Source organism: Engystomops pustulosus, chromosome 7 (genome assembly GCF_040894005.1).
Source record: "Engystomops pustulosus chromosome 7, aEngPut4.maternal, whole genome shotgun sequence".
Taxonomy (NCBI): Eukaryota; Metazoa; Chordata; class Amphibia; order Anura; family Leptodactylidae; genus Engystomops; species Engystomops pustulosus.
This window is the reverse complement of record NC_092417.1, coordinates 149,153,902-149,216,908: the sequence shown is the minus strand read 5'-3', so window position 1 is coordinate 149,216,908 and position 63,007 is coordinate 149,153,902. Positions and strand designations below refer to the sequence as shown.

Sequence of the window (63,007 nt, the reverse complement as noted above, 5' to 3'; positions counted from 1 at the left end):
TCACATACACCAGGAAGAAGAAGGTGAACTCCGGCGGACCTTAGCGGGGAAGCGACACATGCAGGATATCGGAGCTACGTGAATCGCGCCGGAATTAATCTTCGTCGGACCGTCTGGATCGAGGATCGCGACAGGACCGGGTAAGTAAATGTACCCCACTGGCTTAGTGTGGAGATGGACAGAATTCTCATGCATTTTCATTAATAAATCTCCGCCAGTGTCCATGATGGTTTTGTACTTCTGAAATTCAAATTTTTCTAAGACAGTGGGGGTCATTTATTATCTGTGAAGGAATGTTATTTTCTTCCCTTGCTGCGCCTTTATGAAATTTGTGACCGCTTGTACATTCAACACTTTTCCAGCGCCTCTATTTTTCCGACTGGTTTTGCAGTGCAGTTTTGGTGCAAAAAGCTAGTCTAGGGTATTCTGTTTCACCTTCATGGAGACAGTTCTTAACCTTATGGTTTGTGCGCCAAATCATTTATCCCTTGCGACACAAACTTATATAACATTGAAAAATATAGCAAGCTTCCAAATTAATAAATGCCCCCCCAGTATTTTGTACCTGGAATCAGCTGCTGCTATAGTAATGCTCACTGTTGCTGGCATTGAATTCAATGGAATTGGTATACATCAGTTTACGTTGATCGCCCTCTAGTGGCTTCTACAGGTTACTGCTATGGTATGAATGTATTCTCCGCAATTCTACCTGTGCAATGCGCTACACAGAGAAGACAGCGGGAGTCGGCTCACTAAGGCTCACTTAGTCCCGCCCCTAACCGGCTCACCACACCTCCTTTAACCCATATACCCCTTTAATCTTGTTAAAAGTGGAGTGGTGTGGGGTGACTGACTGGTTTGCCACTCCCTATTATATATTTAATAGGGAGCCGTTCAGGAGCCAAATGAGACGGCTATGCTTTAACAGATTTAAATTAATTAGAAACCTTTTGTGCAAAAAAAAAAAAATCTTGATTATGCCCTATCTGACGCTAATAACTTTTACATACTTTGGCTTATAAAGTGAGGTGCAAGGTGTAATTTTTCACAGGATGAGATGAAATTTTCATTGCTGCCACATAAAATTTTTGATCCCTTGTTATCAAAAATTTTATGTGATGAAAAATGGCGAAAAAGCAGCGGTTTGGACATTTGGGCGCTATTTTCAGTTACATTTTATCACCGGGGATAACCGGTTTTATATTTTGATGTGGCAGTTTGATCAAGCATTTAGGGATGTAGCGATACCTAAAACCTTTATGACCTTACTTTATTTCTTTTTATTTTATTTATCAGTGTTAGGGAAAGGGCGGTGATTTGAATTTAGTTTTTTGTTATTCTTTAAAACTTTTAAAACATTTTTTAATGTTTTTTTTAGACCCCTGGGTTACTTGAACCCTACGGGGTCTGCACTTCCATCATATACTGCATTACTACTGTACTGCAGTACAGACAGTCCCTGTTACAACATTCAAGATAGGAAGTTGAATTTGTATGTAAGTTGGAATTGTATAAAAATGTCCCTGTGACAATTAGATTTTCAAAATTTTGTGCTGTCATGGGAACAAGGATGATCAATAAAGCTTCATTACAGACACCTTACAGCTGATCATTGCAGTCTGGGACTAGAACACCAAAAACTCTGACCTATAGTTACCAAATGTTAATTAAAATGTAACTTATTTATGACAATATAAAATTGTATGTATTTTACACTCTAAATTGATATTAAAATATATAAACTAAGTTCTCTCGTTGTTGTGAGATTTTTTCAAATACCAGTATGTCATTTGTGATAATGTCACATAAATCTATAGAGTAAGGCCACATTCATATGATGGGACATACACTCACCGGCCACTTTATTAGGTACACCATGCTAGTAACGGGTTGGACCCCCCTTTTGCCTTCAGAACTGCCTCAATTCTTCGTGGCATAGATTCAACAGGGTGCTGGAAGCATTCCTCAGAGATTTTGGTCCATATTGACATGATGGCATCACACAGTTGCCGCAGATTTGTCGGCTGCACATCCATGATGCGAATCTCCCGTTCCACCACATCCCAAAGATGCTCTATTGGATTGAGATCTGGTGACTGTGGAGGCCATTTGAGTACAGTGACCTCATTGTCATGTTCAAGAAACCAGTCTGAGATGATTCCAGCTTTATGACATGGCGCATTATCCTGCTGAAAGTAGCCATCAGATGTTGGGTACATTATGGTCATAAAGGGATGGACATGGTCAGCAACAATACTCAGGTAGGCTGTGGCGTTGCAACGATGCTCAATTGGTACCAAGGGGCCCAAAGAGTGCCAAGAAAATATTCCCCACACCATGACACCACCACCACCAGCCTGAACCGTTGATACAAGGCAGGATGGATCCATGCTTTCATGTTGTTGACGCCAAATTCTGACCCTACCATCCGAATGTCGCAGCAGAAATCGAGACTCATCAGACCAGGCAATGTTTTTCCAATCTTCTACTGTCCAATTTCGCTGAGCTTGTGCAAATTGTAGCCACAGTTTCCTGTTCTTAGCTGAAAGGAGTGGCACCCGGTGTGGTCTTCTGCTGCTGTAGCCCATCTGCCTCAAATTTCGACGTACTGTGCGTTCAGAGATGCTCTTCTGCCTACCTTGGTTGTAACGGGTGGCGATTTGAGGGTTGCCTTTCTATCAGCTCGAACCAGTCTGCCCATTCTCCTCTGACCTCTGGCATCAACAAGGCATTTCCGCCCACAGAACAGCCGCTCACTGGATGTTTTTTCTTTTTCGGACCATTCTCTGTAAACCCTAGAGATGGTTGTGCGTGAAAATCCCAGTAGATCAGCAGTTTCTGAAATACTCAGACCAGCCCTTCTGGCACCAACAACCATGCCACGTTCAAAGGCACTCAAATCACCTTTCTTCCCCATACTGATGCTCGGTTTGAACTGCAGGAGATTATCTTGACCATGTCTACATGCCTAAATGCACTGAGTTGCCGCCATGTGATTGGCTGATTAGAAATTAAGTGTTAACGAGCAGTTGGACAGGTGTACCTAATAAAGTGGCCGGTGCGTGTATGTACGGCCACAAGATGAAGGACATATGGCAATGGTCGCCCGGAGCACTGTATCGCTCCATACACGTGAAAAAGATAGGACATGGAGGTTACTTTATTTGACCTATCAAGAGCAACAGGAATTTCTTCAACTGGATAACCGGTACAAAACTGTGACGGAACCCATAGACAGCACACTGACATCCAATACTACACCAAATTGAATAAGGACCCAACTCAAAAATACACAAGAAAATTGAGGAAAGTCATTAGAGGGTTATCTACAGACTCTGCTAACCTTCTGGGCTTAAAGGGGTTGTACACTTTCAGCAAATATTTCATATGGTTTGTGTAAGGAAAAGTTATTCAATTTTCCAATATGCTTTCTGTATCAATTCCTCACAATTTTCTAGATCTCTGCTTGCTAGCCTTCTATAGAAAGCTTCATAGTTTACTTCCATTGGATAGAAATCTGTCCATGTAATGTAATGGACATGCATGTTCGCGGACCATTATTATCACAGAGAGTAATAGGAGATGTGTCATAATAATGGCTCCTACACCTGCATCTCCATCACATCATATGGACAGATTTCTATCCACTGGAAGTAAAAATAGAAGCTTTTATAGCAGGTCAGCAAGCAGAGATCTAGAAAACCATGAGGAATTGATACAGAATGTATATTGGAAAATTGGATAACTTTTCCTTACACAAACTATATCAAATATTTGCTGAAAGTGGACAACCCCTTTAATCCCGGAGAATCCCAAAACAGTAGTTTTCTGTATGCTAAAATTCATAAACCAGGGAACCCAGGGAGACCCATCATCTCAGGTGTGGGAGACAACCCTCCGGATTTGGACAAACACAGGTTCTGTGTTGCAAGATCAAGCCCTCACATGCACCAGGTAGAAGAAGTTGAACTCCGGCGGACCTCAGCACAGCAGCGACATAGGAAGGAACTTGGACGCACGATTTTAGTGAATCGTGCCGAACCCGAATCCACTTCGGACAACGCACTGTGGGATCGCCACGGGACCTGGTAAGTAAATCTGCCCCAATGTTCCTAGACCCTTCACTGCTGTGCTACTGGCAACCCTCAAACCTGAGGAATATTGTGATCAGGAGCTTCCTACCATCTAACGTGAAAAAGGAACTTTCCCCTGTAATGTCAGGACCTGCAAAACCTGCTCTCTGATTTTGGTCACAGACAAGATACAGATCCCCAACACACAGCAGGAATATGACATCCTTGGGACATTTTCGTGTTCCACTCCTTATGTGGTGTACCTGATTGTGTGCAAAAAATGTCCTGTGGGGGTCTTTATGTTGGAGAAACAGAACAAAAACTTAAAGCCCGGATAAGGTCTCATCACCAGACTATAAAAAAAGGAGCAGAAACATCTACCTGTGACCACACACTTCTGCAGTCCTGGATATGAAGGTTCTAGTATTAAAGGGCAATTTCTGGTCACAAAATGAGAGGAGAATTTAGGAAATAAAAGTTTATTACCCTCTTTGACCACCCCCTCACAGGACTCAATCTATCAAATGGATTCATGACCCATTACAACATCTAACAAATGTTATCCTGAGATAATGGGTTATGAGAGAGTGCCAAGACATGGGTTAGGTTAGCGCTTCTCCCTTCTCTGCTCCTCAACAATAGAGGAGCAGAGTCGGCGTGGCTGCCGACTCCATAGACTCGGCAGTCACGAGTTAAACAGAGCTGCCGGGTCTAATTGGACCCAGTCTAGCTCTGATCAGAATCCCCAGTGACAGGTGGTCATTTCTCCTGTAACTGAGGCTCTTACAGATGCGTGAAAAAGAAAAAAATAAAGTAAAATAATTTTAAAAAAGTGGGGTCTTTTATGACCTCATGGAGACATATAAAGTAAAACACACACACAAAAAATACTAATAAATATTCATAAAAATACAATGATGTTAATCTTTAGTTAATTTTACATTTTTTTAAAAAAGTACTAAATATTACAAAGAAACGCATTTTTTCGACTTTTAAACCCAAATAAAAATTACCTTTTTAAGTAGCTCTATGGGGCACATTTACTTACCCGTCTCGTTGACGCCGCCGATCCGGAATGTCCAACGAGGGTTCGGAGCTGCAGCGATTCACTAAGATCGTGCGTCCAATTTCCTGCATGTGTCGCTTCCCCGCTAAGGTCCGCCTGAGTTTACCTTCTTCTTCTTGGTGCATGTGAGTGCAGATCTTGCGACACAATTTGTTTTTTTAAAATCTGTGGGTTGACCGACGTCCACGCCCCCCAATTTGTTTCGCATGATAGCCGGCGCCGATGCGCCACAATCCGATTGCGCGCACCAAAAACCCGGGGCAATTCAGCACAAAACGGAAAAATTCGGGAAACCCAGCGGAAATGCGTCCGACGGACCCTTAGTAAATGTGCCCATGTGTGTCCCAAAAAACGCAGCAAAAAAATTTAAAGCAGGGCGCTAAAAAAATAGTTATGGCCCTTAAACCGGCGCTTATGAAAATTCGCTAAAAATTCCCAGTCACTAGAGCCTTTTCAGGCCGTGTCACTAAGGGGTTAAGGGCCCGTTGTCTCAACTTTGTTCTTGTCCTTTTATTTACATTTTGTTTGTATTTCTTCTCTGTTTATGGTGTATAAGATAGGTGTCACTTCAGAAAGACTGTCATACCTGCTGGATGAAGGGACCGTAGCCGTCCTAAAAGCTTGTAACATCTTATATTTCAGATAGCCATTAAAAGGTATCACAATCTCAAGAAGGTGACTTCAACTGACCTATGGAAAGCAACAGGAAAATCATTGGAGAGGGGAGGGGTCACCTCCACACGGCCGTAGCAATGCGGGCATACGTCAGTGTAAATGCAACCTAAAGCTACATTCACACTACCGTATGGGGCACATATATACAGCCGACATATATACAGCGTATATGCACTCCCCACAGACGGCAATGGGCGCATGGCGCCATACGGGAGCGGTATAGTGCAGCACATGTACGGCACCGTGCCGTTCCGAAGCTGGGAGAAAGATAGGACATGCCCTATCTTTCCCCGGAATACGGCGCTGTGCCCCATGTTTCTTTCTGGAGAGGGGCGACTCCTCCTGCCTGATTAGTGCACTTGGTTGTTATTAATAAACTAGTACCAAATGTATCATCCCCTCTCAATATTCTGATATTTTACTGATTCGCTCGTATCACAATTTCCAACCAAGGACACTAGATGGCAGTGTATTCGCACTTCTCATACACAATCTCCCTCTGTATAGCTATGACCAGGGTGAGATTTATCAGAACTGTCTGAGGTAAAACTGTGTTAATTGCCCATGGAAACAAATCAGAGCTCAGCTTACATTTTATAAACAGCTGTGGAAAAATGAAAGCCGAGCTCTGATTGGTTGCTTTGGGCAACTACAACAGTTCTACTCTCAGACACGTCTGAGAAATCTCACCCTGGTAACAGAGTGTATAGTTATACAGGAGGAGATTTATCAGAAGTATCTGAGGTAAAACTGCTCTAGTTGTCCATAAAAATCAATCAGAGCTCAGCTTTCATTTTATAAACAGCTGTGGGAAAATGAAAGCTGAGCCCTGATTGGTTGCTGTAGAAAATTGGAACAGTTCTGCTCTCTGACACTTCTGATAAATTGCCCACATTTTAATGTGCATGTTCATACTTATCGGCTGTTCATAATTTATGAAGCATTATATACATGACAGCTACTGTGACACAGTGACACAGATGTAAAAGTGCCATAAAAAAAAAACAGAGCAGTTTTCTTGAAGACGTGCAACTGTGACACCTGTGTGAATGAGCCATAAATTGCATCCTTTCACATTTGAAGTAGAAAGGCACCCTAAGGGTGATGCCACACGTGGCGTTTTGAACCCGGTTTTGGCCCGTTTTTAAGCAGTCCATTAAAAAACGCATTTGTTTTTTGAAAACGCATCCGTGTTTGACCAGTTTTAATTAAGATAATTGTTAAAACCTGTTAAAAAACGGATGTGTTTTCAAAAAACGCATACGTTTTTCAAAAACGCATGCGGTTTTTAATGGACTGCTTAAAAACAGCCTAAAAACGGGTTCAAAACGCCACGTGTGACATCACCCTAAGAAACTTTTTACATTCACCACTATCTACTCCTATCTCAAACCAAGTAGATCCAATTTTGTCCAACGAGGAACATTTCAACCAAATTATTTTATTTTAGTACATTGAAATATTTTGATATTTTTATTATTTGTATTTTTTTTTTTATTTTGATGGACTTTACAGAACCAGAAATAATGTGAAATTGTTTCAGTTTTGCTCATTAATAATACAAACAATATAAAGAGTCTGAAATCACATTATGTATATGCTCAAACATAAGAAGTAATACAAATCTAAAAACAAAGCATCAAAACAACGGTTAATGCAAATGTTTTGCTGATACAAATAGACAAGAAACAGTTTTAAATAAAATGATTAAATTACTGACAGATTTATGTACAATCCCCACACGTAGTGATATACTGATGTAGACTTATTTTTTATGCGAGATAAGGTGTCTCATGTCTTACCGCAGTGGTGGCGAACTTATTGCACGGGTGCCCGAGGAGGCACTCAGAGCCCTTTTTGTGGGCACCCGGGCCATCACCCCAGCACACCAGACAGGACTCAAAGAATCCTCCTGCAGTTCCAAGCAACTTAAAAGATGCTGCTTTCAGTCATATTTTGATACTTACTTTGCTACTTGGGACTGTAGCAAGAGGGAGAATGAGTAGACAGGTCCGAATTATCTTAGGAGGACCTCCTGCTGGCCCCACGATTTTCTCGGTGTACAGAGGGACACTGGAAAGAAGCTACAATGATGCAAATTATCCATCTTTCTACTATGTTGCTGTCCTCAGGAGGTCAATCTGATTGAAAGTTGTTGAAGAACAGGGAGCAATAAGTTACTGCTTTCATTTTTGGTTGGCACCTCACAATAAATAAGGGGGGGGTTTGAGTTGCAGTTTGGGCACCATCACCGTCTTAGGGTGTGGTGTCTAGATGTGTACCGACCACATTATTTCCATGGGTGTCATAGGTACTTAAAGGGAACAATAGGACCAAGTGGATCAATAGGACGTGAGGATAGTCCTTTTAAGGGCTTATCCTCACGTCCCCGCACTTTTTTGATAACTTTTATTAGCGGAATATGTAAATTTTGTTAAGCGGCTACTGGGGCATGGAGTAGCCAGAGCTGAGGTTACACGGCATGGCTACTCCAGGCCCCAGTAGCCTCTTTGCTCTTCCTACCCAAAATCTTCGTCCAACGAACCTGACGTCTGCGCATGTGCAGAACAGCAGGCCCGCGCCTGTGCAGCTCCGGTTTCGGGGCAGTGACGACCCAGGTATGGGCCTGCTATTCTCCACATGCGCAGGCGGTAGGTTCGTCGGACGAGGGCGCACAGCTACGAGGAGCTGCGCGCCGAATATTTGGAGTAGGAGGAACAAAGAGGCTACTGGGGCGTGGAGTAGCCGCGCCATGTAGCCTAAGCTCCGGCTACTCCATGCCCCAGTCGCCGCTTAGCAATATTTACATATTCGCTTGATAAAAGTTACCACCTTTATAGGTAGATTCATGGTGGTAGGTTCCCTTTAACAATAACATACACTTAAAGGGCTGTTCCCATCTCAGCAAGTAATTGTTATTCTTTGTACAATTTTTCAATATACTTTCTGTATCAATTCCTCCTGGCTTTCTAGACCTCTGTTTGCTGTCACTCTATAGGAAGCTTCATTGTTTACTTCCTGTTCATTGGATGCCACACAGGTGCATGGCTCATTAGTAAGAACTCAGAGCAGAGTTGCGAAGCATGCACCTGTGTGACATCACATGACTTGGGATCGCTTTATGTCAACAGGAAGTAAAAAGTGAAGCTTCCGATAGAATGACAGCAAGCAGAGATCTAAAAAACTGTGAGGAATTGATACAGAACGCATATTGGATAATTAAATAATTATTTTTATCAAGCATGAAATTACATTTATGTGCTAAAACTGGACAACTGCTTTAACTACATATAACACCTTTTAAAGTGACTCTCCAGTCTAAGTTAAAAGTTTTAATATGCTTATGTGTTACAAAATGTAACTACACGCACTGTTCACTCAACTCCTCGGCTTCTAGTACCTCATTTAATGCTATTTGTACACTAGGGCTTTTAGTGCTGCTCTAGTTGAAATGACACGCCATCAAAGGTAATAATAAAATACCAGGTACCATATTTTTCAGACTCGTACAAGATAGGGTCCGGAGGTTTGTTCTTAAGTTGAATTTGTATGTAAGTCGAAACTGAATATTTTATAATTGTAGATCCAGACAAAAAAAAATTTTGGCCCCAGTGACAATTGGAGTTTAAACATTTTTTGCTGTAATTGGACCAAGGATTATCAATAAAGCTTCATTACAGACACATCACAGCTGATTATTGCAATCTGGGACTATAGTAAAGCATTCAGAGAGCTTAACCAGAGGTCAGAGGGGTCTGTCTGTAACTATGGGTTGTCTGTAAGTCGGTTGTCCTTTGTCCTGTATAAGGCGCACTGGATTATAAGGCACATCATCAATAAATGCCTGCTAAAACACCTAGGTTCATATATAAGGCGTACCGGAGTATAAGGCGCACCTGATTATAAGGATGAATGACCAGCAGGTGGCAGACCTGTGCACAGTTCAAGGCAGCTGTTGTCTGTAAGTATGGTTCATATATAAGGCCAAAAAATATGGTACTTTTTATAATAGTAAAACAACAAAAGTGGATTCAGAAGGGAAGATGTTTATGCTCACCTCCCCGTCCCATCTCAAATGGCAATAAGTTTCTTTTGTTATATTTTAGAATGCCTGGGTTAATTAGAGCTTCACAGCATATGCAAATTAAGCTTAGGTGCTTTACTGAGGGCCTCATGGTTCTAAAGATAATTAATTTATGCATGCCCCTCCCCCGGCCGATGGACATGCTGATACTATACCAAGAGAGCCAGTGACATCACCATCTCTCCCTCTGCTATTCTCACGCTATGCTCGATTTTAGCCTATTCTGCTATGTGCTGACAATGCCGTCTTGACCACAGCTGTACCCCTGCCACATCCTAATTTTCTGTATACATCTGTATACATACAAAGACCCAGCAGTGACAGGCGCTATATGCTCCTCATTGTTTTTAATGCCTCCCCAGCCATACATTAAAATAAATACACCTGGACAGCTCCTTCAAGTATAGGACAGCATAACACCCATATCACTGCTCAGTAGTGCTTGATAATGCCGTGATTGAATTGGCGAAACGTTGCACTACTATGGTGGAATAAACTTTTTTCTTTATGGAATTATTGGAGTGCTGCTTCTCGACCGTCTACTGCTCAGTAGTGATAATACAGCACTACCCTATACTGTATACATAACACCCATATCACTGCCCTGTATGTACAACACAAGATTATGCCATACATGTTATCATAAACAAACAGACCTACAGCATAAAGATTTTGAAATATTGGCACCATGTAAATTTACTACACATTGGTTTAAATTTTAACTTTGAGTTGAAAAATTACTTAAAATGTCAAAAAAGTGAGAAATAGTGAGTAGAAATTCCCTTCTTAAACAAACCCTCAGTGATCAATGAATGTTTTGTGAGATGTGCACCTCAGCGTGTATAATAAATATGACCCAGTCTGGATGCACCTTCCATTCATTTCACATCATAGAGAGTAGGAAATTACTTAAAGGAAGTCTACCATCGGGAATCTCTACCCCGTGGTAGAATCCTCATGGTTCCATCATCCCTAACCTGCTTTTTATATTCCCTAGTCCTAAGTCATTTTATGTATATGCAAATTACCTTCTAAGACTACTCGGGCATGGAATAGCCTCTGTCAACTCCGGTAGCTAATGCTATTCTTACCTGCGTGTCCATGCTCTCTGTACGGCCCTTGCCCAGGAGTCAATGAAAAGCCCATGGGATGCGCAGAAGCCAGCAGCACTCCGGGAACCACTTCACCTGTGTGGGCCGTGCTGCCACGTTCACAAGTGGCATGGATGCTCAGGGAGGCTACCTTGGCGTGGAATAGCCTTAGCAGGTAATTTGCATATTAAGAAATTATTTTTGACGAAGGCGGCATACTAGGAAATATTCAAAATAGTTTAGGGATGATACAGCCATATGAGGAGTCTATTAAGGAATCTACTTCAGTAAGTAGATTAAAGGAAATCCATCATGATAAAGCTTACTCATAGATCCAGGCACTGTGACTGTACCAAAGCTGCTCCATGCTGTAGCTTCACAGGCTTTTACAGCACTTCCAATGTGTGCTGAAACCTTCTCTGCTACAGTGAGATTACATCAGGCATAGAGACGGGGAAAGTGCTCCTTGCACACTGTAACATCCTGTGAAGCTACAGCACAGGTTATCCCTACAGAGACCTTAGGACTCATTAGCATAAATGTTAATGTTGATTTTAGAAGGAAGAGGACCATGGATATATGGATATAAGAAGATTACCACAGTCATGGTGCCTGGATCTATGAGTAAATGTCCCTGGTTTATCATGATTGAAGTTACCTGTGCAAAAATGAGACAAAAAGCTGGCTTGGTCTGGGTTTTTAACGGAAAGATTCAGACAGATTGATTAGATTACATTTCTGACTTACTATAACATTCTTGTATTCAATATGCACTGTTAACCCAACTATTTCATCAGCTAACACAGAAGATCTCAGGAGAAACTAAACGTAGGTGTAAAACACTAAGAACTATGACCTACTAAGCATCAGTTACAGGGCTGGAAGGTGGATACAGGATACAGGGAAATGTAGTTTTGTCTGGAGTATTTCTCTTCCTATATAGTATAGCCAGATAAAGGAAAAAGTTACTCAGAAACAACTTAAAAAATCAGCAAGTAAAAAAAAAATGTTAAAAATTATTTGAAAACATATTTGGTTCCATTTTTTTGGGATGTGGTAAATAGAGTTGAGTTAAATCTTCAAAGATTCAATTTGAGTCCGAATTGGAAGGTCATGAGCGCCATGATTGACCTCCTGAGGCATTTTCCAACGTGGCCTGGTGTCTCACCTAAATTCTGCCAAGTCTGGGAGTCTCTCAAAAAGTAGATGGGCCAGGGTTTTTGGAAGGCGTCCATGGCTCCCTGGTATGTTCTGGTGGTGGAGAACCACAACTGTAGGAATAGGCTCTAGTAGGTCAGACTATGACCTTCTAGTTTCACCCAAAGCTTAACCCATTTCTCTTGCGAAGTCCCTTGACCATACTATGAACATCCTATGCATAGATTTAATTGGATCCCTGTCCGACGTCCTGGAGGATTGAGAGGGTCTTAAAAATAAGCCACCCTCCGGGAGCCCTGGCTGATGCTCCCTGGCAACTGCAGCTCTGGTTCTCCATCACTGGGCGAGCTATGTCCACCTTTCTGGAGCTGTGGTCTGAGTACTTTTTGAAAGCCTCTCAGTCTTTGTAAAAATTCTGGTATGAAGCACCAGGCAAGGCCAAGAATTTTGTATTTGTGACTAATAAAATTTAACAAAAAATGTTTCAAATTCAATAGTCAACCCCTGTACCTGACTTACTTTTTCGGTCAGTAGAGAGTATACATGAAACCTCTTGCTCTACTAAAACTAGACACAACCCTCCTTTTAAAGGTGGTGTCCCCTGTGGTCTGACCTTTACCGATCAGGCAGTATATCTATGGCTTGTATCCTTTTTAGCAAAACCATCACCTCTAACATTCAGATCTGTCACTCCCTGTAATACACAAGATGCATTTTGACAACAGCAATGTTTTATCCCATAATGTATAAGTTTGTCACGTTAAATAGGCTCTTAGAGCATGCTTAAATTACTTGAGTCATTATTTGTGGGGGCAAATGTTGGATTAAGGTCTTCTTCATCCTCCTCTTCCTCGTCATCTCCTTGTTCATTGTTGAACTCTTCTTCGCTGTCTTCATTTGCTTCCACATTTGTATCCTCAATCACCATTACTTCTGGGGCAGCGTCCTCTCTAAACCATACGGCCTTGTAACCTGCATTTTCCTTCAAGTCTTTAGTAAGGATAGACTTCATTTTTTTGTCATCTGAATCAGACTCCCCATCCGGTTCTGCCGATGGCTGACTCTCTGCTGGGGCAGCAGTGAAAAGTACTGGGCTTACTGCAGCAGCGGCCATCAGGTTATTTCCAGAGGACACTTCCTCGATGTACCCGGCTGTGTCAGGTTCTGAAATTGATGGTGGGGCTATACTCATGTTGTCTTCTTCACTTATGAGTTTGTCAATTCTGTCACCAGACCCTCCAGAATTCTGTCAAAAAAGAAAGACTTTGGTAAACTGTTCAACGTTAGCAGTGAATTACCTCAAAGAGCCTCAATTTGAAGGAAACCCAACACGACCCCTGCAGTATGTCTTTATGCTGCTTGGGTTTATGGCACTAAACCTGGTGACCCAATCCCATACATGGTCACATTGTTCCAAAATGTAAAAATTTATTTTACGAGAGTAAATTCATGCATTTTTCACTGGCAACACACTGTAATGTTATCAGCTTTCAGACCCGTAAACCGCATAGGCTTGGCAACCATACCATTGGTGGGATTGCTGGGTATTTCACCCCTAACTATCTGATAGTAATGACCTATCCTGGCCATAAGGACATGTTGCTGGTTTAGGGGCCCCAAACTTGATGAAATTCTGATTCTACCCCACCCCCGTACACAACCCTCATGCCAATTGGGTGTGATGGGACATAGGCCGGGCCAGGACCAGAATGTGAAATTTACTATAGCCTGGGCTCGAATCCTTGCAGAGGTTATAGCTAAATTCTGTGCCAGGTCGGAACCTCCTAGTGCAGCTGGTGTATCGTTCCCCAGCTTGGGGGGATTTGCCCAGTCTTCATAAATTTTACCCTATAGATTCTAAGACTAACCATCAATTCAAAAGGGTGACATGGCAGGATTTTCCACTGGTGGGAGGCCAGCCGCTAAGGACCCTGCAATCTCCATAGTCAAGGCTTCCTCCACAGAAACGGAACCCATGGTTTGTTTTTTGCAGTGCCGTTTGACATCGGCATGTAAGGTCCGCAAGCACACCAAGGGTAGTAGAAAAGACTGTGTGAGCCACAAACATAAGCCAGAATAGGACCTGACTTGTGTCTTGGATAATTGGCTCTTAGCTGGGGCAGTAGGCACATGGCCAAAAAGCTATGTTTGTGTGCATGTAACCTTGGGGACAGATGTGCGAGGCTGAGAGAATCTTATTGTACTATTCCACCAATCCTACTTCAGCCAGTTGTCCTACAGCCAAAGACAGGACAGTGGAGAGGAGGAGGAGGTCATAACTGATTAACAATCAAAGGAGATTTCTGAGATAATTTCTATCACAAATAAGATGAACATTTTTGTATCCATTTTCTAAGTACTACTTTAAAAACAAACAAATGAAGATACAAGGGCAGATTTATCAAGGTGTCTAAAAGTTAGAATGTTTTAGTTGCCCATGGCAACCAATCACAGCTCCCCTTTAAAATATTCATGAGCACTGGTAAAATGAAAGCTGAGCTGTAACTGGTTGCTATGGGCAACTAAGAACATTCTAACTTTTAGACATATTGATAAATCTGCCCCACAATGTTTAAGCTTAACTTAAGCTTGACTGTGGTAATCTACTTATATTTGTTATCCATGGCCTCCTTCCTTCAAAAAGCAACTTCAAAAATTATGCTAATGAGCCTGGAAGACTACTCAACCAGTACCGAGAGCCCCTCCATGCAGCAGCTGCTACAGTGTGGAAGGAGCACCCCCCCCCCTCCCACTGTGTGCTGGAACTTCATGAACTGCAGTGTGATTACATCAGCCAATGTTGAGGGAGCAGAGAGGGAGGGTGAGACAGTGTAACAGCCTGTGAATCTGCAGCACAGAGACTCTGATAACATGCCCCCAGCCCCTAAGGCTCATGAGTATAATTGTAAAAGTGGATTTTGAAGGAAGGAGGCCATGGACAACAAATATAAGAAGATTACCACAGTCTCTGGAGCTATGGGTAAGTGTCCCTGGTTGATCCAGGTGCATGGTAAATTTCCTTTAAATCCCCTTGAAATAACTTAAAAACAATCTTTATATGCCCCAATTTGCTATCATGTAGCCCCCCCTCCCCGAAACATCCTTGAAGAAGAAATATTACGTGGAACCATTAAACCATTAAATAACATAAATGAACTTCTTAAAGGGGTTGCCAAAGACTAGTTAATAATGGCTTATCATTATGGAATTGTGAGTAGAACTGCTGGTGGGCACATGAGGCATCTGCTCAAAAAGAAAACCAAAACGAAGCCTCGGAAGCCACTTACATTCCCTCTTTGTAATCTCCACTTTATTGAATTTCCATATTGCTTGTAAATGAAGAAAGCCAATCCAACCAAACACAGAGCCAGAACGGATCCCAGGGTGGCACCTAGTATTGCCATGTCAGTCGCAGTATAATTTGCAGCATTCGCTGATGCTTCTCCGGAACCTGATTAATAAAATATAAGAAGCATAAGAACACAAGGAGACACAACCACAAATAAAATGTAGTGGGGGAGATTTATCAATCCATCTACGCCAGAAAATGGGAGTTATTAGCATCCGAAATGCCATGCACCACATTTACTGAAGGCTTTAGACCAATTTTAGGCTGTTTTCCGACTCCCACGAAAATTGAGCGTGTCCTCGGTAAAAGGGGGTGTGAACTTGGTAAAAAGTAGAACTTGCCAGTCTTATACTGCCCCAGATGAATATTTCAGCATTAGACAGAGTGATAAATCTAAAGACCAACACATTAATAAATCTCCCCCAATGTGTTATAACAAAAATCTCTGTAGTTTTTTAAATATTTTTAAAAAATCATTTTACTATCCGAATTTTAAAAGAAAATTTCTTGCCTAAGGTGGATAATAGACTGATGCTTCCTGTTCCGTAAAGATCATTTTTCGTTTCATCATCAGATGTAAAGATTCCCCAATAAAAAAATTGCAGCTCCCTTCTTCCCCTTTGTTTTCTTTGCCACCTCTTATACAGCGCACCATTGTTCTCAAGCATTGTTCCCTGATTTCAGAGCAGATTTTTTTGTAAGGGGTTTAACGAGATTGGAAAGAGGTTCTTATTTTTAAAATTATCTTCTAATGGTCATGTAAAGCCCTAACATGACCTAAGGTTTACTACACATGAAAATACATATGTTTATAGTTATATAGAGAGATGTGAAAATAGCCAAGAAGGACAACAAGTAAAGCACCACTAATAGGACCACTACCACTATCTTTTGAACAAATTTTAGATTTTTTTTTCATTACATTGAAGCAAATAATTTTAACCTCATGCTCTTAATTTTAAGCAGCATCCACCCGAAATATAAAGCATGCTGCCTCCGTTTTCCACAAGTAGACAATGACGCTCCATGATTTCAATACAACAGCAATTCTGCCACTGATCACCCCCACAAAGAATTTATGGCACAAAATTCTATGTGAACCAACTATTATTTTCTAGGGGGCTCTAATATGGCACTACTACTGTGTGGTGGCACTATTACTTTGTTGTGGCACTATTACTATGTGTCAAGCACTATGTTGGCACTATTGCTATGTGGAGAGCCCTGAGGGGACACTATTATTGTGTGGTGGCACTATTACTGTGTATGGCACTATTACTATTTTGGGAGCACTGAGGTGGCACTATTACTATGTGACGAGAACAAGGGTGGCATTATTACTGTGTGGGGTGTACTTGTGTTGCACTATTATTGTGTGGGAAACACTAAGGTGGCACTATTACTGTGTGGGGAGCACTAAGATGGCACTTTTACTGTGCACTGTTTTAGCACTAGTATGGTGTGGAGAGCACTTATGTGGTACTATTAGTGTGTTGGGAGAACAAATGGGGCACTATTACTATGTGGGAGCACTAGGGTTGCACTTTCATTGGAAGATGGGCATATTACGACTGCCATGTGCCTTGGTCTGTATGAATATTATAGGCCCTTCAAGTCTGGAATTCAATTTACTAATATAGGTTCTTGGGTAATGGAGGGTGTGTCCCTTCTTCCTGCTATCAATCTGCGGTTTCAGGACCTTTGGAGGCCCTTCAAATGTCCTGAAATGGCTCTTGTGTACATGTGTTTTGAGAGCAGGAATAGATGTATGAGGATTTCACGGGTGAAAGTCCTTCTTAATATAAAATTTGCTGGGTGGTTCGGGTGGCCATGGGCCCCCTACAAGGCTTGGGCCCTGGGAGTCTGTTTGTAGGGAATCTTCCATCTGCATAGGTTTAGCAAGTCATTTAAAGGACATCTACCATTAGAATGAAGGATTGTAAACCAATGACACTGGCATACTGGTGTGTGCCCCTTCTGACAGGATCCATTCTTCTTTAAGCTTCCTATGCCATTGTTCTAAAGAAAAAAATCTTTATTAAATATGAAAATGAGCCTGAGGGGCTCCAGGCTCTATTAACAACCATGGAGCTCAGAGCCCCTCAGGCTATTTTGCATAATTTTAAAAGCATTTTTGTAGAAAAAAGGGGCGTAAGAAGCTAAAAGAAGAGCGGTCCTGCCAGAGGGGATGCACACGAGTATGTCAGTGTGCTGGGTTTACAATCCTGAATCCTGTTGGTAGATGTTCTTTAACAGTTTTATGTTGAGGAGTTGTCCTCCACAAACCAACATTGCTCGAAGGGTGGCTACTATGCTTTCATGTGAAATTGAACCATAATTAGAACTTATTCTAGTGTCTGTAAAATGAGTTCTAACAGAGATATCTGTACCAGTTCTAGTAGTAGAACTTATCATTATTCAGACAGTGTAAAAGACTTGTAGCCATAGAGATACCTGTTCCAGGAGTGTTTCTTGTTGATGTCTGAGCAGAGGAAGTGGTAGTTGTAGTGGTACCTGTCCCAGGAGTGTTGCTTGTTGTTGTGTGGGTGGAGGGAGTTGTAATTGTATTGGTACCTATTTTAGGAGTGGTACTTCCTGTTGTCTGAGTAGAAGGAGCTCTAGTGGTGCCTGTTCCGGGAGTGGTAGATGTTATTGTTCCAGTATAGGGAGTTATAGTTGTAGTGGTACCTGTTCCAGTAGTGGTGGTTGTGGTCGTCCCAGGAGTTGGAGTGGTTCCTTTTGCAGGAGTAGCACTTGTTGTTGTTCCAGTAGATGGAGATGTTGTTGTAGTGGTGCCTGTTCCAGGAGTGGTGGTTGTTGTTGTCCCAGTTGAGGGTGTTGTAGTTGTAGTGGTGCCTGTTCCTGGAGTGGTGGTTGTTGTTGTCCCAGTTGAGGGTGTTGTAGTTGTAGTGGTGCCTGTTCCAGGAGTGGTGGTTGTTGTTGTCCCAGTTGAGGGCGTTGTAGTTGTAGTGGTGCCTGTTCCAGGAGTGGTGGTTGTTGTTGTCCCAGTTGAGGGTGTTGTAGTTGTAGTGGTGCCTGTTCCTGGAGTGGTGGTTGTTGTTGTCCCAGTTGAGGGTGTTGTAGTTGTAGTGGTGCCTGTTCCTGGAGTGGTGGTTGTTGTTGTCCCAGTTGAGGGTGTTGTAGTTGTAGTGGTGCCTGTTCCTGGAGTGGTGGTTGTTGTTGTCCCAGTTGAGGGTGTTGTAGTTGTAGTGGTGCCTGTTCCAGGAGTGGTGGTTGTTGTTGTCCCAGTTGAGGGTGTTGTAGTTGTAGTGGTGCCTGTTCCAGGAGGGATGGTTGGTGTTGTCCCAGTTGAGGGTGTTGTAGTTGTAGTGGTGCCTGTTCCAGGAGTGGTAGTTGTTGTTGTCCCAGTAGATGGAGTTGGTGCTGTAGTGGTGCTTGTTACAGTAGTGATGGTTGTTGTTGTGGTAGTCGTGGTGGTAGTTGTGGGTGCTGTACAAAAATACATTTTTTTAAATCATTATCATAATAATGTCACATTAGAATATTCTGCACATTACCAACCTTTGCAAACCCAACCTTTGGATGCTTATAAGATAAGTAACTATCTTGCCTTGATCTAAGGGTGTATTCAGACTGCTATCTCTAAAAGAAAAATAGGGGCAGATTCACAGGCTTTTACAATAATAAGAACATGTCTCACCCCAACCCCCTGCTCCCTACTCCCGCTGCCTGAGTAATCCAGCAGCAGGAAGTTCAGGGAATAAGGGGAACTGGAAATGCTCATTGTAACAGCATGTGAAGCTACAGCACTGAGGGGCTCTGAAAACCCCCACCCCTCATGCTCATTAGAATAATTATTAAAGTTTATTTTAGAAGAACAGAGTCCATGGATAACAAATATAAGACGATTACCTAGCTATATGACTAGATATCCCTAGTTTATCATGGATGATTTTGATGGTAGATTTTGTTTAAAGTGAACCTGTCACCAGGAATGGAATTTTTAGCTGGTGACAGGTTCCATTAACCTATCCTTAGCTGATTTTAAAAATGCCTCGTGAGAGTGTGAACCTTTACGCCGCTGGAGAGCAACCCACCACCAGGGTTGAAAAGGACCTGGACCACTCCCATCCCTGGCCAACTCCAGAGGGAGAGCTCCCAGCCGGCCATTGCTGTGCGTCCTGCAGCCAGCAGGAGGACTTGGGACCAGTTGGCGACAGACAGGTGGTGTGTCCCAAGGGGACTGGAATCCAGAAAGGACATTGCTAGTTTGAGCTCATTGAGAGCCGGAGCGCTGATGAGGAACCCCAGCAGTGTTTCTTGAACCTAGAAGGGAGCTTGGGTTCAAGAAGTGAGGTAGTGCCCTAAGTAGAGGCTAAGCTGTTTGTTATTTTTGTTCTTTAATTGTTTTAAAACTGAATAAAGCGGTTTCTTTCAGATTGCTACAAGCTCCTATGTTATTGCTTTGGCGCTCAGCACAAACCCCACAGCCTTCTGAATCTTTACAGTACTTTATATAAGTTTAATTCACATTACCTGGCTCTCTGCCAGCAGCATGTGCTGAGTCTCATGAGGGGGCAGCTGCAGCGTGTAAGTACCTTTCCTCTCCTCCACACTCATGCAGCTCCTTAACCCCTTTCTGTCATGTGCATGGAGCAGACAGGGGAGGGGGATGGTGTGCAGGAGAGGAAGAATGTGTGACCGGGACTCTCCAGATGCTGCTGGCAGAGAGCCAGGTAATGTGAATTAAACTCATATAAACTATTGAAATGATTCAGAATGCTGAAATCAGCAAAGCATAGGTTATTGGAACTTGTCACAAGCCAAAAATGACATTTCTGATGATAGGTTCACTTTTACATCCACGTGCTGCCCTACTTATAATAAGAAGTGAGGCACCCGATACCTTCTTGCAGCCACAGGATTTAGCTATTAGGTTTCTATTGTAAATTGCAGATCCTGTGTGGTTAGGAAATGACAGGAGAATGTATCTTTGATAATCAGGATTGCACGTGTACCACTACATATACATGTCTAAGAATGCATTGGACGGTACAGAGCACTTACCTGGGGTGATCTCAATTGTTACTGTGGTTGTGGTGCTTTCAGATGTTGTACTATCAGTTGCATTTACCTTTTGGAAAGACAAACCAGTTTTCTTTTACAGAATTAAGGCAACAATTGCAATAGTATCCCACAACATATATTTAAGGCTACATCCACACGAACATATGGGGGACATATATACGGCCGGCGTATATACACAGCGTATATACGTCCTTCATCTACTTCTATGGCCTCACGGCGCCATACGCGAGTGGTACAGTGCTGTGCGCTGTGTATTCCTATGGAGAGGGGCGAGGGTGAGCAGCGCTCATCCCCTGCTCCACTCCCCGGCGACCGATGTATGCCCGCCATACTACGTAGTACGGCGGGGATACATCCTGTGAATGTAGCCTAAGATAGGAAACTGGCAGCCCATAGGTGGCAGTGTATATGCTGGTTTATGTCAGAGCCTAGTATCAGAGGGATCCTCAGGAAATAGCATACACTTTCTAATGCAATTTGGAGAACTTACCAGTAAAACAGCGGTGCCAGGAGAGGTGAATACAGAGTTACTTAAAATGTATCCATCACGTAGAATTCTAAAATCGGTGCTGTTCTCTATTTTATATGTGACCGCTGGATTGTATCCCTAAAAAAAATATAAACATATAAAGAGAGTTACCTAAACAGTCAATTTGAGAGAAAACTTTATAGTTTTGCATGCACATGAAGAGGCGCGTTGGAGAGTAGGAGAAGTGAGCGCTGCTCGACCCTCCCCTCTCCATAGAGAATAGTTGCACACGGCCGAAAGATGGAGCAGGCTCGTGTTCACCATACCGAGCCCTGTGGGGGACATATATGCGCCTGTAAATCAGCGGCCGTGTACATGGACCCTTATACTGTGTGCATGGACCCTTATACTGTGCAGAAAACACAGTAACACAAAATATATTTTGGATACTTAGAAGGGTGGTCTGGGGTCTGTATCAGTTTATATTGAAATATATTTATCTAAATGTTACAGGGATTGCCGGCTCCAGGTTTCATTAGGACCCTGGGCGGAAGAGCCTCAGTAGGCCCCTTTGCAGTGACCTTACTGACCAGCATTAAAAATTCAGAAACTAAAACAGTCTCCAGTTCCCTAGTTAAAGGAAACCTACCATTTAGAATGGCCGGGGTAAGCTGTAAGTACCGAGCACCACGCCGAAGCCTCTCCTGCTCTAAAGTTTAAAAAGTGTTAAAACCGCGATACCGCGGTTTATAACACTAACGAAAGTAAGTACCGGCACCAGCTCACCCTGAGCTGGTGCTCGGTACTTACAGCTTACCCCGGCCATTCTAAATGGTAGGTTTCCTTTAATCATACCAGCCCCCTCATGGTTATTTTATATAAAGCCCCCCTCACCCCTTCGTTAGATACACCCCCTCACCCCCATGGATTTCTTATGTGGGCCCCCCCAGGAGCTATGGGCCCCGGCACTTGCTCATGGATGCCGAGTGCTGGAGCCGGCCCTGGTCACAGCTGTGTATTACATTTTATTAGGGGTGATACATACATCTGGGAAGTCTGCATCAGAGGCAAATACAAGGAGTTGTTTCGTCTGGTCACTAGAATCCAGGACAAAGCTTCCGATCCCTGAAATTGAAGAGATGGTTCCATAGTAATTGGCCTCTGGAAATCGTGGTGGGAAATTGTTCTTTTCCTTTACGTCAATCTGAACGTTGGTGATGCTGTTCTTTAATATGTCATTAGTCTGGTAAGCCTGGAACAAAGGAATATTATTTTAAGTTCTTTTTAGTCATTCAAGTTATTAAGAATCGGTATATATTTGGAAGTGATATATTATAAGAATAAAAATTTTATAATAATCTTTATTTATATAGCACCATCATATTCAGAAGCGCTTTACAAATTACACGGGACATATATAAATAAAATACAGTATAGAGTTATATGCAACAATAGCAGTGAGGGCTCTGTGCACAAGAGCTTACAGTGTATGAGGATGAGGGGGTGACACAAGAGCTTACAGTCTATGAGGATGAGGGGGTGACACAAGAGCTTACAGTGTATGAGGATGAGGGGGTGACACAAGAGCTTACAGTCTATGAGGATGAGGGGGTGACACAAGAGCTTACAGTGTATGAGGATGAGGGGGTGACACAAGAGCTTACAGTCTATGAGGATGAGGGGGTGACACAAGAGCTTACAGTCTATGAGGATGAGGGGGTGACACAAGAGCTTACAGTCTATGAGGATGAGGGGATGACACAAGAGCTTACAGTCTATGAGGATGAGGGGGTGACACAAGAGCTTACAGTCTATGAGGATGAGGGGGTTACACAAGAGCTTAAAGTCTATGAGGATGAGGGGATGACACAAGAGCTTACAGTCTATGAGGATGAGGGGGTGACACAAGAGCTTACAGTCTGTGAGGATGAGGGGGTGACACAAGAGCTTACAGTCTATAAGGATGAGTGGATGACACATGAGCTTACAGTCTATGAGGATGAGGGGGGTGACACAAGAGCTTAAAGTCTATGAGGATGGGGGGATGACACAAGAGCTTACAGTCTATGAGGATGAGGGGGTGACACAAGAGCTTACAGACTATGAGGATGAGGGGTGACACAAGAGCTTACAGTCTATGAGGATGAGGGGGTGACACAAGAGCTTACAGTCTATGAAGATGAGAGGGTGACACAAGAGCTTACAGTCTATGAGGATGAGGGGTGACACAAGAGCTTACAGTCTATGAGGATGAGGGGGTGACACAAGAGCTTACAGTCTATGAGGATGAGGGGGTGACACAAGAGCTTACAGTGTATGAGGATGAGAGGGTGACACAAGAGATTACAGTCTATGAGGATGAGGGGATGACACAAGAGCTTACAGTCTATGAGGATGAGGGGGGTGACACAAGAGCTTACAGTCTATGTGGATGAGGGGATGACACAAATAATGTATAATGCTTCACTGTTTATACGCACATAGTGCTTGGCTTAATACAGTAGCACATTATTATGCAAGTGTTTTGGGGGTCAGCCTGGGGTCCAAGGCTTCCAGGGGGAGAATGGCAACCCAAACCAAGATTGATGTTGCCCTGTAGAGATAATAAAGAGAGATTGAACTCCAGTCTGGAAATCCTCATACATGTGTGCAGGCTCTCTTAAAGGAAACCTACCATCACGGATCTGGTGGCAGGTTAATCTAAGGTATAGCCCGAAACCCTTTTTATAACTAATCCTTTAGTCACTCGTAACAATTCTAATCTTTTATCTCCCTCATATGCAAATTTCCTGAAGAGGATACTGGGTCGTGGAGTAGCTGCGCCATGCAGCGTGAGCTCTGGCTACTCCACACCCCAGTAGCCTCTTTTATCCTCCAACCAAGAAATCTTCAACTCACAGCTACGAGAAGCACTCGTCTGCGAAGCTGCCAGCCTGCAATCTGCAATGATAGTCTATGCAGAGTGCAGGCTGGCGGCCACACGGTCTCTGCTCCGAAGCCGGAGCAACTGTGCATGTGCAGAACTCTGGCTTTGTGGACAAGTAGCTGTACACTGAAGATTTCTTGGTAGGAGGATAAAAGAGGCTACTGGGGTGTGGAGTAGCCAAGCTCACACTACATGGCGTGGCAACTCCACGTCCCTGTGGCCTCTTCAAGAAATTTAAATATTAGGGAGATAAAGGATTAGAATTGTTAAATTCTAAAGACTATTCACTAAAGACTATCTATACAGATCGCAGGCTGGCAGCTTCGCACACGAGTGCTTCTCGTAGCTGTGCGTTGAAGATTTCTCGGTTGGAGGATCAACGAGGCAGATGGGGCGTGGAGTAGCCAGAGCTCATGCTACATGGCGCATCTACTCCAAGCCCTAGTATCCTCTTCAGGAAATTTGTATATGAGGGAGATAAAAGATTAGAATTGTTATGAGGGACTGAAGGATTAGCACTAAAAAGGGCTCAGGGACTATTACTATTACTATTACAGGGACCTGCCTTAATAGGTAGATCCGTGATGGTAGGTTTTCTTTAACGTGTATACATAGTTTCTAAAGGTCCTCCAATAGTCCTTAAACTGCACATTGGAAAGGGACCAACCTTTCTTTCCCTAGAAATGTGTCTTTCCCCTATGTAATTTGCACCTGGCTTTATAGCTCCATGTCAGGATCAGGGGTAGTGGAACCACTGTACCAACGCACTTGCTCATGGTGGAGGCTAAGGCGAAGTACAGAGTGAGTCGTAGAACAGAATCTTAGTCAAGGACAGGCAGGAGGTCAGGACAGGCAGCACGGGATCGAAGTCAATAGCAAAGCAGTCAGGGATGGCAGCAGATAAGAGAGGTCAGGAACGGAATAGGGGTCACAATGGGAATTCATAATACAAGCGTAGGGCATAATGAACATGCTTTCTCGAGGCACAAAGATCCGGTGGGGTATGCAGGAACGGGCCGGCTACTTATTAAATTAACAGGGCGGCCGGCACAAATCAGTGGTGCGCTGGCCCTTTAAGATTCAGGAAGCCGGTGCGCGCACCCTAGGAGACTGGGACGCGTGCATCGGGTGCCGGAGACATTGTGAGAATGTGGACTGGTAAGGTGACCTGCATGCTAGGGAAGAGAGGGGTGCGTGGCTGTGACTGCGACCCGGGACACTCCGCTTCTTTTGGCTATTCAGACTACACCGCAATGGAGAACTCATATGATGAATATGCACCCCAATACCCCAATTGTTTGCCATCCCATTGTTATATGCTACATTCTTTATGAAATGTCGAGATCTCAATAACATGAAAGTGCATCAACATGACCAGTACCTACCATTACTTGCAGTAGGATAGTTCCCAGCGAGTCAATGGCCTTGTTCATTGTTATGTTTCCAGTGGTATCGCTGATATTGAATGCCTCATTAACATTTCCTATACAAATAAGGGAATAAAGGTTTGGGTAACAGAATAAACTTTGAACGTAATAGTGAAGGAGCTATGACTATGGGACACAGGTCACAAGAGTTTATAAGAGATAAGGGTAGACATTAAGGGCCCCCAAAACTTATGAAACCCCTAAACCAGAATACTCATCTGCTCTCTGGAGTTAAAGAAAATCTACCATCACAATCCATCATGATAAACCAGGGATACCTACTCATGGATCCAGACACAGTGACTTTGGGAAACTGCTAATATTTGTTATCCATGGCCTCCTTCCTTCTGAAATTAACTTTAAGAGTTATTCGAATAAGTCTGAAGGGCTCTAGGAGCATTGCCAGAGCCCCTCAGTGTACAGATTCACAGGCTGTTACAATGAGCAGAATATGTCTAAACCAACCCTGCTCTCTCCCACCTCCCTCTGCCTGTTTAATCTAGCATCAGCAGGAAGTGTAGGGGAAGGGGACACCTGGTCTGCACATTGTAACAGCCTCTGAAGCGACAGCATGGAGGGTCTCTGTAAACACCCACTAGAGCCCCTCAGGCTCATAAGAATAATTAGAAGGGAGGAGACCCTGGTTTATCAAGCTGGATTTTGATGTTAGATATCTTTTAAAGGGATTTTCCCATCTAGACTATTTTTGACATATCTTGTCATAAATGTCATAAATAGATGATAGTTGTAGGTCCCTGATATAGAACCCACAGCTATCTGGAGAGCAGCAGTCAGTTGACCTCCTTTCAACTACCTTATTAAGTAAAAAAACAGTTTAAGTAATTTAGCTTCCTGGTGCAGCAAAGTTGAGGCTGGTGCACTTGTTTCCTTCTGCCCCTTTAAATATTAATTGACATATCCCATAGAAATAAGAAGAAAACTGCAGGACTGCCAGATGCCAAAGAGAAACTCACAAGACAAAAACAGAATATTCTATAAATTACTGGGAAACAATGAAGGTTATGTATGTCCCAGTATGGTTGGAAGCATATACTGTACACCTTGTTTCTTCCCAAATAAGACAGGTTCTTGTAATATTTTTTGGGCCCAATTTTCAGTGGATGTCTTATTTTTTCCATTAACAAAAATCCACATTTATTCTTGATTAAAACAACAACATAATTCAAATATAACAAATCTTCTGCAAACTGTCAGCTCCCTCTTCCCTGCAGCTTTCTCCTCCTCTTCCTCCTGACAGGCTGGAGGGGGAGACAACTCAAACACTATAACTTCTGTACCACGGCACCTACAAACACAGTTGTGGTGTCATTTCAAAGAGATGACCCCTTAAATGGGGTTTTTGCATGAAAAAAGTTAGGCAATATCCACAGGATAGGGCATAACTTGCTGATCGGTAGGAGTCTCAGTTATGAGACCCACACAGATCATGAGAGGAAGGAATCCGAAGTGGTTGATGTACCCCCGTCGCACCCCTTCACACTCTGGATGAGCTGCCAGTCCCACATGAGTTGCCCCATTCATCTCTATGGAGCTGACGGAGATTGCTGAGTATGACGCTCCATAGAGATGAACGGGGCAGCCCGGCCATGCGCAACAGGCTGCTCTGCTTATCCTGGGAGAGACGAGGGGTCCGACGCGGGTACATCTCATCACTGGGACCCCCACTGATCACCAACTTGTTTCATGGAAGAAAACCTTTAATATCCACAGTTAATTGTACAGTCTGTACTGGGAGCAGTATGTGAAAAATTCCCTCACGACTGTAAGTTTAACAGTGGAAATCTCAGATTCTTTGGCACTGAGAAACACAATCAGAAGTATTGGCTGCACTAGGACTTAATTTCAGTAGTAGGGCTTATATGTCAATCCAACTCTGTAAATGCTGAAAAATCATGCTAGGTCGTATTTTCGGTGCAGGTTTTATTTTCAGGGAAGTACTGTATTTGTATTTAGCCTTACACACACAAGTCAATACAGAAGGTATAAGCAAGAAGACCAGCTCACCTCCCGTTCAGGACACGCCGAGCGAGGCACGGGCCTCCCCTCTGCCAGGGTTAGGAATCCAAATAAACGAAAATAACGGCTCAGCCAGGCTCCAGGCAGTGCATTTAACGTCCTTTATTTATGCATGAAAGTTGTACTACCACCCCTGATATTTTTGGTCATTTTTTCAACGGCAAATTTAAAACCAGGTTCGTAGAACATCTCTACGATATTTCTAACCCTCTGGGTCGTAATCTGTCGGCTGCTTCTAAGCACTTTGTTCAGGTACACAAAGGTGACGTTAGCTCTCTCAGAACATTTGCCGTTGAAAAAATGACCAAAAATATCAGGGGTGGTAGTACAACTTCCCGGTTATTGAATAAAGAGGCGTATTGGATATTTACACTAGAAACATGTTATCCACATGGATTGAATGCAAAACGTGAACTTATGTACCATTATTAATTCCCCTCTTTTTCATACCAGGGATAGTCGTGACCTAATTGAATATTGTTCTATCTCCAGCTTTCTCTTTACTCTCTCTACCCTTACGAGTCCTATTGTTGTTTTTATCCTTTCTAATGATATTATCCAAATTGTTTCTTAGCCACTAACTTTGTCTCATCTGTTTTTAGATGTATGCCCCACCTACCCACCTTCAAGGAGGATGCGACTTCGGCTTCGCCGCGCTGATCCCGGTTCCCACTCCACCTATGCCGCACAGACGGCCCTTGGCATCCCGCACGCTCCACTGATCTCCGTGGCGATGCCGAACGAATCCCCCCCCCCCCTTTATTGTTCATTTTCAACTGGCGTCCTGCTTCCATGACTACGCATCATGTGATGCGGTTGCCACGGATACGACACGGTCACGTGACCTCGTGATCATGTGACTCGTAGTACAGCACATGATGCGGTCACGTGACCCCGCGATCACCTGATCTGTATTACTGCACATGCCATTTCTAAATGTAATGGACTGTATTACATGCTCAAGGGATGTCTAATTTAGTTTTTGGGAAAACGCCCACCCACTTCTTTGATTGTATGTATTCAATTGCAGGCAAATGTCATGTTTTCTTGCTTTCTGTGGGCACGGCACTTGACTTCCGTTGGGGGCGGGGCTTAAGGTGTTGGGGGCGGGGCTTAAGACAGTGTTTTTAGTATTTAAAGTTTGTTAGGATACAATGTGTCAGCTATGACTAAGGACGGTTAACCCGCCCGAAACGCGTCAGCTGTTGCTGTTTCCCCACACAGTGGATGTTGCACTTTCATGCATAAATAAAGGACGTTAAATGCACTGCCTGGAGCCTGGCTGAGCCGTTATTTTCGTTTATTTGAATACAGAAGGTATGACAGCTTCTGCTGAAAGCTAAGAGTAACTAAAAAAATGCAGTTTATTGGGGAAATTTAATTCATTCTTAAAATCCCCCCATCCCTTCCTCCTGACGCTCCCTTGCCCGTATCTACTAAGAGTTTCCAGCCTCTTATTAAATACAGAAGGAGTATTCGGCAGGTTGGACCTGTTTAGACCAGGTCTGATCTGGCTGAGTTTTTTGCTATAGCATTCCGGAGGAGAATATAGTAAATCCGGCGGGTCGGGAGCGTCTATCGCCCAGCCTGCTCCCCGCCACAACATGCCCAAAGTGGCTGGAAATTGGCAGGGAGGATGAGATTTATGTGCCTTTGTGACCCGAAAACAAGCGGAGAAAGCATAATCAATTTCCTCCCAAATGCCTCTCTTACAGCAGGATTCTCCTCCCCTTCATCCATAGACTACTATATTAAAAGCAAAAAAACAAAAAAAGATATCTTACCCACTATAATTCTAACTACCACATTAATTACCTTGAAACATTGGTCATACATACCGCTGATAATAGTGTAAGCAACTGGGTCATTAATGCCATAATCTCCATCCACCGCATATAGAGGACCAGGTATCAATTGTAGTGGCCCGACCTAAAAAATTATATCATTTTGTGGTTATTCCTATGTCAGTAAACCATAACATATTTCTAATTGAATCATTTGCTGGTATTTGACTTGTCTCTTTTAAGTTTTCTTTAAAATTTAGTGTTGCTGTCTTTTGATTAAGGGTTACCCTAATAAAACCCAATATCCATTAAACTTATTGGGACCATTGCTCTGCCTTTGTAAACTTTGACATTGATTTACAACTCCAAACATGTAAAGAATAAGGCTTATTTTAACAATATATTGAAAAAATAGAAATAAATATTTCTGTGTGTCCCAAAAGTAATTCCACAAAAAATTATTTCGACAATTAAAAAAAGTTTGGCCCGTTGATGGGTATCTCATAGCCATGAATATATGTGTAGACCACCCAGCAGTGCATCACCACACACCACAGGTCTCTTCAAGCAAGGATCGTAGGATGATATATTACATAAGTTTAAAGTTCTAAGCCAACATGACGTCAAATAATGTTTTACTGCCTTTCACTTGACGTACATGTGACTATTACTTGAACAATGTTATGAGTCTAAAGTGCATCAAGTGAATTAACCAAGAAGCAAAGTCACGCCAATTTCCTCTACCTTATCTCATATACTACAGCAACATAGCAAACACTCAACATCCACGTAAATGCTGTCATTGTCAGCCTGTTGCTATGCGGTAAATGGCTATTGTGAATAACATAAATAAATAATTAAATGTAAGATTAATTAGTCAATACTTTACGCCAATATTGGTGCCCCATATGTGCTCTAATTTCTAGGAAAGCTTCTATAAAAGGTCAAAATTGATTCTAGAAAATGTTATTAAAGGACATCTACCACCACATTTAGGCTATATATTCACATGTATGGGGGACGTATATATGGCCAATGTAAATACGGCGTATATATATGTCCCCCATACACGGCAATGGGCCACTGCGCCGTATGGGAGCGGCACGGTGCAGCACACATGCAACACCATACCGTTCCGTAGAGGGAGAAAGATAGGACGTCTTCTATCTCTCCGTAATATGGTGCCGTGGCCATATATTGCTATGGAGAGGGGCGGGTGAGTGGCGCTCATCCCCTCCTCCTCTCCCCGGCGCCGATGTATGCATACATTATGTTGGTAGACTGTCCCCAAATGTATGCTCATTACCTTACCTTACTCGGGAGATTAGCAGACAGCCCCGTGATGTCACTGGCAGTCCGCAGCACTTTCTGCCGGCGCCGAGTATGTATTTAGAGTGGATGTGAATAAAATATGTTCCAACGGAGCCAGTAGGCGTTCGGCTCACAGTAGTGTCTCTGGATCACTTGCATAAATTTTATAAGTGCGTATTTTAGTATAGAAGACGGCATGACAGCAGCGGTCCCCCGTCAACCCCTATGGTAACGAGCATACGTTTGGGGACAGTCTCCCACCCCTAAATGTAGTGGTAGATGTCCTTTAATACTGCAGACTGAAATGGAGAGTATAATTCCCTAAAAGAGTGCATGGTTTTTACTCTTTATCCACTGCACCAGAACTATAAGAACTTATCCGTAATATCAATGTGACAGTCCCTAAAGATGGATGTGCAACATATAATAGCAAAAGTAGAGCATTCAAGTTCAAGAGGGGTCACAGTCAGGAACTAGGCCAAAGGATAAATCCAAGAGGATAAACAAAAAGGAGAATCAAAGACAAACCAAGGCCAGGAACTACCCCAAAACTAAACTGAATGAATCTGTAGAGAATCCCCAGATGAAAATCCCTAAAGTAGTTACAGATTGGAGGTGGCAGAACTGCATATCATTAGAGTAGTTAGCCACACAGCACTAAATTTCAAGAGAGTTCACAGTCAGGATCAAAGCCAGGGTCAATTTTATGAGCCAATTATAAACCCAAGGGATCTAACAAAAACAAGAGTCAAAGACAAGCTTAGGTCAGGAACTACATTGGAACTTTACTAAACTTATCTTTAGAGAATCCACCGGGTTAAGTCCCTTCCATAGTTACATATCGGACATGGCAGAACTGCATATTATCTGAATAGTTAGCCACTTACCCCAAAACTAAACTGAATGAATCTGTAGAGAATCCCCTGGTAATAGTCCCTAAAGTAGTTACAGATTGGTGGCAGAACTGCATATCATTAGAGTAATCAGCCAAACAGCACCAAATTTTAAGAGAGATCACAGTAATGAACAAAGCCAGAGTCAGTTATAAGAACCAAGGATTGATCCAAGGGGAAGTAACAAAAAGGAGAGCCAAAGACGAGCTAAGGTCAGGCACTACACTGGAATGTTACTGATCTTATCTGTAAGGAATTCCTGAAGTAGTTACAAAATGGAGATAGCAGAACTGCATTATCTCAGTAGTTAGCCACATAGCACCAAACTTCAAGAGAGGTCACAATAAGGAACCAAGGTCAAGGCCAAGAACCAAGCTTAGATCCAAGGGGATGAACAAAAGGAGAGACAAAGACAAGTCAAGGTCCAAGATTACATTTGATCATATAAGAACTAAATTAATAACAAGACCCACAATGGTTTAAAGGGGTGTTCCCATTTCAGCAAATACATTTTATTGTTTACATTATAAAAAAAGTTATACAATTTTCTAAAATACTTTCTGTATCAATTCCTCATGGTTTTCTAGATCTCTGCTCCATGTCATTCTATAGAAATTCTGGCGGACATTTATCATTAGGCAGGATTTTGAGCAGCTGTCTATGTGTTAGAGTGGCAGGTTTCCAGCGGTGGGATTTATAGTTGGGTGTATGTGCAGTGTTAAATGCCTTCAGCTGTGTGTGCTCTATGCAAATAGACTGCACCAGTCGCACGCGTGTCGCCCAATTTCTGTCTTTTTGCGATGTTTTTGCACAGGAAATTCTCAGAAACCTTCGACATAAATTTGAGCAAAAACTTCAAAATTTAGCAAATACGTTAAAATTTTTGAAATAAATCTCTCCCCTTTAGTAGCATTGGACCCACATACACCATCTCCTAGGTGTAGTTTTGCAATTAAATTGGTGTTCTCAGTTGATAAATGTGCTGTTGCGCGGTGTTGCACACTCTGTGGTGTATTTTTTCCGCCATTGTGTGACTTTAGAGTTGTTTTTTTTTTTTCAAAAATTTGCGACACAATTATACGCCAAGAAGCTACGTACGACTAATGATAAATCTCCCCCTCTATGTTTATTTCCAGCGGACAGAAATCTGACGATGGTCACACAGGTGCACGGCTCGTTATATCACACAGCTCTGATTACTCTCTGTGCTACTAACGAGCCGTGCACCTGTGTGACCATGGTCAGATTTCTGTCCATGGAAAGTAGTCATAGAAGCTTTCTATAACATGGCAGCAAGCAGAGATCTAAATTGATACAGAAAGTATATTGGAAAACTGTATAACTTTTTTTTATCATAAAAACCTTAACGTTAATTTTCTAAAATGAGAATACCCCTTGAAATTTTAACATTCTTTATATGGTTTGTACTTTTCTAGTTTCTAGTAGACATTTCTCTCCTGCATCTGTATATGCTTATTAATAGGCGCCTCCTCCAGCTATCTCCACACTTACTGCAGTTTCTGAGCGGTTCACCATACTTCTGTAGCCATTGTTAATGCAGATCTTTGTCCCCATCGCTGTACAGGGCTGGAAGAAAGGTGGTTTATCATCTGCATCCATAATAGTAATGCTGATTGAGGTTGTGGCCGTGAAACTGGGATGATCCGCAGGATTTTGGGTGTCCTATGCATAAAAGCAGATGATTAGATATTCAGCTTATATTAGATATTCAAACTTCTACCTTACACAACATTTAGGATACACTTTGTTAAACTACTTTCATTGTTTTAAACTATCTCTTTGGGTTTTGTGAAGGAAGACTGTTATATATAGGTTACGTACTGGATAGGTTGTGTAGGTTTGTTCTCAAGCTGAAATTGTACGTAAGTCAGAACAGGAATATTTGGTAAGTGTAACTCCAGACAATTTGTTTTTAAACAAAATGGACTTTTAAAACTTTGGGTTCTAATGGATTCACAATGAAGGTTAATCCAAGACTATGGCAGCCTCAGGTTAAAGTTGAACAAATTACCAACATCCAGCTTGACCAGAGGCCACTGTGGGCAGAAAGGTTGTCTGTAACTAAGCGGCATCTGAAAGTTGGGTGTCCTTAAAGGGGTTTTACCACAAAGGAAAGCTAGGCCCTATCCAAGGGATAGGGCCTAACTTGCTAACCAGTGGGGGTCTCAGTGATGAGACCCCCAGTGATCATGAAAAAGAGGGGTTCGATGGGGTCCCATGTACCTCTGTTGGACCCCTCATCGCTCTCTCAGACTAATGGAGCAGACGGCCCATTAATCTCTATGGAGCTGACGGAAATTACTGAGTGCCGCGCTCACCGATCTCCGTCAGCTCCATAGTGATGGGCGCACATGACCGTTCTGCTCCATTAATCTGATGAAGCGATGAAGCGTCCAACGGACCCCTGGTTTTCGCGATCTCCAGGGGTTAACAAATTAGACCCTATCATGTGGATAGGGCATGACTTTCCTTTGTGGGAAAACCCCTTTAAGTCAGGGGCTGTTTGTACTGTAGAAGGAGATAAGATGGCTTGGCATCTTTTACCCATCAAAACTTGTAATGGGGTCTTTCTATTCTAGGGGTTACTCTCAGCCGTCTGGTCCGTCTCTATGATACAGATGTGTCCACCGCGCTTTGAACCCTTATCCATTTAAAGCTACATTTAGGAAGTGTTTTAAAAATAGTGTAACTTACCCGTGCAGTGATATTCAACCATAAATGGGGGTCTAGGTCATAATCCAGAGATTTACTCAGCAGTAACTGTGGTAATGTCGGAGAGGACAACCTTAAATAACCCAAGGCATTCTGTTATCAGGGGAAAAAAAGATTATTAGCCTGTTGTGATAATAGAAATCTTTTACTTAAAGTAAGGGGTTTCATACAGTTATGCCATCATTTTTAATCTATCTATGTTATAAACAGTCTATAGCACTAGTTACGGACGCCGATAGCACTGGAGCGACATTTCCTTATAGAAAGAAAGTTTACATTTACAGCTATTTACTACTTCTGCTGAGTAACTTTTAAACCACTTAATGTATTTATTTCCAATAACCAATTGTCTTATTATTAAAAATGACAAATAAAAGTTATATTTTATATTTGACCATTGTGTTCTTTCAGTTGCTGTAAGGTAACTTTTGGATTTTGATATCTTACATGTATCACAGCAGTGTCATGGCGGCACCGTCTATCTGCACCCTCATAGTTCTGGCAGACCCAGTCTACTGATGACTCCCAGGTCCATTGTTTTCAGCCGACAAATATACATGTCCTTGTGTAGATAAGCTTACCAGCGAGTGTGTCACCAATGGGCATGAGTTTAGGAACAGTAGGGGTGCTTAAAAAATGAATTGGGCACATTTACTAAGAACATTGCAAGAACTATGAGCAGTTTAGTGCAGCTTGAACTTGGGGTGTGTAACACACTTCTATCGGACATGTAAAGTATGGCGCAGAATCCGACTGAGCACCTGTACGTCCTCTTCAGTGCAGAAGTTTGTGTCACATGAAGCATAGTGCAGCCGCGCAACAAATGTGTCTCGGACACTTCTTACATACCCGTGCAAGCAGTTTGCATCTAAAAGACCTTGCAAAGTCTGACAGAAAACTGGCGCACGGCTCTTAGTAAATGTGCCCCAATGGGGCAGATTTACTTATCCGATCCATTTGCAATCCAGCGGCGCGTTCTGTGTGGAGGATTCGGGTCTTCCGGCGATTCACTAAGGTAGTTCCCTCGATATCCACCAAGCCAGGCCGAGTGCAGGTAAGCGTGTGTCAAGCGACGCATTTTTTTCTAAATGCGGCGTTTTTTCCCGAATCCGTCGGGTTTTCGTATGGCTACGCCCCCGATTTCCATCGCGTGCACGCTGGCGCCGATGCGCCTCAATCCGATCATGTGCGCCACAAACCCGGGGGAATTCAGGGAAAATCGTCGCAAAACCGGTAACCCGCCGTAAAAAAGCTATTCGGGCCCTTAGTAAATGACCCCCAATGTGTCTACTTTTAGCTTTGCCTAAAGTCCTGTATGTAACTAGCTTACAATATCTAAGAAAAAACTCTACCTGTCCTATAGAAACTGCAATTCAGTGCAATTAAACATCGCAAAATATCATATTGACAAAAGCATGTAATGCAGAAGTCACAAAGCAGTAGGAATATTTGGTGTTTTTCTTACCATATTATCGCCGACAAGTTCATAGTAGAGTGTATCCCCATCTGCATCCTCAGCTTCTATTAAGGTACCAATGGGGCTATTCACTGGATGGCTCTAAGAGAAGGTTTGTATAAATATATAGATAATATTAAAGTTGTGTTACATAGTGTTTCATACTTAACGTATTATTTTCCAACAGTCTAATGATCAATATCTCCTATCATAATCTTCTTGGCGCTGAAGCCACTTTTCAGCCTCCAGACACTGCCCATTTTTCAAACCTCACATATGTCACTATAAGTGGTTATAACTTTGGAACGCTACAGTTACGGTGATATTTCATTTACATAGCTTTTTATATATTTTTTTAATTTTACTGAAGAAAACTAATATAGATAAAATCTCATTTCTTTTTGTATCGCCATCTTTCGGGGTCCAAATCTTTTGAGATGCCCCTTGCATGCTGCGGTCATGTGTACGAGGAGGAATCTTCAATCGTGGGTGTAAGAGGCGGGTGCCGGCTGTAATATACAGCTTACACCAATAGCTTCTGGAACGGAGCCGGTGCCAGTAGCTTGGCGTAATAGTACTGCATAATGCAGGAATGCAGCTCCGGCCATGCAGTACTATTACGTCAAATGTCGGGAAGGGGATAGTAGTCTTGGGACATGTTAGTTGTGGACAGATCTGTTTGGGTAAGGGTTAACTGTGGAGTATCCAACTGGAAGAGTACTTTGATTTAACTCTTTAGAACTGTTCTGATAATAACTTGATGTGTGTGCGCAGAAGGTTGTCCGGGAATTTAAAAAACTTGATATATGGCTAGGGCGTTTTAAAAACAATAAACTGCTTGTCACTGGTGCTCCCGCCACTCATATCTCGGGTCGCGGCCTCACCTGTGCTCGTCTCTGTGCTCCAGCACAGCCGCAATCTCACTTACCTGTCCCGTTCCGGCGGCCATGCACATGCACCCCCACCTTCCGAAGATTTAAACGGCCAGTACATCGTTGATTTGCCCTCGACATTCCCAGAATCCCTTATAATCCAGCCTCTCCGTGCACACCCCGCTGGATCTTTGTGCCTTGTGCCTTTGAGAAAGCTTTCTTCCTGATGCCCTGTGCTTGTGTTCAAAATTTCTGTTGTGACCCCGGTTCCGTTCCTGACTACGCTCCTTTGCTGCCTGCCTTGATCTTCTGCTTTGTCCCCAACTCTGATCCTGTGCTGCCTGTCCTGACCTCCTGCGAGTCCCTGACTACGATTCTGCTCAACGTCTCAGTACCTCGCCTTGGCCTCCCCGAAGACAAATTGTGAAACAACCTGGTGGTACCATGCCACAACAAGTCCAACCTGCTTTGCGGTGGGCTCTGGTGAAAACCGGGTACCACTTAGACTACGGTCCCAGGTGTCGGCTTACGTCATTGTCCGCAGTGGTCCAGTGGGTCCACTATCCCTGGAGCCTGACTCTTCTAATACTCATCTCCTCTTGTACTGCCGTTCTCCCACGACCACTGCCGTGTACCTTTCTACTGTCTGAACTCTTGTTGTAGAAGGCACGTGCCAGTGTTCGGGGTGGCAACGGCGGCCTTTGTAAACAAAGAGAGGTAGGCAGTGACAAATGGCGCTGTAGGAGAATGGGAGCACCGGAGGAGATGAGCAGCTCAGTTTTTATTAAGCAACCCATTTTTTTTATACTCGAGCAACCCCTTTAACTTATCCATGTATAGCCACAGATCTCTGTTAACTTCTGCTGCAGTTTTTTTTTATTCTGGAGGCACATTGTTGACTGACCTTGGCACTGCAAATGAAAAGGTCACTGCTGAGACCCATAACTGGTCCAGCAGATTGACCTGCCTCCAGAAGCCATGCTGATCCACCGCAGTAGGGATTAGATAAGAGAGTGGGGGAACTATTAGTGAATGGATAGCTTAAAGTTTCTTAATTTTAATTTAATCAAACATATTGAAGGTCTACTAGGTCTATGCCAGTTATAATATATTTGGCTGACAAAGATTTCCCCACCCTGATACACATTTTTCCCCTTCACCCTCATTTACTTAAGACGTGGCTTGTGTTATGAAGAAGACCTGGGAAGGCACAATTTCATTGGTGTGTACCAGAAATTTCAACTTAAAAAGAAATTGCAAATATAAAAAGATGTTTTTATTGTAATTTACCTCAAGAACAGTGAAATTATAGATTGATTGCTTGAAGACCGGTGCATTATCGTTGACATTAATAATTTCTACATAAATGGTTTGTCCGGTGACCTGAAAAAAAAACAATAAAATTGTCCATCACTCTGAGCACAAATACTCTATTGCTTCATTACATGCCACAGTTTTGAGGTTTCTCAATCAGTGGCAGCCGCCCATCATAAATGGAAATGTCAGACTGCAGTCCTGGGCCCGATGCTAGCTGGGGCCCAAGCTGCATGGTACTGTCGGCCCTCACTATCCATTAGCGCTATGTCAGTCTAAGAAGCACACATCGCTGCCTGTGCCCTTTGTGCAACCCAGGGGCCACCACTGCCATTGTTGTTTAGGTGACAGCACCTGGGGCATAGAGAGGAGTGGACGCCCGCATTCCACAGAGCCCTGAACAGCACAAGCGCAAGGAGGAGCTGGCTGCAGGGATCGCAGGTTATTTTTTTTCTGTGCTGCATATATACTTGGAGAACATGCGCAGGGGCTACCTATCTACTGGGGGCATGTGCAATGGCTACCTATATACTGGGTGGACATGTGTGGGGACTACCTATCTACTGGGGGCATGTGCAAAGGCTACCTATATATTGGTTTGACATGTGCGAGGACTACCGATTTCCTGTGGGGCATGTACTGGGGCTACCTATCTCCTATGGGGCATGTGCTGGGGCTACCTATTTACTGAGGGGGGCATATGTGGGGGCTACTTATTAACTGAGGGGGGTATATGCATTTTGCACTTTATGTGGTGCTGTATGTAATTAGGTGGTGCTGTATGTAATCAGCTCAGGGGTGCAGTATATATAATAAAGTGGGGAGTGCTGTATGAACTATAATTCATTCCAGGGAACTATATATTGGAGAATGAATTTATAAAGCAGTTATATGCGATGTGGCATAATAATATAAGATGGGAACTAAAGTGTGGGGGAGGGGGCAAAAAATCCTATTGGCGGGGCACTGACACACTGAAGAGAGCAGAATAGGACATAGAAACAGAGCAAAATAACATGAAGGACAATTTATAAACAAGTGACAGACGCATTTACTAGGCTAATGTGACACATTAGAGTTATGTAAGTATAGAACAGTAGAGCTGTGGTTGTGAAATGCTGCCATCACACAGATCTTATCTCCCTGACTGTGCCAGACCATCATAATTGTTTTTTAATGTTATTAACCCTTAGACAAGTAGGATCTTACTCACAGGCGTGCCATTCCTTCTGCAGAAAATATTGACGCTTGTTAATTTTTCCTTCTATAAAAAGAATAAGAAAACATAATAAAGAAAGGTACAAAACAAATGTAAACATATAATGAAATGATAAGCATAGTCTATGGATTATAGAAATTGTGATGAAATGTACATCTCCCTTATGCTGTTATATAATGCTATAGCAGGCATGAAGCATTATCATGTGCAGCACAATGTTATAGAGCAGGAGGAACTGAGCAGATTGTACGTGGTGACCTTTGTGCAGTCAGCAATTTGTAGAGTAGGAGGAGCTGAGAAGTTTGTACATAGTGTCCTATCTGCAGGAAGATGTTATAGAGCAGGAGGAGCTGAGAAGATTGTACATAGTGTCCCATCTGCAGGCAGCATGTTATAGAGCAGGAGGAGCTGAGAAGATTGTACATAGTGTCCCATCTGCAGGCAGCATGTTATAGAGCAGGAGGAGCTGAGCAGATTGATTACACAAACAGTTTCAATTGTTTTATTCTAAAGGTGGACAACCCATTTAAATCTACTCCAAGCAGTAGTTGCTAAGCAGATTGCACATAGTGTTCATGATTCAGGCAGAATGTTATAGAGCAGGAAGGTATAAAGGCAAAAGAAAACAAGTGATTCTTTTTGAACTTAGTCTAGAGGTAGATGTACTCAATGATTAAAAGCTATCTCTGTATGAACCCTGATTGCTTATTCTCAGTCACTGGAAAACCCACTGAACCCCCAATGAACTGAAAATTAATAAATGATTATAAACCACACACATCCAAAGACTCCAATTTTAGTGAAATCTGTTAAGCAACATTTAAACTGGGTTCATCCATTTATAAGCATATAAAAGCCTCTTTATGCAGGTAGGTAGTACTGCCTCTCAGATCATTTGCACATAGCAGGGGTGATCAAAAGGATTCCAATGATTTAACCTTAATAGACTATTTCATAGCCACCCTACTGATGTTGATAGGTGCTCTTTAATATTGTATTTTTAAGTACCATTTTAGGACATACCTCATAGTCTAGTTTTTCAGTTAAAATCAAATTTGTTCCATTGATTCCAAACTTTGGTGTGTTAACTTCAGCCTCATGATCAGGCTCAATGATTAATGGTGTTACCACTGTACCCGGCTCCGCGTCTTCCCTTATTGCTGGAGTTTGATTTTCAGACCTACATCCTGTGGAAAGAATTACGATCTTATTACACGAAAATGCATAGAAAAAAACATTTTTCTGCTGTCCCTGTTACGTCCATAGATCAAGATGGACTGAGTAACGGCAGATTGTCCAGTGGGCTGATGCTCTGGCACAACTAAAAGGCACTTCATCCAACAAGCCTACAAAGATCCAGCAAATGCTAACAACATTTTTGAAATGAGGCCAATGTGGAACATGAACAAAGATGGGACATAATAGTGATATATGATGCAAGGACCATTATTGGTCGGTCCATGAAATCTGACCAGTGATTCTTACTTGTGTGCACCACCTGGTGACATCGGGCGTTGTGTGCCACTGGACTGACAGTTGCCACTTGTTATAGTAGATTTTCATTCGTCATATTACATTATACTGGTAATAAGTGCTGCATGTGCAATGATAACAAAAAGTTATTAAATCTAACATCCATGATGGCTGCATCGTCACTAAACAGTTTTTAATATCCCCTAGTGTGCAGCCTTTGTCCTACAAAATGCTATTTTATTAATTTTGCAAATTACCTGCTGAGACTACTCAGGGCATGGAGTAGCCACTGCGAACTCTGGGGGCTAATGCTACTCCACACTGTGAGTAGTCTCTGCAGAGCCCCCCTGCACGTCCATGTCCATGGTGTGCAGGCGCTGTGGCTCCTAGTGCGCCACCAGCTTCTGTGCATGCTCAAAATCTCTGGGTCCCCTGATGACTTCACAGTGGCTCCTGCGCCTGTGAGAGCCATGCTGCCAAGTTCACAAACGGCAGGGATACACAGGGAGGCTGCTCTGCAGAGTTTACTCGGGGTGTGGAGTAGCATTAGACCCAGGAGCTCAAAGAGGCTATTCCACGCTCCAAGTAGCCTCTGCAGGTGTTTTGCATATTAATAAAATTATGTCATGTAGGAATAAAGCTCCATACTATAAAACATTCCATATTAAAACATTGCACCGTGACCAAAGAAATGTGGAGCCTTTAAGTATAACCATAACCGCAAAATCTTTACAACATCCCTGCCAGTGGACAAGTGGTGCCAGTGGTCAAGACAGGTTGATAGTAGTAGACAGAGAAATTAGAATGGTCAGAAATATTCAATATTTCCAAACTTTTTCTCCATGGACACCTTTGCGTGGAATACATGTAGCGTTACTTATCATACAGTTCAAAACAAGAATTCAAAATTCATTCATTTTGTAGGATGAAATTTTGTTTTCAATTTAGCATACACAGAACATGATTTTTAGGAAAGATGGAAAATAAAACAGTTTTGCTAATTTTGTGTAGCATTTACCGAGCAGCACCAGTCCTATAGTTCATGGCATGTCACCTTTGCTGACCATCTGTTTGAATAGGTTGTGTCTTTTTCATTGCTTACATAATTCTCTCCGTGTGTCACCTAGTTAGAAGCAGCAGTGCAGATTGTTGCAACTTTTCCCTGATCCCTTTCATAGTCCATATACTCTATTTCATTCTTTATTCTCTTGCTTCTTTATCTTCTGGTAGCCATTAGCTATGAGGTGAAGTGACTAGTGATGAGCGAACCCGAACGGCAAAGTCACCAGAGGCATTTATTCTTCTAAACGCTGTGCAGGACGCCACCATTTTGGAGAGAATCGTCGCATCCTGATGACGTCATCAAGATTAGCAACCCTCCCAAAAATGGTGGTGCGCGTAGCTGATAATATAAATGTCGCTGCGGACATTTAAACAGTTAAAGGAAATTAACCACTAGGAAAAGATAAAAAACACTGAAAATACTCACCTACCCTCCTTTTCATCTTGATCCCAGCGCTTGTCTTCACTAGTCTTGACACACAAGGAACCCTAGAAAAGCGACTTATAAAAAGCAGACCAGAGTGCGGGGATGAGATGCGGGGATGAGATGGTCCACCTGACCATTCAGAGCCAGGCCTAGTTGCTAGGTGCATACAACTGCCTGATTGGCTTCCTTGGTGCCCATCAAGCAACGTGTTTGAGTTAGGCAGAGCTGCCAATCGGAGGATGCCGAACCTAAAGTTTTAGTGACAAGTCATCCATATACATAACTAGCCCATCTCTTACAGAACTCTACTAGGCTTTCCACTTTCTCTTCCATTATAGAAACAGAAAAAATGAAATCAAGATCTAATAAAGGGACATTGATAATAAAGGACTTACAGAGTCTTACAGACAGTATAACGCAGGACATTGATAATAAAGGACTTACAGGGTGTTACAGACAGTATAACACAGGACATTGATAATAAGGGACTTACAGGGTCTTACAGACAGTATAACACAGGACATTGATAATAAGGGACTTACAGGGTCTTACAGACAGTATAACGCAGGACATTGATAATAAGGGACTTACAGAGTCTTACAGACAGTATAACACAGGACATTGATAATAAAGGACTTACAGAGTCTTACAGACAGTATAACGCAGGACATTGATAATAAGGGACTTACAGGGTCTTACAGACAGTTTAACACAGGACACTGATAATAAGGGACTTACAGGGTCTTACAGACAGTATAACACAGGACATTGATAATAAGGGACTTACAGGGTCTTACAGACAGTATAACGCAGGACATTGATAATAAGGGACTTACAGAGTCTTACAGACAGTATAACACAGGACATTGATAATAAAGGACTTACAGAGTCTTACAGACAGTATAACGCAGGACATTGATAATAAGGGACTTACAGAGTCTTACAGACAGTATAACACAAGACATTGATAATAAGGGACTTACAGGGTCTTACAGACAGTATAACACAGGACATTGATAATAAGGGACTTACAGTCTTACAGACAGTATAAGGCAGGACATAAATAATAAGGGACTTACAGTCTTACAGACAGTATAACACAGGACATTGATAATAAAGGACTTACAGAGTCTTACAGACAGTATAACGCAGGACATTGATAATAAGGGACTGCATTTAATTTGAGGTTAATAAAGTATAAAAAAATAAGGTTAAACTAATAAATTATTAACTATTATTCAACATATGTCGGAGAAATGTAGCTAATAATCCACCAGTAACGCAGCCTGTTATGTCAGAGCACATCATGCCGAAACAAACGAAACCATTCTGCTATATGACCTGACGTACATATACATTAGGTTGAATAGATCTTACCTTGAGACAAACATCCCACCGGGATCAGAAAGAGAATACATAAGGCAAATAGCGGCCCCATTTTAGACAAGGCAGTCCAGATCTTTCACGTGCCTGTTCCTGGGTGGGTAGGTACAGATCCCTTCATGGAAAAGACTGTACACAGACTGAACACTGAGGATATTATCCATCATTAACCTTTGGTTCCTTGCCGGTTATTTGTTCACTTATTTATGGCCGCGGTGATAAGAATATATGTCATTGCTTCTTCACCACACTACACTTCGCTGTATCTACAGCAATGTAAAAAATTTATATATTCTACATCAAAGAGGATTTTCCTACTAAAATTCCCAGTTAATAATTTCCTCCGCTGTCTGTTTGCAGGGAACCAACCTGAGGAAGATTATTTGTCTTACTAATAGGTGTTACTGTGTCCCTAATGGGGGGGGGGGGGGACACGTTGATTCATATGCATAAAGATAGTGATCCGTGACCATGAGTAGGTTATTAGTAGGGGTGTGACACCCATCCAGAAGAACACAGCTCCACCCATAGCGTAATGACCACCCTGCAGTTACAGGTATAGCTGATACCAGTAGTTACTGATAAAACTGTATTCCTTAGGACTCATGACATCACAGCTTATTGACAGGTGAAGTCATCAGTATTTCAATCCCAAAACCTCCTTTAGCAGCACTGGATTATAAAATAGACATTTTGGGTGGCAGGTCCATGGCTTCTAGCGGGCTCATGGGCAGCTAAGCCAACCACCAAATTTGTAGAAATAATGAGAAGGATCTCCAGCCTTTTATAGATGTGTTTCTGCTTTCAACTAACATGTAGGTTAACATGAAGGTTTTCAATTGCAATTGAGACTGAATCAGACAGAGTTATAGCACCATGGATGTCCTCACATTGTGGAATATCAGCATATAGCATCGTCTTTGGTCTACTAGGTTGCCATATACGTGGAGGATCAGTACATCATCAAAGTGGTCCTCGTCTCGGAGAAGACCCAATAAAGTCCAGGTTAAGGCCTCAAACCACATACCACAGGAAGAAACCTTCTATAATCTCGGGATAATCTACCTCATCACAATTAAGAAGTAGTGAAACAGATCCTTACTCACATTAGAGAAAGAGGTTGAAAATAAACATTTCTACCACATTTTATCTTCAGCTCCATTTTGTGTCAAGTTGAAACTGATAACGTCCTGTGTGTAATCCAAGTATTAAAACCCCCAAGTGTACTGCGGTCTTCCCTTCTTAAGTTTCCTCGAAAGGAAAAGGAACACCAATACAATAGAATAAAAGCTACTGTCGTTCTAGGATTTCTAATCCAAACCTCTTAAATTATTTCTTTGTAAGAGTTAATGAACTCAACAAATCTACCATCAAAATCCATCATGATAAACCAGGGACACTTACTCAAAGATCCAGGCACCATGAATGTGGTAATCTTCTTATATTTGTAATCCATGGCTTCCTTCCTTCTAAAATCAACTTTTAAAATTACGCTAATGAGCCACAAAGGCTCTGAGTGTGTTACCAGCGCCCCTCCGTGCTGCAGCTTTACAAGCTGTTGCACTATGCAGGAGCACATCTCACCCTGGCTCCCTTTTCACTCCCCTCCCTCCCTTTTCACTGCAGTAGAGGAAGTTTCAGAAAAAAGTGAGAGTGGGAAGTGTAACATACAGCCGGTAAAGCTACAGCAAGGAGGGGCTCTGGTAACACTCCTAGAGCCCTTATGGCTCATAAGAATAATTTTAAAAGTTAATTTTTGAAGAAACTCAAATATAAGATTACCACAGTCTTGGTGCCTGGATCGATGAGTAAGTGTCCCTGGTTTATCATGATTTATTTTGACGGTAGATTTTTCTTTAAAAACCCATGTAACACCGCCCAGGATAACCAGGGAACATACAGATCTACCAGGATCTCCTGTACTTTGCCTTATGTTTCCCGTTGATTTGGTTAGATAAATATGTTACCTGCCATAAAGTTATATGAGTATATTACACAAGAAAATATCTGAAGAACGTTGTGGTGGAATGAAAAGAAACCAAATTCTAGCAACTTTCTCCACCTCTAGCTATATGAGAAAAATGAGGACCTGCTTCCAGGTTTGGGCAAATAAACCAGCAGGATTTTATGTTTTCAATGTGACTTATATCCAGGACTCATCTCTAATGCGCATTTCTTTGCTTCGTTGAAACCAAGGAGGGTCCATCCTCAGGGGCATAATTAGGAAAGGAAGGGCCCCATAGCAGACTTCTAAATGGGGTCCCCCTACACCAACAGTAAATATACACATTTGTATACTCACACACTTATATGAACACATTTATTCACTGATATATACATTTATACACACAGATCTGTCCCTGGAGCCCCCTTACACTGCAGGCCCCATAGCAGCTGCTATGGCTGCTATCGCTATAGTGACGCCCCTGTGCATCCTACTTCTGAGAAGAGAAATTCCTTTAATTATAAATGAACTTTTCTGTAAAGAAACTTAGAATTGGCATAAAAAACAAGGTGTAAAGTAAAATCAAATGTAAGAAGTTTGCCCCTGTATATGTATTTAATCTGGAATGATTTCACGCCTGCCTGTGTGTTACCAGGACTTACTGGTGTCTTAATTTATAATGTTCATAAAAGGATAAAAAAATCTCCAATGACTGCAAACCTTTATTAGAACTGAATCAGCATAATGCAATATATATTCATAGCCAGATGTACAATAAAGGCGGTCCCCTACTTAAGAACCCTCGACTTACATACGACCCCCAGTTACAAACAGACCTCTGGATATTGTTCATTTATTGTACTTTAGTTCTAGGCTACAATAAACAGATATAACAGTTATAAGAGGCGTCTGTAATGAAGCTTTAATGTTGTTCCTGGTTCCTATGACAACCCAACATTTTTAAAATCCAATTGTCACAGAGACCAAAAAAGTTCTGGCTGGGATTACAATGATAAAATATACAGTTCCAACTTACATACAAATTCAACTTAAGAACAAACCTACAGACCCTATTTTGTATGTAACCTGGGGACTGCCTGTACAGGTGAATAAGATGCTACATGGATAGTCACAGCCTAAGAAAAGATGGCACCTTGATAACTTTTAGAGCTGTTCAATGCTCAGGGCACCTTACACTCTTATTTTCATTGCTGATTTGCATTTGTAGATTACATTACCTCTCATAACATGAAGATAAACTGGTCTTTTCCTTGTAGAGATAATCCCCTGCACCATAATCCAACTAGAATTTATATCCTACACAAGTAACCAGATTGTGGGAGAAAAGTAGTATCTGGAAATCCATTACATGATGTAAATGAATAGTTAATAATGTGGTGACAATAGTCACTTATACCCTAGAGCTTCCTCTATGGTGATTGTAAAACTTATTCTTAAAGGTTCTGAAAGAGAAGTTCTATGGGTTGTCAAATGAGTCATTAGTTTTCTTGGGCAGCTTCTTGGTCAGATAAACTGAAAAACATAGAAGGTAAAATGTTAAAAAATGATGATTCTATAACATTATGTGCTACAGCAGTAACGATGCTACCAAGTATATAACATATTTATATCAAATTAGATAAATATTTATACCAACTATTTTTGTAGAAATGAACTTTAATACTTAAAGGGTTTGTCCACTTTCAGCAAGAAATTGATATGGTTTGAGTAAGGAAAAGTTTTACAATTTCCCAATATACTTCCTGTATCAATTCCTAACAGTTTTCTACATCTCAGCTTGCTGTCATACTATAGAAAGCTTCTATGATTACTTCCAGTGGACAGAAATCTGTCCATGGTCACACAGGTGCACGGCTCGTTATATCAGAGAGAGTAATTAGAGCTGTGTGATATAACGAGCCGCACACCTGTGTGACCATGGACAGATTTATATCCACTGGAAGTAAACATAAAAGCTTCCTATAGAATGACAGCAAGCAGAGATCCAGAAAACCCTGAGCAATTGATACAGAAATTACATTGGAAAACTGTATAACTTGTCCTAGCACAAACCATATCACTTTGCTGAAAGTGGACAACCCCTTTAATTTTGTCAGTATTTATTGTATTTTACACGTTGTTAATCGTTGGAGGGGTGTTCCCACGAAGATGGGTTTCTTTTTAAGTTGCCGCTAGACATGAGCATGTAACGTCTGACTTAGGCCCCTTTCACACTTGCGTTTTTCAAGCGCGTTTTCCGCGCATGCTTTTGACGCGCAGAACTTGCATTGCACTCTGACCCATTGTAATCAATGGGTCTTTTCAGACTTGCATTTTTATTCACGCACACACGCGCGTTTTTTTAAACGCGCGTTTAAATCTCGACATGCCCTACTTTTGCAAGTCACGCGTGTGAAAAACGCACCATACAAGTCTATGGAGATGCATCAAAAACGTATCGCACTCTGAGACACTTGCAAGCGCAATGCGTTTTTCACGCATCAATTGCCATAGAAAAGATAGAGCTCTGACTTGAGTCCTTCCACGCGCATTTTCTGCGTGTGAAAAACGCATTGAAATTGCATTGAAATTGCATCAAAAACGCGCGTGAAAAACTGAGACACTGAACAAACACTGACTGAAAACTGATTGCACTCTGATGCAAAATGTGCGTTTTTCACTGACCAAACCCTGATCGCACCCTGATCAAACTCTGACGCGAAATGCAATGCGAGTGTGGAAGGGGCCTTAGGGTGAAGACATACATGGCGTTTTTGGGCCGTTTTTGGGCCGTTTTTACTAAGTGCGTTTTCAGATTGTCAAAAACGCATGCGTTAAAAACGCATCCGTTTTTTGAAAACGCATGCGTTTTTGTCCGTTTTTCCGAAATTGCGCCATGAAAAATGGACAAAAACGCATGCGTTTTCAAAAAACGGATGCGGTTTTTAACGCATGCGTTTTTAACGATCTGAAAACGCACTTAGTAAAAACCGCCCAAAAACGGCCCAAAACGCCATGTGTGTCTTCACCCTTAGGGTCAGGCCACCAAACTCTCTCTCTGCTCTCTGCCTCTAGCCCCGCCCCCTGCAGTTCAGGGCGGAGCTCACTCACTGATGCATACTGAGACACAGAGGGGGTCATTTACTAAGGGCCCGATTCGCGTTTTCCCGACGTGTTACCCGAATATTTCCGATTTGCGCCGCTTGTACATGAATTGCCCCGGGTTTTTGGCGCACGCGATCGGATTGTGTCGCATCGGGGCCGGCATGCGCGCGACAGAAATCGGGGGGGCGTGGCCGAACGAAAACCCGACGTATTCGGAAAAACCGCCGCATTTAAAAACCGAAAATGTGTCGCTTGGGGAGCGCTCACCTTCACCTTCTATGGGATGGTGCATTCCGGGGCGTTAAGATTATTTTCGGCGCTGCAGCGCCACCTGGTGGACGGCGGAGGAACTACCATCTTAAATCCCAGCCGGACCCGAATCCTGTGCAGAGAACGCGCCGCTGGATCGCGAATGGGCCGGGTAAGTAAATGTGCCCCAGAGAATCATTTCCTGCAGGCAGCAGCAGCCAGGAGAGAACTACAAGCTACAGATAAGTTGTTTATCTGGGGAGGCACAGCAGGAAGGCGCAGCAGATTTAGTGTGTTGTGTAATAGCAGAGAGGTAGCAGAGCTGATAGTGTGTAATAGGCATTTTAATGGATCACATCATCTCTCATCTGTCTCATTTCTTTTTTTTCTATATGTCAATGTGTTTGTACAATGTTCAGAAGGTAAATGAAAGTGTATACAACCCTGTAACCTGATAATCTAAGCACATTGTCAGCACACAGCATCTCACACAAAACTAGAGGGGAACTATTGCCGTGTTGCGCCATCCTGTTTCCTTTCATGTACACAATAAAAAAAGAGTGGCTATTCCCATATAGACTAGAGGCAGAGGTATGCGGGCAGCCATCTTCCCTGCGGCTATAAGTAGTGATAGACTGGAGTGACTAATTGAGATCTCTGCAGGATATGGTACATTTTTACAGATTAAAAAAAGTGATATAAAAATATAAAAGTGAACAATTAACACCCAATTCCCAAAAAGTTTGCTTCGCAAAACTGATAGAAAAAAAAAAAAAAAAAAATAGGCAATTTTCTGATGACACATTCCCTTATAATAACCCACTGTTACATTACAGAGGTCAGATGTATAATGTGGTGGATTATCACTGTAGGAGGTGAATGAGCTGAGGATGCATGTCATAGGAGGATCTAAGGTTTCTCCACCTCACATGTGACTATTCCCATCACTATGCAGCTTTATCTATGGATTGCTTGTATGTACCTTATATACTCGAGTATAAGCCTAGTTTTTCAGCACAAAAAAATGTGCTGAAAAACCCAAACTCGGCTTATACTCAAGTCAAAAAAATAAATAAATCAAAACTCACCTTTCCGGCGGCCCCCGTATATCTTCTGTGCCGCAGCCGCTGCAATAGTATTGTTGTGCTGCATGACGGGGGGGGGGGGGGGGCTATATACACTGGGACAGGGCCTGTCAGGCTATATACACTGGGGCAGGGGCTGGCAGGCTATATACACTGGGGCAGGGTCTGGCAGGCTATATACACTGGGGCAGGGGCTGGCTGGCTATATACCCTGGGGCAGGGGCTGGCTATATACTGGGGAGGCTGTGACCAATGCATTTCCCACCCTCGGCTTATACTCGAGTCAATAGGTTTTCCCAGCTTTTTGTGGTAAAATTAGGGGCCTCGGCTTATACTCGAGTCAGCCTATACTCGAGTATATACGGTATGTTTTATCTAGTTTTTATCTACAGTATTATCACGTTTGCACTTGTTTCCTGAATACCTGCGCTTTGGTTTCAATAAATTTTCAAAATATTTCCCTGCTTGCTGTTGCTGCAAGAACTTCCTGTAATTATTGGTAAAAATGACATCTGATTGTCTCTCGACTCTCCTGAAACAGAATAAGCAAAATTACCACGTCATACAATTACCATTATCTGGGGGTAAATTCAGGTGGCATAGAGGGAGCAGTCACACCCAGGTCATGGAGCATTATGTTCTTTGCAAGGGTCACGGATCGCACTTTTGTCAGACTGTTCGCCGTTTTAAGCATTTGCACAGCTTTGACAGGTATTTAGCAGGTGTCTGCGCTGGAATTGTGTTGCACGTGATCTGATTTTGGCACAGCTACACTGGCTTTCATGCGACACAAATTGGGGGGGCGTACCGTCAAACGATCCGACTGATTCGGACTGAGCGTGGGATTTAACTTTCAAATTGTGTTGCAAGACAATGCACTTACATGCACCAGGAAGCAGAAGGTGAACTCCGGCGGACCTGGGCGGGGAAGCGACACATGCACCATATCGGGCGCACAATCATAGTGAATCGCGGCACAGTGCATGATGGTTGGACAATGCACTTTCGCGAACTCCGCGGGAGCAGGTAAGTAAATGTATATCCTATATCTCACAATAGTCTGAGGGCTGGTGGCTGGAGACTGGCTGTAATGATGTCTCCCATACACTGCACATTGAGAACACAGTAGATTCTCCACCCTAACCCTCTGTATTCCCCAGCCTTCCTTCCCCCAAAATAAATGTCAAATATTTATTTGTACTATATCAATTTCTTTAAAGATTGTAGAAAGGTTATGGCCCATATACAACAGGGAAGGACACTTCCCCATACCTACAGACAAGAACATGCTATATTATAATACATTTCTGTAAAATATTAACACTCTCCTTCCCTATAAATGTGACAATAGGACAGCAGGGCCGGACATCAGCCTGAGAAGAGTATACAGCGGGGCCGGACATCAGCCTGAGAAGAGTATACAGCAGGGCCGGACATCAGCCTGAGAAGAGTATACAGCGGGGCCTGACATCAGCCTGAGAAGAGTATACAGCGGGGCCGGACATCAGCCTGAGAAGAGTATACAGCGGGGCCGGACATCAGCCTGAGAAGAGTATACAGCGGGGCCGGACATCAGTCTGAGAAGAGTATACAGCGGGGCCGGACATCAGCCTGAGAAGAGTATACAGCGGGGCCGGACATCAGCCTGAGAAGAGTATACAGCAGGGCCGGACATCAGCCTGAGAAGAGTATACAGCAGGGCCGGACATCAGCCTGAGAAGAGTATACAGCAGGGCCGGACATCAGCCTGAGAAGAGTATACAGCGGGGCCGGACATCAGCCTGAGAAGAGTATACAGCAGGGCCGGACATCAGCCTGAGAAGAGTATACAGCAGGGCCGGACATCAGCCTGAGAAGAGTATACAGCGGGGCCGGACATCAGCCTGAGAAGAGTATACAGCAGGGCCGGACATCAGCCTGAGAAGAGTATACAGCAGGGCCGGACATCAGCCTGAGAAGAGTATACAGCAGGGCTGGACATCAGCCTGAGAAGAGTATACAGCAGGGCCGGACATCAGCCTGAGAAGAGTATACAGCAGGGGCCGGACATCAGCCTGAGAAGAGTATACAGCGGGGCCGGACATCAGCCTGAGAAGAGTATACAGCGGGGCTGGACATCAGCCTGAGAAGAGTATACAGCGGGGCCGGACATCAGCCTGAGAAGAGTATACAGCAGGACCGGACATCAGCCTGAGAAGAGTATACAGCAGGGCCTGACATCAGCCTGAGAAGAGTATACAGCAGGACCGGACATCAGCCTGAGAAGAGTATACAGCAGGGCTGGACATCAGCCTGAGAAGAGTATACAGCGGGGCCGGACATCAGCCTGAGAAGAGTATACAGCGGGGCTGGACATCAGCCTGAGAAGAGTATACAGCGGGGCCGGACATCAGCCTGAGAAGAGTATACAGCAGGGCCGGACATCAGCCTGAGAAGAGTATACAGCAGGGCCTGACATCAGCCTGAGAAGAGTATACAGCAGGACCGGACATCAGCCTGAGAAGAGTATACAGCAGGGCTGGACATCAGCCTGAGAAGAGTATACAGCAGGGTTCTGATACATTCTTTTGATGCATCAGGCTCGCAGGGTCCCTCCCCCTGTGGGGCACAGGTCTCTCTGCTCTGCGCTTCCCATCTGACAGGACACAGGAGGCCCGTGAGGCAGGAGGCTACCGGCCTGAATAGGCGTCTGACCAGTGATGTGTCTGACCTGATGCAGGCGCACATGATGACGTCATTGTGGCGCTGCGGGGAAAGGGACCGAAGGAGTCGGCAGCACCAGAGAAGACAGGTGAGTATACACTTTTATATTTTTTTAATTTGCACAGTGGGGGCTCTAATACTACTATGGTCATGACTGCAGGCAACTGTGGACATTATTAATGGCTACTAGAGGCATGACTACGGGTTATTGGGGGCATGACTGCTGGCTAGGGGGGGCATGGCTACTGGCTATTGGGGACATGGCTGCTGGATGCTCAGGGCATCGCTGCTGGCTACTGGGGACATTATTAATGCCTACTGGGGGCATGGCTACTGGCTACTGGGGACATTATTAGTGGCTACTAGGGCATGGCTACTGGGACATGTGCCTGTGTATGGAGGGCAGGCTGTGTATACTGCCTATGGGGACAGGCTGTGCATTCTGTTTATGGGGGAAGGCTGTAGATACTGTCTATAGGGGTAGGCAGTGTATACTGTCTATGGGGGGGGGCATGGCTGGGTATTCTGTCCATGGGGGGCAGGCTGTGTATACAGTCCATGGGGGCAGGCTGTGTATGCTATTTATGGGGGGCAGGCTGTGTATACTGTCTATGGGGGGCAGGCTGTGTATGCTATTTATGGGGGGGCAGGCTGTGTATACTGTCTATGGGGGGGCAGGCTGTGTATACTGTCTATGGGGGGCAGGCTGTAGATACTGTCTTTGGGGGCAGGCTGTAGATACTGTCTATGGGGGCAGGCTGTAGATACTGTCTATGGGGGCAGGCTGTAGATACTGTCTATGGGGGCAGGCGGTGTATACTGTCTATGGGGGGCAGGCTGTAGATACTGTCTTTGGGGGCAGGCTGTAGATACTGTCTATGGGGGCAGGCTGTAGATACTGTCTTTGGGGGCAGGCTGTAGATACTGTCTATGGGGGCAGGCTGTAGATACTGTCTATGGGGGCAGGCGGTGTATACTGTCTATGGGGGCAGGCTATAGATACTATCTATGGGGGGCAGGCTGCGCATTTGTATAAAGGTGGTTAGGGGTCACCATCACATTTACTATAGTCTCTGTCAGAAACTATAGCAAAAAACTCTGCCAGTTCTGATCTGATCTACAGTTCCGAACTAGTGGAGTTTATTCCCTTATCTACTAAACAGGTCGGACCCTTTTAGTGGATACGAACGTCGGACCACCAGCGGGGGGCAATTTGAAGACTGGTATTCTATATGTCAGTCTTAATGAATTCCCCCCAGTTTGTCATCCGGGTGTCATCCGTATTTGCAGATCAGTTGATAGGTAACACAATCGTGTGAGTCTCCAAGGGGTTGGGACAAGTTACTGACATCACATCTGCCTCCCTTTTTTTTTCTTCACGGATCCACAAAACGGATGACATACAGGTGACATATTGCAGCAACTCTAATGTATGATGAAATTGTCGTGTATGTTTGAGGAATTTGTGTTTAAAGAGTTTTCTGGACCTAAGCTATAGGAGAGGTCATCGATAGGTAATCTGTGGGGTAAAAAACCTGGTACCGCGGTCACTCAGCAGAGAATCAGACAACTCTGAATGTAATGTAGCAGCGATCCAGGATTCCCATAGACAGTAATTCTTTCACTACACAATAGATATAGATGTCTGCTTCCAGCGCCATCCTGTGTGTAGAAGTGCCCCGGGCATCGCTCAGAAGGGGGCGCCAGTGACATGTATAATATACTGTAAGCAGTGACTGGCAGCTTCTCAGGAGAGGGTAGAGGGACACAATTACTGGCTGGCAGCGCCCCCTCTTCATGTAGTGTGTACTCTATGCTATACAACACAGGACATACAAGGACATTAATTCTATACCAGAAGGAATGAGCTGGAGAACATAGAAATATCCTGACCACAGATTCCGCTAATAACCAAAGTATTTATTCATAAACTAAACCAAGAGCAGTAACGTTCTCTTCCTCTGGTTATTGTTATGCGGATAAAGCCATTGTTATCGGAGGAGATTGGACTGAAAGGCTTTAATGCCGAGGTGAAGCCTTCCCGTTGTCCCCGCAGTTTACATTGATGCGGGTAAAAGCCGGGCAGCTGTTATAGAGAAGATTCAGCTTCTGTTTTCCTGTAGACTGAGTTGTGTGTAGCGAGGGGTGATGGAGGTGTCACAGTGACACTCTGAGGTCGGCTTGTGTGGTCACTATAGAGGTCTTCAGACGAAGCTCAGAAGCTTGTACCATCTCCGCGCTCAGTCAGGCCCCACAAATCGGTGATTCTAATCCAAAAGCATCTGCCATCTGCTTTACATCCTCTGTCTATAGGCTACAAAGAAACATACATTTATACTTTATTGTCCCAAACACAGGATTAATAGCAAGTGATAAAATGTAAAAGGTCCAGCAACTCATCACATCAGACTATATACACATCATATCATATACACATCATATCATATACACATCAGACTATATACACATCATATTATACACATCATATTATATACACATCATATCATATACACATCATATCATATACACATCAGACTATATACACATCATATTATACACATCATATTATATACACATCATATCATATACACATCAGACTATATACACATCATACTATATACACATCATACTATATACACATCATATTATATACACATCAGACTATATACACATCATATTATATACACATCAGACTATATACACATCAGACTATATGCACATCATATTATATACACATCATATCATATACACATCATATTATACACATCATACTATATACACATCATACTATATACACATCATATTATATACACATCATACTAAATACACATCATATTATATACACATCATATTATATACACATCAGACTATATACACATCATATTATATACACATCATATTATATACACATCATATTATATACACATCAGACTATATACACATCAGACTATATACACATCAGACTATATACATATCATATTATCTACACATCATACTGTATACACATCATATTATACACATCATACTATATACACATCATACTATATACACATCAGACTATATACACATCATATTATATACACATCATACTATATACACATCATATTATATACACATCATATTATACACATCATATTATATACACATCAGACTATATACACATCATATTATATACACATCATATTATATACACATCAGACTATATACACATCAGACTATATACACATCATATTGTATACACATCATACTATATACACATCATATCATATACACATCAGACTATATACACATCAGACTATATACACATCATGCTATATACACATCAGACTATATACACATCATACTATATACATATCATACTATATACACATCAGACTATATACACATCAGACTATATACACATCATACTATATACACATCAGACTATATACACATCAGACTATATATACATCATATCATATACACATCATACTATATACACATCAGACTATATACACATCATACTATATACACATCATACTATATTCTCATCATATCATATACACATCATACTGTATACACATCATATCATATACACATCATACAATATACACATCAGACTATATACTCATCATATTATATACACATCAGACTATATACACATCAGACTATATACACATCATATTATATACACATCATATTATATACACATCAGACTATTTACACATCAGACTATATACACATCATACTATACACTCACCGGCCACTTTATTAGGTACACCTGTCCAACTGCTCGTTAACACTTAATTTCTAATCAGCCAATCACATGGCGGCAACTCAGTGCATTTAGGCATGTAGACATGGTCAAGACAATCTCCTGCAGTTCAAACCGAGCATCAGTATGGGGAAGAAAGGTGATTTGAGTGCCTTTGAACGTGGCATGGTTGTTGGTGCCAGAAGGGCTGGTCTGACTATTTCAGAAACTGCTGATCTACTGGAATTTTCACGCACAACCATCTCTAGGGTTTACAGAGAATGGTCCGAAAAAGAAAAACCATCCAGTGAGCGGCAGTTCTGTGGGCGGAAATGCCTTGTTGATACCAGAGGTCAGAGGAGAATGGGCAGACTGGTTCGAGCTGATAGAAAGGCAACAGTGACTCAAATCGCCATCCGTTACAACCAAGGTAGGCAGAAGAGCATCTCTGAACGCACAGTACGTCGAACTTTGAGGGAGATGGGCTACAGCAGCAGAAGACCACACCGGGTGCCACTCCTTTCAGCTAAGAAAAGGAAACTGAGGCTACAATTTGCACAAGCTCATCGAAATTGGACAGTAGAAGATTGGAAAAACGTTGCCTGGTCTGATGAGTCTCGATTTCTGCTGCGACATTCGGATGGTAGGGTCAGAATTTGGCGTCAACAACATGAAAGCATGGATCCATCCTGCCTTGTATCAACGGTTCAGGCCGGTGGTGGTGGTGTCATGGTGTGGGGAATATTTTCTTGGCACTCTTTGGGCCCCTTGGTACAACGCCACAGCCTACCTGAGTATTGTTGCTGACCATGTCCATCCCTTTATGACCACAATGTACCCAACATCTGATGGCTACTTTCAGCAGGATAATGTGCCATGTCATAAAGCTGGAATCATCTCAGACTGGTTTCTTGAACATGACAATGAGGTCAATGTACTCAAATGGCCTCCACAGTCACCAGATCTCAATCCAATAGAGCATCTTTGGGATGTGGTGGAACGGGAGATTCGCATCATGGATGTGCAGCCGACAAATCTGCGGCAACTGTGTGATGCCATCATGTCAATATGGACCAAAATCTCTGAGGAATGCTTCCAGCCCCTTGTTGAATCTATGCCACGAAGAATTGAGGCAGTTCTGAAGGCAAAAGGGGGTCCAACACGTTACTAGCATGGTGTACCTAATAAAGTGGCCGGTGAATGTATACACATCATATTATATACACATCAGACTAAATACACATCATATTATATACACATCAGACTATATACACATCATACTATATACACATCAGACTATATACACATCATACTATATTCAAATCATATTATATACACATCATATTATATACACATCATATTGTATACACATCATACTATATACACATCATATTATATACACATCATATTATATACACATCATATTGTATACACATCATATTATATACACGTCATATTATATACACATAATATTATATACACATCAGACTATATACACATCAGACTATATACACATCATATTGTATACACATCATACTATATACACATCATATTATATACACATCATACTATATACACATCATATTGTATACACATCATATTATATACACGTCATATTATATACACATAATATTATATACACATCAGACTATATACACATCAGACTATATACACATCATATTATATACACATCAGACTATATACACATAATATTATATACACATCAGACTATATACACATCAGACTATATACACATCATATTATATACACATCATACTATATACACATCATATTGTATACACATCATACTATATACACATCATATTATATACACGTCAGACTATATACACATCATATTGTATACACATCATACTATATACACATCATATTATATACACATCAGACTATATACACATCATATTATATACACATCAGACTATAATACAGCTTTAGTTATTTCATTGAAAAGAAACCTACCTCATGGTTCAGTTGCCAAAAGACCAAAACTAATCATGAATGTGACCCAATAGGGATCCAGAAGTAGTCAGGTCAGGGGGCTACATCCAAGTCCTGTTCTAGGTTGTAGTCCAGGGATTTCATGTCGCTGGGGTCCAGCCTAAGACGCTGCTTCTCCGGGCTGATGGATGGAGAACACAAGTGGAGGATGAGATAGGTGAACCTCAACTTTGTGGTAACATTTAGTGAAGTGAGTGAACCAGAACTCAGAAAAGGTAAGTATCTACTCAGTCAGGTCAATCCTCACAACTCCCTTAAAAACATAAATACTTTATTATAAGGAGTATAATCTTAGTGAGAAGGGAATGTAAAAGAGCTGTTACATGTTTACAGGTTAATGTTGTGTTACAATGGACAGAAACTTCATATGGAAGTAATGTTACCGGCTAAAGCTGATATTACCCATGTTCTCCAGAAGTTGTAACATGTAACATGCCGGTCGTATACTACAGGGGGGGGGCACATGTTAGTGTGAAAGGGGCCATAAAAAATAGAAAATAATAGAAGAATAATAAATAATAAATTTCACATATACTAAACATTATAAAAACACTTCCTCAGTTTAATAGTTTAATACTACATCTCTCCTGTGTCTGACCGGTAGGTATTACATGAGTATCCTGGTTACTACAACTTATCCCCACTCCACAGGACGGAGGAAAGTGTCTGATCAGTGGTAATCTACCATTGGGACCTTCTCCAATCATCTCCTGTACCGTGTATGAATGGAGCAGTAAGTTGTGTCTGTGCATTGCTGGTCCATTCATTTCTGATGAAGATATCACTGGGGTATCAGCGAGAGACCACCACTGATCAAACCGTATATTCCTACTAATTGGATAGTGGATAACTTGTACGGTAATAGATAAATATCCCTATAACAGATAGATGTAACTTACTATACTTTATAAGACTGAATACTCACAGTGCCGCCTCCTTTCTGGATGATATTCAGGATTTTGATTCTCCGGGGATATATGGTGGTGTTATACGCAGCTGCTCCAGGTCTTCCCAATTGATGCCATTAAAAAATGGATGAGATCTAATACAACCGTTGAGTCCTAATCGTGTATTGGGATTGTCATCCAGCAGCTCCTTGATGATATTTGCAGTGTCTCTGTGAAGGCCATAGGATGGGAAAGCTGATGGGATACAGCGGGAGCTGTGGAGTCCTGTGGCCAGCTGGAAGAGCACAACCCCAAAAGAATACCAGTCCGCTGCTAAATTGTAAGCTTTTCCGGAAAGAACCTCTGGAGCTACGTATCCGTGAGTACCAGTATTTCCCCAGATACCTTGTGTTTTCTTCACTGCCAGGCCAAAATCTGCAAGTTTCACATGTCCAGAGCTGGCAATGAGGATATTTGAGGGTTTTATATCCCTGTGGATATATCCTTTTCCATGCAGGAATTGGATGGCGGAGGTGATCTCTGCTGCATAAAATTGGACACTTGATTTAGGGAGACGTCCGCTGGTTTTAAGGTGAGTTAGTAAATCTCCACCAGAGGCGAAATCCATCACAAAATAGTAGTGTTTTTTGGTGGTAAAGGACATATGGCTGTGTATTAGGAATGGGCTCCCTACTGCTATTTCCATGATCTCCTTCTCCAGGCGTAGGGCCATCTCAGCCACAAATGAGGGTCCTCTGGAAACAGTTTTTATGGCAAGAGATGTTTTTTTTATTTTATCCCAGACTTTCACCACTTGTCCAAAGGTCCCTTGTCCTATGACCTCTCCTCCTGAATATCTTTTCGTATTCATGGTAGCCCCACTATTAGGGGGGGTCACTTTGCTAGGTCCAGGCTTGGGCTCCTTCTCTTCCTCAGCCTTTGACCCGCATCTCATCCTCTTCTGAGAAGGACCAGTAAAAGGACTTACTGGCCTTTTTCTGCTTTTTAGGGCTTTTTCAGCCTCTTTGCCTTGCTCCCTCTCTGGGCAAGGCTTCTTCTTTGGGGGCTCTGATGATGAGAGTGCCTCCCTACTCCTCTTCTTACCTCCATTTGGGTCTTCTTTAATTTTTTTTGAAGATCCCATGTCTGCAAAATTGCACACTTAAAACGCACGTCTGTAACCAACAGTCGCCAATGGAACACTGAACACGGTTGCCAGGAACAGAATCATGTAGAATCTTATGATGTCATATTAGAACATTCTGATGTCAGTAAACCAACATAATTAACCCTTTACATGCCCGATGTCTTATAATGTGTCACTGCTCTATCTTTAAAAAGTATGACTAGGGAATGGGGGTTGTATGGGGAACTATAGGCCATGCTTACTCCACTATGGATTCTGAGAAAGGAATATGCATATAAGATTTCCATTGACTTGTGCAGTGCCCTGGAGCAGAGGAGTGTTGGACTATGGAAATTTGTGGACATATGAATATTTCCCCTATTAAACCATTTCTTACTTTATTTCACATTACACTCTAATGTTGTGTGATATACATTCTGCTTACCAGTACGGTGTCTATATAGAACTGTAATTGGTCAAATATGGAAAAAAGTGATAGAACTCATGACAGGAGGGGTAATGGGTCCAGTAGAGTGTTTGGTGAAGACATTTTATGGGTGAGGCAAACAGCGTCATCAGGCCAGAAATGTAATAGCAGCAGGACACGGAGACTCGGACACAGACTCACCAGTATCCTGGTGCTATTATTTTTCTGGCTTGACAAAGAAGGCATTGCGGAGTTAAAACACATAGCCTCAGCAATAAAAGGTCTTAGCTGTAAACTCTATTGGACTAATTATTTTTCCTTTGGACATGAGACCATTTTTCTCTAAACATAACAAATTACTTAACTAGCTGGACCCCCTGGCAAGCGCCCACTCTAGGGCTAGACACTGCAACCACAACCACACCAGTCACCCATTAACCACAAAGTATATTAAAAAGAACCTACTCCTACACGCTTCTTTTTTCCCCCCTTATTACTATTATAAACCTGTAGAAAGGGTTAATGAACATTGAGTAAAAAATTTCTGACTGCACATCTCTAAACTAAAGAAAACTGGTAATTTCCCACAGCTATAGTAGAAAATGTTTTGGAGGGGAAAAGATTTGCTTACTGCAAAAGCAAATAGACTGACAGGTGCTGTCTGTAGACTTGTTTACCTCTTTAGAGAGATGGGGACACCCTGACATAGACCCTTCGGACACCGTACCAGCCTTCAGAGTAAGTGAATGATAGACGGTCTCTGGTGGACTCAGCATAGCATTGGGGCCTCATCTAACCCGGTTGCTGTACTTATAGAAAGACACTTTCTAAACGGTGGCAGTGGAGGCAAATGTTTCTTCTTCCACCAAGAAAAATGTTTGTGTATATTCCTTTAACAATGACTTAGGTTAGTTCTGACAGGATTTGTCTCCACATCAGGATGTCTGCTGCTTGTCCTTCTGGTATCCAATTCTCACTGGACAAGCTGTTGGACCAGGTCAACCACTGATGCATTGGCGCTCTCCAGGGCAGGGGCTCAGCTTGTTCACACATTTTTGGTGCCAGATTTTGGTCCCAGGGACAGAAATTGGTCTCGGCACCAGAAATATATCTGCACAGCTCCACAATATTAAATTTGTATTTTTCCGAGAGGAAGACAGTAACCAAGTCGGTGCAGACACCAACACTCACTAACTAATAAGAGGACATCTCTTATTAACCTCTTACTGACCAGTGTAGATGTCTTTATACACTTAAGGGGGATTCCATTTCTTGCCCATAGATCATATGATCACCGGCTCTAAGATGATCACAGAGGCTACTAGGTCCTTTATCTTAAACTTTAAAAACAGAAACTTTTACCAGAGGAAAAAATATTGGAATATAATTAAAAAAATATGAAAATACAATCAACAGAAAATCCGCTGTAAGAAAATCAGTTTTTGATGCCCATATCAGTGCTCACAGCTCAGATTTCACAAATTCTTGTAATAATGGGGCAGATTTACTTACCCGGTCCACTCGCGATCCACCGGCAGGTTCTCCGACGCTGATTCGGGTCCGGCTGGGATTCACTAAGGTCCCTGTGCCGATAGTCACCAGGTGTCGCTTCTGCGCCGTGGTCCACTGAAGTCTGTCGGAGTTCACCATCTATTACTTGGTGCAGGTATGCGCGTGTCAAGCGACACTTTTTTTTTTTGTAAAAGCGGCGGTTTTTCCGAATTCGTCGGGTTTTCGTACGGCCATACCCCCTGATTTCCATTTTGTCCATGCCGGCGCAAAAGCGCCGAAATCCAATAGCATGCGCCAAAATCCCGGGGCAATTCAGGGAAAATCGGCGCAAAACAGAAAAATCCGGGTAAATCACCGTAAAAACGCAATTCGGGCCCTTAGTAAATGACCCCATTGTGCTTCTTTATTATATGTTTTTCTAAAATACACACAAATTGTTATATCAGAAAGTCAATATTTATGTCAAATAATTTACCACATATCACTTATATTGAGAAAAATCAAGTAATCAACAGATATCATCAATTTCATTCCCGAATTTCCCTCCCTCTCCATTCCCTGTGCTGTGATTGGTTGCTATGGATGAGAAAGACCAAGGAGTTTTCTTTAGACATTTTCAGAAATCTACCTAAACATACACTGCTCAAAAAAATAATGGGAACACTCAGATGACACATCCTAGATCTGAATGAATGAAATGTTCTCATTGAATACTTTGTTCTGTACAAAGCTGAATGTGCAAAAAAATCATCAATGGAAATCAAATTTATTAACCAATGGAGGGCTGGAATTGGAGTCACCCACAAAATTAAAGTTTAAAACACAATACAGACTTATCCAACTTTGATTAAATACTTTTTAACCCCTTAGCGCTCTGCGTCCGATATA

At 42.5% G+C, this 63,007-nt stretch overlaps 2 protein-coding genes across 2 annotated transcripts; both read right to left on the bottom strand.

The window, feature by feature from the left end:
• Window positions 1–11,669: 11,669 nt before the first annotated feature.
• CDHR5 (cadherin related family member 5) lies at window positions 11,670–43,461 on the bottom strand. The gene is made up of 15 exons (XM_072116596.1): window positions 43,326–43,461; window positions 40,010–40,173; window positions 38,981–39,031; window positions 37,744–37,836; window positions 35,591–35,683; window positions 34,108–34,218; window positions 32,905–33,075; window positions 29,243–29,333; window positions 25,326–25,423; window positions 22,060–22,266; window positions 21,036–21,152; window positions 20,525–20,591; window positions 17,951–18,946; window positions 15,435–15,598; window positions 11,670–13,393 (listed from the first exon to the last, which is right to left on the bottom strand). The coding sequence occupies exons 1-15, from the start codon at window positions 43,384–43,386 to the stop codon at window positions 12,920–12,922; spliced, it is 2,958 nt and encodes a 985-aa protein (XP_071972697.1). The 5' UTR covers window positions 43,387–43,461; the 3' UTR covers window positions 11,670–12,919.
• A 10,962-nt stretch (window positions 43,462–54,423) lies between these two features.
• On the bottom strand, window positions 54,424–60,245 carry LOC140068987 (protein kinase C delta type-like). The gene is made up of 3 exons (XM_072114334.1): window positions 59,093–60,245; window positions 58,129–58,288; window positions 54,424–54,732 (listed from the first exon to the last, which is right to left on the bottom strand). The coding sequence occupies exon 1, from the start codon at window positions 60,196–60,198 to the stop codon at window positions 59,119–59,121; it is 1,080 nt and encodes a 359-aa protein (XP_071970435.1). The 5' UTR covers window positions 60,199–60,245; the 3' UTR covers window positions 54,424–54,732; window positions 58,129–58,288; window positions 59,093–59,118.
• Between the last annotated feature and the right edge of the window lie 2,762 nt (window positions 60,246–63,007).

Coding starts and splice junctions, on each gene's coding strand:
- LOC140068987 (XM_072114334.1), bottom strand. CDS start 60,198: ATGGGATCTTCAAAAAAAATTAAAGAAGACCCAAATGGAGGTAAGAAG.
- CDHR5 (XM_072116596.1), bottom strand. CDS start 43,386: ATGGGGCCGCTATTTGCCTTATGTATTCTCTTTCTGATCCCGGTGGGA. Junction 18,947..20,524: donor AACAATTGAGATCACCCCAG/GTAAGTGCTCTG, acceptor ATTTTTGTACAG/CACCCACAACTACCACCACG. Junction 15,599..17,950: donor AAGAAACACTCCTGGAACAG/GTATCTCTATGG, acceptor TTTATTAATCAG/GTTCCGGAGAAGCATCAGCG.